The 72,089-nt window shown below is 45.0% G+C and overlaps 1 protein-coding gene across 3 annotated transcripts; it reads right to left on the bottom strand.

Annotated features, from left to right (window-relative positions):
• Positions 1–41,586: 41,586 nt before the first annotated feature.
• crocc2 (ciliary rootlet coiled-coil, rootletin family member 2) lies at positions 41,587–69,449 on the bottom strand. 3 transcript variants are annotated; one of them, XM_073040692.1, is made up of 3 exons: positions 69,331–69,449; positions 62,884–63,034; positions 41,587–42,493 (listed from the first exon to the last, which is right to left on the bottom strand). In XM_073040692.1, the coding sequence occupies exons 1-3, from the start codon at positions 69,373–69,375 to the stop codon at positions 42,432–42,434; spliced, it is 258 nt and encodes an 85-aa protein (XP_072896793.1). In that variant the 5' UTR covers positions 69,376–69,449; the 3' UTR covers positions 41,587–42,431. The 3 variants fall into 3 exon arrangements, 2 of the variants coding, with proteins under 2 accessions (XP_072896793.1, XP_072896792.1); XR_012098328.1 differs by lacking the exon at positions 41,587–42,493 and adding an exon at positions 50,489–50,639; XM_073040691.1 differs by lacking the exon at positions 41,587–42,493 and adding an exon at positions 56,864–57,083.
• Positions 69,450–72,089: the final 2,640 nt, after the last annotated feature.

Below are 72,089 nucleotides of genomic sequence, written 5' to 3'. Positions count from 1 at the left end.
ACCCCACCGACTGCTGTGTCGGATGCGTCCACCATGAGTGTGGTCAGAATGTCCGTTCTGGGGTGCACCAGCATCGCGGCATCTGCCAAGGCTTCCTTGGCTTTAACGAAAGCGGCCGTGGCCTCCTCCTCCCAAGTAATGTCCTTGCCTTTACCCGACATTAGGGTATACAAAGGGCGCATGATACGGGCTGCTGAGGGGAGGAAACGGTGGTAGAAGTTCACCATACCAACGAACTCCTGCAGGCCTTTGACCGTGTTGGGCCGAGCAAAGTGGCGGATCGCGTCTACCTTGGCGGGCAGAGTTGTTGCCCTGTCTTTGGTAATCCTGCGGCCCAGGAAGTCGATGGTATCGAGACCGAACTGACATTTGGCCGGGTTGATCGTGAGGCCGAAGACATAGTGCATAAGGCACTGGATGCACTTAATGGAATCTTGGTGTTGCTCCTTCATCCAGTTCAATTCTGGCCTTCATGGCTTTGATTTTACCAATCCCTTCTCAAACACCTTCTCATTAGCATTAAGCAGCTATGACAGTCTCTGGTTAGTGCTCCCAGGAGGGCTGCAGTTGCCTGTGATGCTACACTAAGAGCTTTGATTGCGTGCCAGTCTAGTGGGATTTTTCTCAACCATTCATGTCCAAAACGTGCTGCCCTCCACCTTTCAACCTTTGACTGGTTCCTATTGTGAAATCTAAATCTCTAAGCTATTACCAGCAGTTTAGGGCTCAAATGATTTTGTAAAATTGCAACAATTTCATTGAATGTCTTGCTTGCTGGCTTTTCATGTGTTACTAAGTTCAGATTCAGATTCAGATTCAGTTTATTGTCATTTAGAAACCACAAAGGCAATGCAGTTAAAAAATGAGACAACGTTCCCCCAGAATGATATCACAAAAGCATATGACAAAACAGACTACACCAGAAAATCCACGTAACGTTTGGCAATCCCCAATCCAGAGTCTGGAGAGGCTGCTGCGTATTAATATCGCGCTACCGTCTAGCATGTTCCCCGGAAAGGAGCTCCAAATCCACCAGACAAAAACAAGACCAAAAACTAAAGCTACAAGACCTGCACAAAACCACATAATTACAACATATAGTTACAACAGTGCAAACAATAGCATAATTGATAAAAAAAAGACTATGAGCACAGTAGAAATAGTCCAAGATGTTAAAGGACTGTAAGTTCAAAAGAAATCACCACAGTTTCCACAAGTCCCCAGGGTCCTGACAGACTTGCCATCCCACGCCGGCGGAAGAAGGGAGTACCCCCACTATGGATTTCCAAGGCGCCGCCCAACTCAGCCGCACAGACGCAGCACACAATGGAAGCTCTGTCGAAACCAGCCTCACAGACGCAGCACACACCGAAAGCGACCTGAGTCCGTCGAAAGCACTCCGAGTCCGTCGAACCTCCGAGCCGATGACCATCCCCTCCGGCACAGCTTCTCCAAGCACCATCCTCTGCCGAGCATATTAAGACAGCCCTGCCAATGGCCATCAGCAATGTGACCCCGAGGACTGGGGGGCTGTTCTTCCCAGCAGAGTCCCGGACCTCACAGCAGCAGCAGCATCGAAGAAGGTCTTCCTGGAATTTCCCGATGTTTCTTCGTGCTTCCACGTCCGTTTTCAATCGATTATGATTGTGCACGGCACCCTACTTCACAAACAGCAGATAATCAGTTCCAGAGTGGCCGCTGCAAGCTGCGTTGCACCGCCATCTTGGAGCAAGACAGCGAACAGTGCAAGACATGCGCGCAATCCAACAGGTCAATGTACATGGGTACGTTATCCGTCAATAAGAGGTGCCAAGGGGAGTCATTGTGATAAACAAAATGCATCCATACATTATACTAATTATTCTAATACACAGTCAATATTTATGTTTTAACTGGTTACAGGTATTATTTTATGTTAAATATGTTACAAGTGTATATGAAAAATAAAACTATTTTAAAGCTCTGAATAGGATTCTTTATTTACAATATATAAATATTCTTTTACAATATTCTTCCAACGAGCTGCAAAAATTTTCTTACTTTGGCTGTTCAGGGAGATCCTCGGGACTGATGCAAACAAGAGATATTTTCAATATCTGACTGCAACTTGGTTAAAGATAATCGAAGATCACCTCTTTTCACAACATCAAGAGGGTTATGAGCTTTTGATAGCAGGTGTCGAACTTGACTAAAACAACATTCAACTCAATAAGAGGTGGGAAATCCAATTATAAACAACATTGCTTTCGTCCAGAGCTGTGGAAAGCTATTTTAAATATCACTAGTTATTCTGAAACATTGTTTGCTGTGTCACAATTTTGCTTGAGCTGTTGTATTGCTCTGCAGCTCAATAAGACATTCTTGCAATTTGGAGTCAACGTTGTTCACATTCAGTCCAAATGCATCCATCGCCCACTTGGAAAATGCATTTCCAGCATTTGGTCTTGGAACCAAAATTCCATATCAGTGTGCAGTTGTTCAAGTGATCAATGTACATAATCGGATCACTGGTGAGGCCTCACCTTGAGTAATGTAAACAATTTTGGGCCCCTCGTCTTAGAAAAGATGTGCTAGCATTGGAGACGGTTCAGAGGAAGTTCACGAGGATGATTCCAGGAATGAAAGGGTTATCATACGAGGACAACATGCTGGAAGAACTCAGCAGGTCGGGCAGCATCCGTGGAAATGAGCAGTCAATGTTTCAGGCCGAGACCCTTCGTCAGGACTGAGAAAGGAGGGAGCAGGAGCCCTATAAAGAAGGTGGGGGGAGGGTGGGAAGGAGAAGGCTGGTAGGTGCCAGGTGAAAAACCAATCAGAGGAAAGATCAAGGGGTGGGGGAGAGGAAGCAGGAATCGTGAGAGAGGTGATAGGCAGCTGGAAGAGGAGGCAGAGTGAAAGTGGGATAGGGGAAGGGAGAAGGAGGAAATTACCGGAAGTTGGAGAATTCAATGTTCATACCAAGGGGCTGGAGACTACCCAGACAGTATATGAAGTGCTACTCCTCCAACCTGAGTTTGGCCTCATCATGGCAATACAGGAGGCCATGTATAGACATACCCGTATGGGAATGTGAAGCAGAGTTGAAGTGGGTGGCAGCCGGGAGATCCTGTCTGATGTTGCAGATGGAGCGGAGGTGATCGACGAAGCGGTCCCCCAATCTGTGTCGGGTCTCGCCGAATGTAGGGGAGGCAGCACAAGGAGCACCGGATGAAATAGATGACCCCCAACAGACTCACAAGCGAAATGTTGCCTCACCTGGAAGGACTGTTTGGGGCCCTGAATGGTGGTAATAGAGAAGGTGTAGGGACAGGTGTAGCATTTACACTTGCAGGGATAAGTACCTGGTGGGAGATCTGTGTAGAGGGACATGTGGACCAGGGAGTCGCGGAGGGAACGATCCCTGGGAAAAGCGGAGAGGGGTAGAGAGGGAAAGATGTGCTTAGCGGTGGGGTCCTATTGAAGGTGGCAGAAGTTGTGGAGGATAATATGCTGGATCTGGAGGCTGGTGGGGTGGTAGGTGAGGACAAGGGGAACATGGTCCCTGTTGTGGTGACAGGAGGATGAGGTGAGGGCTGAAGTGCGGAAAATGGAGGAGATGCGGGTGAGGGCATCACTGATGACGGCAGAAGAGAAACCATGATTTTTAAAGAAAGAGGACATTTGAGATGTCCTGGAATGGAAAGCCTCATCCTGGGAGCAGATGCGGCAGAGACGGAGGAACTGGGAATAATTGTCTAAGGGTAGATAAGTCTCCTGGACCAGATAGAGTGCACCCTCGTGTTCTGAAGGAACTAGCAATGGAGACTGAGGAGGAATTAGCAATGATATTTCAAAAGGCGATAGATTCAGGCCTGGTTCCGGAGGACTGGAAGATCACAAATATCACTCCGCTATTTAAGAAGGGGGCAAGGAAGCAAAAGGGAAATTTTAGACCTGTTAGCTTGACATCAGTGGTTGGAAAAATGTTGGAGTCGATCGTCAAGGATGAGGTTATGGAGTACCTGGAGGCATATGACAAGATAGGCAGAACTCAGCATGGTTTCCTTAAATGAAAATCCTGCCTGACAAACCTAGTGCAATTTTTTGAGGATATTACAAGTAGGCTAGACAAGGTAGATGCAGTGGATGTTGTGTATTTGGATTTTCAGAAGGCCTTTGACAAGGTGCCGCACATGAGGTTGCTAAACAAGATTAGAGCCCATGGAGTTACAGCAAAGTTACATACGTGGATAGAGCGTTGGTTGATTGGCAGGAAACAGAGAGTGGGAATAAAGGGATCCCATTCTGGTTGGCTGCCAGTTACCAGTGGTGTTCCGCAGGGGTCCGTGTTGGGGCCGATTCTTTTTACGTTGTATATCAACGATTTGGATTATGGAATGGATGGCTTTGTGGCTAAGTTTGCTGATGATACAAAGATAGGTGGAGGGGCCGGTAGTGCTGAGGAAACAGAGAGTCTGCAGAGAGACTTGGATAGATTGGGGGAATGGGCAAAGAAGTGGCAAATGAATTACAATGTCGGAAAGTGTACGGTCATGCACTTTGGTAGAAGAAGTAAATGGGCAGACTATTACTTAAATGGGGAGAAAATTCAAAGTTCTGAGATGCAATGGGACTTGGGAGTTCTCGTGCAGGATACCCTTAAGGTTAACCTCCAGGCTGAGTCAGTGGTGAAGAAGGTGAATGCAATGTTGGCATTCATTTCTAGAGGAATAGAGTATAGGTGCAGTGATGTGATGTTGAGGCTCTATAAGGCACTGGTAAGACCTCACTTAGAATACTGTGTGCAGTTTTGGGCTCCATATTTAAGAAAGGATGTGCTGATGTTAGAGAGGGTTCTGAGAAGATTCACTAGAATGATTCCGGGAATGAGTGGGTTAACATATGAGGAACATTTGACCACTCTTGGATTGCACTCCTTGGAGTTTAGAAGAATGAGGGGGGACCGCCTAGAAACATTTCAAATGTTGAAAGACATGGACAGAGTGGATGTGGCAAAGTTGTTTCCCATGGTGGAGTAGTCTATTATGAGAGGACATGACTTGAGGATTGCAAGGCGCCCATTCAGAACAGAGATGCGAAAACAGTTTTTTATCCAGAGGGTGGTGAATCTGGAATTTGTTGCCACGGGCGGCAGTGGAGGCCGGGTCATTGGGTGTATTTAAGGCAGAGATTGATAGTTATCTGAGTAGTCAGGACATCAAAGGTTATGGTGAGAAGGTGGGGGAATGGGACTAAAGGGGAGATTGGATCAGCTCATGATGAAATGGCAGAGCAGACTCGATGGGCCGGATGGCCAACTTCTGCTCCTTTGTCTTATGGAATAGGGAATAGCATTTTTATATTTGGCAGGGTCAGAAGAGGTATAGTTGAGGGTGTTCTGAGAGTCAGTGGTTTACCAGCCTTCTCCTTCTCACCCTCCCCCCACCTTTATAGGGCCCCTGCCCCCTCCTTCTTCAGTCCTGACGAAGGGTCTCGGACTGAAACATTGACTGATCGTTTCCATGGATGCTGCCCGACCTGCTGAGTTCCTCCAGCGTGTTGTCCGTGTTGATTTGATTACAGCATCTACAGTGTACTTTGTGCTTACTTATCATACGAGGTATGTTTGATTGCTCAGGGTCTGTACACACTGGAATTCAGAAGGATGAGAGGGTATTTCATTTGCCACCTTTCAAATATTGAAAGGCCTAGACAGAGTAGATGTGGAAAGGATGTGGCCCATGGTGGGAGAGTCTCGGACACGAGGGCACAACCTCAGGATAGAGGGGCGCCTTTTCAAAACGGATGCTGAGAAATTTCTTTAGCCAAAGGGTGGTGAATTTATGGAATTTGTTGCCACGTACAGCTGTGGAGACCAGGTGATTGGGTATGTTTAAGGTGGAGATTGATCGGTTCCTGATTGGATATGGCATCAAAGACTACTGGGAGTAGTCCGGGATCTGCGGTTGAAGGGGAGATAAAGAAAAGGGTCAGCCATGGTTGAATGGCGGAGCAGACTCAATGGGCCAGATGGCCTATTTCTGTTCCTATGTCTAATGGTCTATAGATCATCATCTTGTAATTGCATTATAAAAGTGGCCAGGGAAGGAAAGGGCATAAACTTGTGAAATCCAATATTATTGCTGAGACGTTTGAGTTTTCCATGGAAAACAGTAAGAGCCTCCTTGCAGTTTTTTCCCCATAACTGCCTTGTTTAATAAATTCAGTTTTTCAACTATATCTGACAGGTAAAATATGTCAGACTTAGCAGTGACAATTTGTTCTCCTAGAAATACTACAATACTGTCCCAAATGTAGGGCTGTCAGTACCATTAACTGTGGTGTTAACTATTCAGGCTAACAGAATGGCTTCTCTGTAATGTTACTTAATGCTGTAATGTGTTTTTGTGTCTGGAATGTTTGGGATATGACTGCAGGTAAGGAAGGAACTAACCAATGGAGAATTGTTATGCTATCTTGTATGCGTAAGCTGAGCAGGTGTTCGTGGTCTTATTCAGGGAGATGAGCGAGGAGGACGGACGTGTGAGGAGCAGACAGCGGTTCCAGGGCGGCGGATACTGGAAGTCAGCAGCTTGGACGGTGGCTAAAGGCTTGGAAGGTCATTGTGGATGGAACTGGAGGCGTGAGCTCCAATGTATTAACATATTAGGTGCACAAACTGATAAACTTACTGATTTGGCGCCTTTAGGTTATCTGTTTCTACTAACCCATCACTAACTTTATAGTTAAAATTGTAATTATTTACTCGCATTTGGTGTATTGTTTGATTTTTGTGTTGTGAGCGCGTACTGGGGGGGGGGGGGCATTACACCGTATTTACACTGAAGTATTGCACTGCTGGCAGGGCGACGGCGGTTCACCCTAGATGAACGGGGTTAAATTGGGGGCACAGATGCTACACAAATTTCAACAAACCAACAAAGACAATTACCTTTTGATAACCATCGTACCTCAATGTGCATTAGTAGCCATTCAATATCTTGTTCACTTTCCTCACAAAGTTGTTGAAAAAGACGATATGAAGTGTGTTGAATGTGATGAAGTTGACAGCCATTATCACACAGCAAGGCTGTCTTATAAACATTCTCCGAATATTTTCACAAGATGGATGACACAAAGTATGTCAGGCAGAGCATTTTTCAATGAGTAATGAATCCTCTGTATCTTCTTCTCATCGAAGCAGCACTATTATCAGTTGCAAAGGCCATTATGTATGACATCTGTCTGATTGGGCAGTCTGACAGAAAGAAGCTGCAAAAGGTTGCAAATCTAGTCATCTCCATCTTGGGTACTAGCCTACAAACTACCCAGGAGATCTTTAGGGAGCAGTGTCTCAAAAAGGCAGCGTCCATTATTAAGGACCTCCAGCACCCAGGGCATGCCCTTTTCTCACTGTTATGATCAGGGAGGAGGTACAGAAGCCTGAAGGCACACACTCAGCGATTCAGGAACAGTTTATTCCCCTCCACCAACCGATTCCAAAATGAACTTTGAATTTTTGGACACTACCTCACTTTTCTTTTAGTATATAGTGTTTCTGTTTTTGCACATTTAAAAAAATCTGTTCAATATATATAATTGATTTACTTGTTTATTTATTATTTTGTTTATTTTATTTATTACTATTTTATTTTTATCTAGATTATGTATTGCATTGAACTGCTGCTGCTGAGTTAACAAATTTCACGTCACATGCTGGAGATGATAAACCTGATTCTGATTCTGATGGACTCATTGGGTGGAAGAGCCCATCATCGTGCTGTATCTCTAAATCAACACAAACATTTGTAAAACCTGTGGAAGATGTTGGGAAAACCACATTTGGAGTACTGTATACAGTTCTGGTCATCATGCAATGGGAAGGAAGTCATTAAATTCAAGTTACAAGGAAGTTACTGTGACCAGAACAGGAGGATTAGAGTTATAAGGAATGACTGGATAGGATCGGACATATTTTTTGGCTTGGAGCACAGAAGGTCGAGGGGTTGACAGGATAACATCATGAGGTCAGCTGTTCACACAGAGGGGAAGGTGATTACATGGACTGAGCTGCCAGAGGAAGTGGTAGAGGTGGGGACCACCACATTTAAAAGTCATTTGGATGGGAACTCGGATAGGAAATGTTCAGAGGGACATCCCCCAAATGTAGGCAAATGGGACCAGCTTAGACGGCATCGACCAATTGCATAACAACCTGCATCTTCCTGTAGTCACGTGTTTGATCATCATGAGGTAGATTGTGAAGTGGTTACGGTGCAGTACCTGACCACAAGAAACTGCAGGTTGAGTGCAGTACACGAGGAGAGGATACTTTCCTTGATGTGCTGAGCTGCTTTTACAACATTTTCTCAGAATAACTTACAAAGTTAACAGAATTCCATAAACTGTATAGGCTGGTGGTCTTTGGTGGTATTGCCACCGTCTTCAGCTGGTGGGCTGCCTGAGGTTTGGCAAGAAGCGCCCCCAAGCTGTGACAGCCAAGCCCACAGTCGGCATAGCCCAGACACTAGATTCCAGCACTGAGGAAGTGGAGCCGGGGGGCAGTGCTGCTCACTCTGGACTACCAGTCAATAAAATTTACACTGTGGATCTGAAGCCACAAGGTTAGAAGCCAGAGTATGGAGCAGGGGTATATTCAGTCAGAGGATGGAGGAAATGAGCAGGGGATGTCGTCACAGGGACTGGCAGATTGAAGTCCTGAACTTACCCAAACAAAGGCAACTGAATCAGTGGACGAACATGAGAAACGAGAGGAGGAGAGGGAGGAAAACGACAAACGAACCATCAGAGATCAGGAGGAAAAAAACAATGAAGGGAGGCTGGGGGGTGTGTGGGGTGACTCCACCAATGTCCAAGTGGGCAGGAGAAGGGGAATAAAATTGAACAAGAGAAAGAGATCCCTGGCGAAGAAGATAGTTGGAGAGGGGAAGGAAATGAGGAGGTGGAAGACAAAACTTCAAAGGGAACAGGTCTTTCTAGGTAAGAGAAGTAGAAGGGGACAATGGAGACCTCACAGAAGAGTTCTCAGGTTTAGGAAAGGAAAATGGAAAGAGCAATCCTTTGGCCCTAGCAGGAACACAGAAGACTGTGAAGCGAATGAAGGTAAAACTATTAGTTTAAATAGATCTGTCTGTGTGTACGTGTAAGAGTTTGAGAATAAATGTATAGGCACAATTGCTGTATCAAGTTTTTAATGTAAAGGGGTCTGTGGTCCAAAGACTTTGGGGCTCTAGAATATCTAAGTTGTAGAAGGCTACTGATCAAATGCTGATAACTGGGGCTAGTATGGATGACATCATTGAAATGATGGGTCCAAGGGTCTGATTCTGTGCAGATCTCTCGATGACATGTCATGACATCACAGACCCTTTGTTTACCGGCAGTCTCCCACCCACCTTCATTATCTAACTGCCCCTCGCCTCTGGTACGGGGCAGTGGAGAAGCAATTAGTGCAACACTCCACAGTGCCAGCGATCACCAATCAGGATACAGTTCCACTGCTCTCTGTGAGGAGTTTATACATTCTCCCCAAGACACCATGGATTTCCTCCAAGTTCAATCGGAAGCTTCCAATTTCCCCCCTTCCTGGTATCGGCTGTGCAGAGGAGATTCACTAGGATGCTACCTGGACTAGTTTAACCCATCCTCATGTAGTCTTATGAGGAGAGGATCAGCATGTGAGGGCTTTTCCCTTTGGAGTGAAGGAGGGTGAGAGAAGACTTGAGAGAGGTGTACAAGTTCATAACAAACATAGATTGAGTGGATAGCCAGAGATAGTTTCCCAGGGTGGGAATGGCTAATACCAGGGAGTGCACACAGAGAGTGGTGTGTGTATGGAACCACCTCAGGGGTGGTGGTAGAGGCAGATACATTGGGGACATTTAAGAAATACCTGTACAGAGCACATGAATGATAGAAAAAGGGAGTGCTCTATCTGGGGAAAGGGTTATATTGATCTTAGAACAGGTTAAAAATTTGGCACAATACTGTTGTTCATCAGGAGTCACTCCTGTTGAAGGGTTTCGGCCCGAAACGTCGTCACTACCTCCTCCCATAGATGCTGTCTGGCCTGCTGAGTTCTGCCAGCATTTTGTGTTTTTATTTATTTCCAGCATCTGCAGATTCACTGGTGTTGCCTAAACTGTACACAGTACTGCAAATGCAGTCTCTCCCACTGCAACAGAATGCCCCAACTTCAACGCTCAGTGTGCTTTCTCTGACGACAAAGAAAGAATATTAGCTTAAGCAGTTTCTTCTGTGTCATCAAGCATCCACAGCTCATTAAGTGGTGCAAGAAGCACCCATGGGTGGGGTGGAAGGGTGGCAATGTGCATGCGCTAATATCCGTGAGTCTGGGGCTTGTGCAACCTGCCTGGTGGACTGGAACATCCGGGGGAGAAGGTGAGAGCAAGGGTGCCCTTCCAGGCTGTAGGCTCACACAGGTGCTTGTAGAACCGATTCCTGCCTCATGTCCAAGGGTCAGAGTTACTCCAGCCCCAGGTTCTTGTCAGGGTGCACTCGGGCCCAGTTAAAACTGGCTAAGGCAGCAACAGTGTTATTCACCACACCACAGTGAGGAACACACTGACCCAATCTCCACCGATCCTGATGAAGGGTCTCAACCCGAAACGTCAAACATCAACTGTTCATTTCCCTTCATAGAAGCCACCAGCTATGCTGTGTTCCTCCAGCATTGTGTGTGTGTGTGCGTGCGTGCATACTGCTCTGGATAACAACTCTCCCAATTCCTTCAGCATTCCACAGGCAGAAGAACTTTTAGACGATATGACCCACATGTTGCAATATTCTCCTCCAAAGCTCCTTTGTCACACACACACACACACACACACACACACACACACACACACACACACACACACACACACACACACACACACACACACACACACACACACACACACACACACACACACACACACACACACACACACACCTGTCTGCAGCATTCATCCTGATGGAGGATGTTGGCCTGAAGTGTTGACTCTTTACTCCTCTCCATAGATACTGCCTGACCTGCAGAGTTCCTCCGGCATCTTAGGGCACTACAATAGCAGAGGGGTTTGTGCAATGCTGTTGCTGCTCGGTCAGGGATGGGGGGCAGGGAGTGGGCAGGTAATAATTCAGAGTTCAATACCAGTGCTGTGTGTAAGGAGTTTGTATATTCTCCCTGTGACCATGTGGGTTTCCTCCTGTAGTTCAAAAAAGGCTGATTGGTGATTGGAAATTTTCCTGCGGTTAGGCTGGTGTTAAATAGGTGGGGTGTTGGGCAATGTAGCTTTTTGGGGCAGAAGGGCCAGTTCTACAGAGTATCTCTAAATAGATAGAGTACTGTGAATAAATAACTTTGTGTGTGTGTTACTCTGAATTTCCAGCTTCTGCAGAATCTCTTGTGCTTATGAATGTGTCTGAATCTCTTGTTCTGATCTCTGCTGCTGTTTTGCTCCCTCCCTTGCAGTCTCCATTAACGATATCAAGGAGCTGAAAGCTGGTCATCAGATGCAGGGAATGCAGCGGAATGCCACAGACAGACCAACCGACCAATGCTTCAGCATTGTATTTAAAGGCAGCCGAAAGAACTTAGATCTGGTGGCCACCAACGCCGACGAGGCCGGGCATTGGATCCGTGGCATTTCAAAATTAATGGAGAGAAACAACCTCATGAAGAGGAGACAATGGCTGCTGAAGCATTTATCCAGCAGTGTGCCACAGCACAGAGCCAGGGAGAGAGCGCCAGGCAGAGCATCAAGTCCACCCCGAACCCATGTGGAAGGTCAAAGGCACCTCTCCATCTTACAATACTTCTCTGTTTACTTACCTATGTGACCTTTAGTTCCCTCAGGCCCTCAGCCTCCACAGATTCCATTTGTTACTAATTTTTTTTCAGTATTATTTTAATATATAGTCAATCTTTAGGTTTTAACATGTTATAGGTATTGTAGGCTAAACTTAATTTTATAGGTGTTTATGAAATATAAAACTGCTTTAAAGCTCTGAATGAGATACTTTATTGATGTAATATTCTTCCAATCATCAACAAAAATACACAATATTTTGTTTTCATAACCAATGCTGATGGTGGATGAAACCCTGTTTGCAAAATACAACAAGCATTGCATTTTAAATGAGTAATGAATCCTCTATGTCATCCTACCATCAAAGAAGGATGCTTCCTTACACAAGCTATGATATTTTCCAGCGGAATTTTGTTTTTCAAAAATAGTTTCACCTTTTGTATCTGTCTTTAACTGTCAGGAAAAAAGCATTTCCTCACTGGCGTAATCTCACGTGAAAAAGTATCAATATTAAATATACATGTAAAAATAAAACTAGCTTTTTAGGCAGGTTCTTAGACAGTGTCATAGAGTCTGAGCAAAGTACAGCACAGAAACAGGCCCTTCAGCCCATCTAGTCCATGCCTATCTAAGCTACCTTCTCCTATCGATCAGAGAAGATTCACAAGAATGATTCCAGGAATGAAAGGGTTGCCATATGAGGGACGTCTGGCAGCTCTTGGGCTGTATTCCCTGGAGTTCAGGAGAATGAGGAGGGATCTCACTGAAACATTCCAAATGTTAAAAGGCCTGAACAGATTAGATGTGGCAGTTATTTCCCATGGTAGGGGAGTCCAGCAAAAGAGGACCTGACTTCAGGATTGAAGAATCAGGGATGTGGAGAAATTACTTTAGTCAGAGGGTGGTATGTCTGTGGAATTTCTTGCCATGAGTGGCTCTGGAAGCCAAGTCATTGGATGCATTTAAGGCAAAGACAGATAGGTTCTTAATTAGCCAGGGCATCACAGGTTATGGGGAGAAGGCAGGGGAGTGGGGATGCCTGAGAGATTTGGATCATCCTGGTAGCTCATTCACAATCTCACAATCCTAGACCCTAGGTTTAATCCTATAAACCTCAGGCGCTGTCCTTGTGGAGTTTCTGCATTCTCACTGTGACCATATAGACTTCCTCTGAGTGTTCCAGCTCCTATTGGCTAAACTAGGTCAAATTCTGCCGATATCAAAGACAGTTATTCCTGACCCTCCTATGGAATTCAGCTTTTCAGTGCCTCTTTGGACCAAGGGTGTGATGAACACAAGAACATTAGAACTAAGAGCACAAGTAGACCACCTGGCCTTTTGAACCTGCTCTGCCATTCAATAAGATCATGGCTGGCCTGGCCATGAACTCAGTTCCACTTACCACCCTTTTCCCCACAGCCCCTGCTATGCAAAACTCTGTCTATCTAAGTCTTATGTAACTGGGTGACCGTCGAATCTTATTCATTATCGTTAAAAGCGTACTTAGGCATCCATCTGCATGCTTATTGTGAAAACTTTAAAGACTTGAACTTTTACTATGTTACGCTCAGAGGACACACCAGTTGAATTTGATTTAAATGAGCAAATTAGGGAATTGCGTAGTAGGTTTGATAAAGCCATGGCAACCATAGATACATTAAGCAAAAGGTCCTATGTATATGGCCCAAGGGAAAAGACACATCGTTCCATTGACGGGGGTTGTTGAGAAAGATGGGAGGCCTGTTGATGACTTTATTGAAGAAGTACAATGTGCACTTCATAGCAGAAATTAGTCTGACCAGGATCAGTATGACTTTGTCATGTCCCTGCTCAGGGGTGCAGCCTTAGAGGAAGCACGTATGCGCAGTGATGCTGAGGAAGACCGGCTGATGACACCGCCCTCAAGAGTTTGGGAGTCGGGCAATTTGGCGGAACCTCATAGGTACAGAGGATGCGCCACTATCCCGTGACCAGTTGCTGCAACGCGCCATAAGAACATGTCCAGTTGTTAAACTTGAAATAGCAGGTATCGCTCTCCGTTGTCTGTCGAACACAGGTCGTCAAGAAAGCACCATGACCGAGCAGTTCTTTTGAGAACACTTGAATGGAGAGGACTGCTGTCCTGGCTGTTGTCCACTGCTGGCTGGCTTAGTTTAACAGCTGCAAACGGTCTTGATATTCCCTACCTTGGGTATCTAGACCTGGAGGTTCAAGCAGTGGGCATGAAGATACCAAATTGTAGCTTTCTATAAGTCGGGGATCCTGTTGGCACCGAACCACCTATCCTGTCTATTGTAGGCATGAACATTATCAGCCAGTGTAGGCAACTTGTCTACGCAGAGTTTGACACAACCCTAGAAGGGAAGCTGGATTCTGATTGCAGAGATGTTTTCCAGAAAGTACAGATGCACACTACTGAAAAGAAAGCAATAGTCTGAGTATTGGGAAAAGATACTGAGCACATACCTGCTGGAACTGTAGTCACTATTGCAGCTAGCAAGGCCACTGGCGATGCTGGCAGTGACCATAAAATGTTACTTGAGCCACTTAACAGCCCTTTACCTGGAGGTATTGTAGTCATTCCTGCGCTCATTGAGTCTGTTAATCATATAGTGCCAGTACAGATTTTAAACCTCTCTCGAGAGGATGTATGACGCACACCTAGGACCTAGCTGGGTATCCTGTCAAAGGTGGAGTGCATAGATAGTGATCAGCAATGTGCAGTAAGGTTTCAGCGGATCTCAGCTGGCATTGATCACGTGACTGTGGGTTTAAAGGAGCAGTGTAGTAATCACAAGTTGAAGTCAATTCTAGACAAGCTCGACATTGGGAGTAGTGAAGGACAACAAGCTCAGCTAAGAGCTTTACTGGTTAAGTACCTGGATATCTTTGCAGTTGAAGAGGAAGACCTTGGGTACACTGACAAAGTCAAGCATGAAATTCAGTTAATTGATGACAAGCCTGTTTGACAGCCATACCGTCGTGTTCCGCCGAATCAGTACAATGAAGTGAAAGAGCACATCGCAAAGTTGTTGAAGAAGGATGTGATTCAGGAGAGCAATAGTGCGTATGCCTCATCTGTGGTGTTGGTCCGGAAGGCTGATGGGAGTATAAGACTGTGTGGATTATCGGAGACTGAATCTAAGACCAGAAAGGACGCGTTCCCGCTCCCACGTATTGATGAGAGTTCTGATGCCCTGCGGGGTGTGCAAATTTTCTCGACAATAGACCTCGCAAGTGGTTACCACCAAGTGGTAGTAGAGAAGCGTGATAGGCATAAGACTCCTTTTTTGACCCTGTTTGGTCTATATGAATATCTTCAAATGCTGTTTGGGGTCTGCAATGGATCGGCGACTTTTCAAAGGCTCATGCAGGCAACCATGAATGACTTAATCTTCCAAATCATGCTTGTGTACCTAGATGATATTCTGGTGTATTCACAGACTTTCCAGGAACACTTGGAGAGACTCAACACTGTGCTTAAGTGCCTCAAGGAGAATGATCTGAAGGTAAAATTGGAGAAGTGTCATTTTCTGCAGTCAGAGGTCAAGTTCTTAGGACACCATATATCAGCCAAGGGGATAGGCACAGATCCTGAGAAGGTCTTAGCTGTTCAGCAGTGGCCAGTACCAACTACAGTTAAGGACTTAAGATCATTTCTGGGCTTTTGCAGTTATTATCAATGGATTCAGGGATTCTCAAAGATTTCAGTCCACTGCATGATGTAGTGAATTTGTGTACTAATGTAGGGAGTCCAAGTAAAACAAACCGGCTGTTACAACAGTCTTGGACAGAAGACTGTCAAACTGCCTTTGACTTGCTCAAAGAGAAACTGACCAGCTCCCCCATCCTTGGCTTTGCTGATTTCTCCCAGCCCTTTATTGTGGAGACCGATGCCAGCAATCATGGGCTAGGAGCTGTGTTATACCAACAGTAGGGAGTGGCAAAGTGGGTTATTGCATATGCAAGCCGGCGATTAAGGAATGCTGAAAAGAATGATAGAAATTATAGCAGCATGAAATTGGAGCTGCTTGCACTTAAGTGGACTGAAGTAGAGAAGTTTCATGGATACTTGTGGGGTTCGAAATTCACTGTAATCACTGACAATAACCCCTTATCGCACCTGAAAACTGCCAAATTGGGAGCAGTGGAGCAGAGATGGATCTCACAGCTGTCAGTGTTTGACTTTGATGTCCAGTATCGTCCGGGTCAGAGCCAAACCGTGGCTGATGCACTCTCGAGGCAGCCATTTGCAGGGGAGCCTGAGCCTGTCTCAAAGGATGCAGAGTTTGATAGGTCTGTGGTGATCTGTAGTTTGATCAATCGTGGCACTGCTCTTGCCCTGGCACTGGTTACTGCTGGTCTCAAAAGCTGTAGGGTTAAGCAAATTCGAACCTGGGAAGTGGTACAAGTGATGTAAGTGGTCCAATGCAAGGGAACACTCCAACCCTCCCAGGTTTATTCTAATAGGGACTTGCATACTTTTCAGCAGCAAGACCCTGTGTTAAGTGTCCTAAGAGAGTTATGGGATCAGAAAAGAAAGCTGAGTTGCCAGGAGCGTAAAACTCTGCCTAAACCTGTTTCATCTCTGTTAAAGCACTGGGACAGTATCAGGGAGCATAAATGGTTGCTGTATGGGTAGTTGAGGATGAAAAGCTTGGGGAGTGTTACCAGCTTCTGGTACCTATCAGTTTGAGGAGCAAAGTATTAGAATATGTACATGACATCAAAGCATAGAACTTTGTTGTTGAGAAGCTGATGCTTTTGGGTGGGCATACACGAGGATGTGGCATGGTGGATCAAAAATTGTCCACGTTGTGTGCTAACTAAGATGCCGCAGCCTAGGATCCGTCCCCCATGAAGTCGTTTCTGGCTTCTAGGCCGCTTGAAGTTGAGGCTGTAGATTTCACTGTGTTGGAGCTGGTGACTGACGGGCGTGAGAATGTCTTAGTGGTCACGGAAGTTTTCACTGAATTCACCCAAGCGTTTCCGACTCGGGATCAAAAGGCAGATACCACAGCAACAGTGCCCTTGAGGGAATGGTTCATGAAGTACAGTGTTCCTGAGGGATTGCATTGTGACCAGGGCCATAACTTCGAAAGTGAGGTCATAGCTGAGCTCTGCAAACTATACGGGGTAAAGAAAAGCCGTTCCACACCTCATCATCCTATTGGCAATGCGTAGTGCGAGCGTTTCAACTGGACCATGCTTGATTTGTTGCATACGTTGTGTTACGTAACCTCGTAACCAGGTAACTTACCAGCAAAGATAGCGGGATCAGCTGAGTCGGATGCTACTATTTTCAAACGTTTTATTCAAAAAGGGGCACAAACGTATGGTTAATACAAAACATTCAGATCATATACATCATCAGAACTCAATCTAAAACACCGGTGTAATAATAATCAATCAGAAATAAGCTCTATAGTTGTCTAGGGGGTAATACTGAGTCCAATTGAAATATAACGAGTCACTCAGAAGTCTGCAGGCTTTTCCCTTTTGGGAACCGCTGGGGTTTCACGTTGGGGAAAGAGAGATGGATGAGAAAGGATAAACACTTGCCCATTGTCTTTACAGAGCAAATCCTTGGAATCAGGGGAGCAGGCTTCCCCATTGTTATTTAAAAGCGGTCTTCCGTTGGTTCTAGCCACAGATTCAAAATTTGGAATCTAACGCACGTGGCTTCCTTCAAAATGGCTTCCTGCTCCCATGGGAATCGGTATGGTGCTTCCTTGGTGTCTCCTTGGTGCGTCTGAGGGTTGTCCCCCCCTCAGATCCTCCTTTATACTTCTTCACGGGATCGCAGGTGTCAATCAGTTTGCAGGTGATGCGATCTCTCTCTCAACCAGCCCACTTTGCCCGAGGGCTTTTCACGTGGTCTTCATGAGACAATAGTCAATGTCGCCTTTATTCTGCTTCTCGGGAGAACGTGGTCTTCCGCACGTCTCCCTCTCTCTCTCCCATTTCCTGTGTCTATTCAGCACGTCTCTCCCCCTCTTGGGTCAGTTGACTCTCCCTTGACTAGGGCTCTTGCGATTCTCACAAAGGAGGGGGCCGAGGTCATAACACCTCCCCCCATAGCAGGTTTTTTTTACCAGCGGTTAAAAACAGGTTGGTACAGGACCTTTTTTTTTTGTGAATCTACATACTACACAAGCTTTTCTCTTCACAGAGTACTACCGTGATACATTCAAGTCATTATCTAAACAGGTAACAAGTACAGTGCCCCTTTCTGTAATACCTTAACCTCTGGTAGCATCAAACTTCAGCTCAATAACCACCTTATTTATTTGTTTTCTTCAGCAACATAACTATAGAGTTGTGATCTTAGCTTACATGTGTACTACAAAAGTTCATGCAAAATACTAATTTTTATGTTACTTTCAAGCTTAACAGTCAAGCTTCCATGGGTGTTGTCTTTATTATTCACATACTTTGTCAAAATCCCTTAAAACTGGCTTCTGCTATTTAAAAATTGCGTCCCCATTAACCCTCGCCTCTTTTCCGGTTAATTCCCTCGTGGTGATCTTGGGCACCCTGGCGAAATAGGCTTTCGCCCGCTCCTTTCATAGGAGTTATTTTATCAACAATGTGTTCCAAACTTAGACCATCTTCCGAATTTCCACCCAATTCTTTAATTTTATGCAAGTTGTTAGTTTCCTCTTCAGGACCCTTCAGGCTATTAGTTTTCAGTTTAAACTCTTTGTTCAAACAGCATTTCAGATTCTGCCTTTTCACACCACACTCTGGAATAACAATAGCGTGTGGGGCCCCTTTACCTTCCAACTCAACCTGTAATTGATTCACAGGCTTTGTGGTACCAAGCCATTGTCTCTGTAGCCTGGTTGCTGCTTCTGATATCAGTCCAGCCTTTAAATTTTCTTCATTCAATTTGGGAACTACACATTTCCCTTTTCCTTCAATAATAATATTCACCTCACCAACTTGTAACCCACCTTCGAGCACAAACACCTGGGAACTCTCACTTCCCAAGGTTAACCCTTTTTTTCCCGAACCAAGTCTATCTGCTCCAAAAGGACGACCGTCTCATCCAGCTGAGTCAAATACCTCAGCTTTTTCCTGAGCTCCGTGACTAGGTTCAGCACCACGTGCATCCCCATCTTGGACACACTCAAACGGGACATTGGCCTCTTCCAGGCTTTCAACACCCGTACCTTTTTCAAATTCTAACGTCCCCCGATCCTTCCAGCTACTCTCTAGGCAGCCCCCCATTGGGGAAGGTGCAACCCTGCGAGCTGAAACAACCTCCTCGGCCATTTCAGCTGACTTCTCCACAGCAAGGATACCCTTCCTCTCTAAGACTGCCCTCATTTCACTCTCGGGACCATCGGGAACACCTTTAGAACTCTCAACTTCTCCAAACAATTCTGCCAAACCAGACAGATCAACCATGTCCAACTCTGGACCTTTTAACAGCTTTATCCATTTCTCATCTTTATTTCCTACCTCTAGGACCTTTCTCTTCACAAAGGAAAGGGCTATCTCCTCGCCCTTATCCCCTTTCACTTTACTACTTTCTGTTTTACCACCCTCTGAACCCTCGTGGTATAGGGTCGGTAAAAACGTCTTGGCCAATTCACTATTGGCCCGATTTAAACTGCTCTGGTTCTCAGCTGCTTTTCGCGACAGGCTGCGAGTGACCGCGCATGCGTGATAGCTTTGGGACTCTAGGGGCGGGGAGACCGTACTCGCCGGTCGGCGGGTCGGCATCATGGCTGCCCAAATCCTACCTCTGGCTAAATCGTCCCCCTCCCCTCTCTCTCCCCCTTGAGCTCTTCGCTCTTCCCTTCGCCTGTCCAGCTCCAATTCATGGCTCCTTTGTTTCTCTTTCTCTTCTGCTTCTGCTTCTAGCTGCTTTACTTTAAGATCATGGTCCAACCTTGCTTTCTCCAACTCTACCTGATCTGTCCCACTCGCTAATCTCTTTTCGGGGATATTTTCCAAATCCTCAGCTGCAAACACCTTCTTCCCAACGTAATAATGTTGTATGACCCTTCGCACTTCCTGCTTTTTCATTGCTGGCTTCACCGCTGTGAGGTCTAACGCCTGCGCCAAATTTACCAAGTCTGATTTTGTAGCCTTCCCTAGCACCTCTACCGTCGGGTTTCTCGTAAATTCATCCACATCCATCTTTGCTGGTTTCCTGTCTGGCTACCTGCGTAACCAGATTTAAGTTTGGACTTACAGCCCGATTCACTGACCCTCCCCTTTGGTTTCAAATCCGGGAGGAGAACCCACTTGTTACGTAACCTCGTAACCAGGTAACTTACCAGCAAAGATAGCGGGATCAGCTGAGTCGGATGCTACTATTTTCAAACGTTTTATTCAAAAAGGGGCACAAACGTATGGTTAATACAAAACATTCAGATCATATACATCGTCAGAACTCAATCTAAAACACCGGTGTAATAATAATCAATCAGAAATAAGCTCTATAGTTGTCTAGGGGGTAATACTGAGTCCAATTGAAATATAACGAGTCACTCAGAAGTCTGCAGGCTTTTCCCTTTTGGGAACCGCTGGGGTTTCACGTTGGGGAGAGAGAGATGGTTGAGAAAGGATAAACACCAGCCCGTTGTCTTTACAGAGGAAATCCTTGGAATCGGGGGAGCAGGCTTCCCCGTTGTTATTTAAAAGCGGTCTTCCGTTGGTTCTAGCTACAGATTCAAAATTTGGAATCTAACACACGTGGCTTCCTTCAAAATGGCTTCCTGCTCCCACGGGAATCGGTATCGTGCTTCCTTGGTGTCTCCTTGGTGCGTCTGAGGGTTGTCCCCCCCTCAGACCCTCATTTATACTTCTTCACGGGATCGCAGGTGTCAATCAGTTTGCAGGTGATGCGATCTCTCTCTCAACCAGCCCATTTTGCCCGAGGGCTTTTCACGTGGTCTCCATGAGACAATAGTCAATGTCGCCTTTATTCTGCTTCTCGGGAGAACATGGTCTTCCGCACGTCTCCCTCTCTCTCTCCCATTTCCTGTGTCTATTCAGCACGTCTCTCCCCCTCTTGGGTCAGTTGACCCCCCCTTGACTAGGGCTCTTGCGATTCTCACAAAGGAGGGGGCCGAGGTCATAACAGTTGTCTCCAGGAAAGCAGCGCAGGTGGCCAGAACATCTACCCAAGTTGGAGAATGCATATAATACGACCCCTCATGCCACCGCCGGGTATTCACCTTACTATCTGTTGTTTGTGGTGGATCCCAACTTGCCCGTGGATGCTCTGCTGGGACAAGAATAGACTGTGGACTGGAAACATGATTAACTAGCTGTACACCACAGCAACTGAGGGATGCACATGCCAGGGCAAAAGAATACTCCGAACAGAAGCCGGCAGAACGCATTGTCTGGCAGGAGGACAAAGTTTCCTGTCTCAAAGTTGATGTGAATGCGCTTGTTTACCTGGGGAACAGACCATTAGGCTGTAATAGGATCCAGGATGCTTGGAACTCGACCGTCTACAGGATGGCAGAGGTACTAGGCAACACATACACTGTGGAAACTTGGGAGGGTGGGCCTAGCAAGAGGGTGAACAGGGTAGACATCAGGCCCTGTGAGAACCATCCCCATTCCACTGAATGTGAACAAAACAAAAGAGATGGTTGTTGGCTTCAGGAGAGCACAGAGCGACCACTCTCCACTGAACATTGACGGTTCCTCCATTGAGATCGTTAAGAGCACCAAGTTTCTTGGTGTTCACCTGGTGGAGAATCTCACCTGGTCCCTCAACACCACCTCCATAGCCAAGAAAGACCAGAAGCGTCTCTACTTTCTGTGAAGGCTGAGAAAAGTCAATCTCACACCCCCCCCCCCCCCCTCACCCGCTCCCATCCTCACCACCTTCTACAGAGGATGTATTGAGAGCATCCTGAGCAACTGCATCACTGCCTGGTTCGGGAATTGCACCGTCTCGGATCGTAAGACCCTGCAGCCGATAATGAGGTCAGCTGAGAAGATCATCGTGGTCTCTCCCCGCTATTACAGACATTTACACCACACGCTGCGCCCACAAAGCTAACAGCTTTGTGAAGGACCCCATGTACACCTCACACAAACTCTTCTCCCTCCTACCATCTGGCAAAAGGCATCGAAGCATTTGGGCTCTCACAACTAAACTATGTAAAAGTTTCTTCCCCCAAGCAATCAAACTCCTCAATATTCAGAGTCTAGACTGACATCTACATCATACATCATTTTACATAGTCTAGTGTAGTCTTGTGCTGTCTCACATAGTCTGGTGTAGTTTTGTGTTGTTTCATGTAGCATCAGGGTCCTGGAGGCACGTTGTTTTTACTGTGTACTATACCAGCAGTTTATGGTCGAAATGACAATAAACTTGACTTAACTTGATGACCTTGATGCACCATCAATAACTCACTCTGAGACGTAAAGGCGAGATATCGGCTTTTATTGACTGGAAGAAGGAACAAGCAGTGATTGACCACCATACTACATCCTGGAGACAGAGAGGCCGGGCTCAGACCTCCACCACCTTTATACAGGGGTCTGTGGGAGGAGCCACAGGAGCAGTCAGAAGGGGGCGTGTCCAGACAGGTATATGTAGTTCACCACATTCACCCCCCCTTTGTTTTAAAAAGAGTCCCCATGTAGCGAAGTTTCTTACAAGTATATTTACAGGTTATGTCTATCAGGTGGTCGAATCTGTCACTGCGATCTACGTAGCACCGGCTGTGATTGCACAGGTGCCGGTGGTGGTGATTGCACAGATGCCGGAGGTGGTGATTGCACAGATGCCGGTGGTGGTGATTGCACAGGTGCTGGAGGTGGTGATTGCACAGATGCCGGTGGTGGTGATTGCACAGGTGCCGGTGGTGGTGATTGCACAGGTGCTGGAGGTGGTGATTGCACAGATGCCGGTGGTGGTGATTGCACAGGTGCCGGTGGTGGTGATTGCACAGGTGCCGGTGGTGGTGATTGCACAGGTGGTGGTGATTGCACAGGTGCCGGTGGTGGTGATTGCACAGGTGGTGGTGATTGCACAGGTGCCGGTGGTGGTGATTGCACAGGTGCCGGGGGTGGTGATTGCACAGATGCCGGTGGTGGTGATTGCACAGGTGCCGGTGGTGGTGATTGCACAGGTGCTGGAGGTGGTGATTGCACAGATGCCAGTGGTGGTGATTGCACAGGTGCTGGAGGTGGTGATTGCACAGGTGCCGGTGGTGGTGATTGCACAGGTGCCGGTGGTGGTGATTGCACAGGTGCCGGTGGTGGTGATTGCACAGATGCCAGTGGTGGTGATTGCACAGGTGCTGGAGGTGGTGGTGATTGCACAGGTGCCGGTGGTGGTGATTGCACAGGTGGTGGTGATTGCACAGGTGCCGGTGGTGGTGATTGCACAGATGCCGGAGGTGGTGATTGCACAGATGCCGGTGGTGGTGATTGCACAGATGCCGGTGGTAGTGATTGCACAGGTTCCGGTGGTGGTGATTGCACAGGTGCCGGTGGTGGTGATTGCACAGGTGGTGGTGATTGCACAGGTGCCGGTGGTGGTGATTGCACAGATGCCGGTGGTGGTGATTGCACAGGTGCCGGTGGTGGTGATTGCACAGGTGCCGGTGGTGGTGATTGCACAGGTGGTGGTGATTGCACAGGTGCCGGTGGTGGTGATTGCACAGATGCCGGAGGTGGTGATTGCACAGATGCCGGTGGTGGTGATTGCACAGGTGCCGGTGGTGCTTGCACCGGAGACGGAGGTTGTGCTGGTTCCGGCCTAACTGGAGGTGTCAGCCCACTAGGCGTCAGTGATCCCTCACGCGAGGCGCCTGGTATATACGCGTACGAGGCGCCTGGTATATGAGTGTCGTGAGGAGTCTGTGTAGGGCTTGGTGTGCGCAGTGTCACCTCGGGTACAGGGTTCATAGTTACCGTGGAGTGTTCGGGGTAGTTGTCTGCTGCTCCTGCGGGCACCAGGTCGCGGATGGAGACCGTGTCCTCTCGCCCATCAGGTAAGACCACGTAGGCATACTGGGGATTCGCATTTAGAAGGTGAACCCTCTCGACCAGCGAGGAGTATTTATTACTCCTCACATGTTTCCGGAGCAGCACTGGCCCTGGGGATTTCAGCCAAACTGGTAGGGTGGTCCCAGTGACAGACTTCCTGGGAAAAGAGAATAGGCGCTCATGAGGGGTGGCATGGGTGGACGTACATAACAGGGAGCGGATAGAGTGGAGTGCCTCAGGGAGGACCTCCTGCCATCGAGAGACCGGCAACCCTTTTGACTTAAGGGCTAAAAGTGTGGCATTCCACACTGTGGCATTCTCCCTCTCCACCTGTCCATTTCCCTGGGGATTATAACTCGTGGTCCGACTAGTAGCAATGCCCCTAGCTAGCAGGTACCGGTGCAGCTCGTCACTCATAAAGGAGGACCCTCTATCACTGTGGACATAGCAGGGATATCCGAACAGAGTGAAGAGCTGGCGCAGGGCTTTTATGACGGACGTGGTAGTGGTGTCGGGCAGGGACTGGCAAAGGGGAACCGCGAGTACTCGTCGATAATATTGAGAAAATAGACATGGCGGTCGGTGGAGGGAAGGGAGCCCTTAAAGTCAACACTCAGTCGCTCAAAAGGGCGGGTGGCCTTGACAAGCTGCGCAGTGTCAGGACGGTAGAAGTGCGGTTTGCACTCAGCGCAGATTTGGCAGTCCCTGGTCATCGTCCTGATGTCCTCCAGGGAGTGCGGCAGGTTCCGGGCTTTCACGAAATGGTAAAATCGGGTTACCCCCCGGATGGCAAAGATGTGCATGAAGGGCGTATAGCTGGTCGAGCTGTGCGCTAGCACACATTCCCTGGGATAGGGCATCAGGGGGCTCATTGAGTCTGCCAGGCCAGTACAGGATATCATAGTTGTAGGTGGAGAGGCTGCAAGTGGTGTCAGTAGCGCAGCTGTCGGCATGGTGCAGGGTGGGATGTGTGGGTCGGTGTGTGTGTGTGTGTGTGGTCAGTAGCAGGGTATGTGACGAAGTCCCACCAAACTGAGGATTCCTGACAGCGAGTGGTGGGAGGGGCCAGTCATATGCCATAGTCACACTTTCGAGATGGCTCTGGAAGTCCAGCCCCAATAGCACAGGTGCGCACAGTTTAGGCATGACCAGTAGCGCAAAGTTCCGATATTCTGTGCCCTGCACCACCAATGTCGCTACACAACCCACCTGGATGTCTGTGGAATGTGACCCAGAAGCCAAGGTGATCTTCTGACTTTCCGGCCGTGTCACGAGTCCACAGCATTGCACTGTGTCCAGGTCAATAAAACTCTCAGTGCTGCCTGTGTCAAACAGGCAGTTAGTCCTGTGCCCCTCCACCAGGATGTCCATCATTGACCTTGCAAGTTGGTGTGGGGCGCTTTGGTGGAGGGTTACGGTGGCCAGAGTTGAGCCGTCTTGGTGCCCGGTAAACACCGGTGGGTCGGGGTCGGGGGCGGGGCATGCTAACGCCGACAAAGATGGCCGCCCACATCCGGGCATGCAAGATGGTGGCCCCCATGTCTCAGATGGGTCGGGGGCGGGGCATGTTGACGCCGACAAAGATGGCCGCCCACATCCCGGCATGCAAGATGGCGGCCCCCATGTCTCATGCGCAGCGTTGCCCGACCCCACTCGTGGTTTAGACTTACAGACCTTGGTGAAATGGCCCTTCTTCCCGCAGCTGGAGCAGGTCGCTTCTCGGGCCGGGCAGCATTTTCAGGGGTGCTTTTTGAGTCCGCAGAAGTAACACAGCTCAGGCTTTCGCCTGGCCGCAGCCGTGGTCGGGTTCGGGAAGTTCGTGGAATCGCAACTGGCAGCGGCGTTGGCGAATTCGCTCGCGGGAACCAGCAGCGGCGGGGTCTGAGGTGTCCACGGAACCGGCAGGGGATTGCGCGACTGGACAGCGTCAGCATTGTGCAGAGCAGCCTCCAGCGTGTCAGCCGTCTCGATCGCCGAGCGTAAGGTAAGATCGGCATTTTCCAGCAGCCGCTGGTGCACGTACCCTGACCTAATTCCTGGAACAAAGTCATCTCATTCTAGCAGCTCCGCATGCTGTTCCGCTGTGAGTGTTTTGCAGTCACAAGTTCGGACGAGTGTCTGTAGGGCTCGGAGAAATTGGGCGCTCGATTCTCCAGGCCGCTGTCGTCGGGTAGCTAAGCAATGTCTTGCGTAGACAGTGTTCACCGGCCGCAGGTACTGTCTTTTGAGGGCGTCCAGTGCCCCTTCGTAGGTCGACAGGTCCCTGATAAGTGAATAAACTTTTGGGGTGACCCTCGAGAGGAGAATTCGATGCATAACTGCGGGGTCAGTTGCACGAACCTCCTCCAAATATGAGTGGAAGCATGCAAACCAGAGTTCAAAGGCAAGAGCTGCTTCAGGGTCTTGGGGGTCCAAATCCAATCTTTCCGGACGTAAAACGGTTTCCATGTTTTAAAACTTCCAGTCAATAAAATTGATGCACCATCAATAACTCATTCTGAGACGTAAAGGCGAGGTATCGGCTTTTATTGACTGGAAGAAGGAACAAGCAGTGATTGACCACCATACTACATCCTGGAGTCAGAGAGGCCGGGCTCTGTGGGAGGAGCCACAGGAGCAGTCAGCAGGGGGCGTGTCCAGACAGGTATATGTAGTTCACCACAGACCTACCGCACACAACCAAAGTCATGTTTAAGATGCTCTTAGATGGTCACATGAACGTACAGAGAATTAAGGGATATGGTTATTGTGTAGGCATAAGGAATTAGTTTAGATGGGTGTTAAATTATTACTTTAATTAGTTTGGCACATCATGGGCTGAGTGTCTGTTCTTGTGTTGCACTGTTCTGTGTTTTATATTCTATGTTAAGCATCCCAAGTTCAGGTTTATTGTTGTTATAAGATATATATGCAAAAAGTATAGATGGCATGAAAATGAGCCTTGTGCAGCAGCAGTACAGTGCATTACAAAATGAGAAGAAATATACTTGTATATTTTAAGCAGAGGTTCATAGGTTCTTGATTAGTCAGAAAACAAAGATTATGGAGAATGGGGTTGAGAGGGATATTAAATCAGTCATAATTCAGTCATCAGTCATAATGGCCTAATTCTGCTCCTATGTTTTATGGTCTAATACACTGACATAAATTTAAAATTAACATAAATCATACATAACTTACATTTGTGAACAAATCACCAACAAAGTAAACAACTTGACAGATTGAAACGGAGTAAAATAAAAAGAAGTCCAAAGCAAAGTTCAGTTTCTTGTCTGTTCAAGAAGCTGATCATAAAAGCTCTCAGCCAGGTAATTGATTTTGTTTTAGATAATTAGCCACAATCATTTGCTACACCTTGGGGAAATCAGATTTCTTATCTGCACTCTTGTCTACATTGAGCCATCAATTCTTCATCTTGCAACCACACTTTGAGAGAAGTAACCATCTTGTGCATACTCTATTGGACATCTCTCTTTCCAACGCTTCTATAAGCTCTCCAAGTTGTGAACATCTAAGGATCCTGCCTCCTGTCATTCTCACCACCCTGCTCATCAATGGTCTGTCTGTAGGTCAGACTCATAATGGTGTTACGCCAGTAGCAAGAGAGGAGCTAAAATAACTCTGCTGTTGAAAATAAAAAGTTCTTGATTCACATCCCAGACTCCAATGGTTCTCTTGGCACGTCCAGCTGGCAGGAATATTTTGATAAGTGAAAGAAACCGTTCGTATTCCTCCACTTCTCAAGCTTGCCATTTGCTCAAACAAACAAATATGCTATCATTGAATTATATTCCATAGAGGGTACCTGTTTGGTCTATTATGTCAGTGCTAGTGCTTGGCTATCGAATTGGTTGTTTTTCCTTTCTAACACTGGAGTTACAGTCTCAAAATAATTCAGGAGATATAGTTTGGCATAATGAGTTGAAGAGAATGTAGTGAGTATAAAAAATAATGGTTTAGTATTGGATTAATATCAGGTTGAGTCGGTGGTGAGGAAAGCCAATTCAATGTTAGCATTCATTTCAAGAGGACTAGAATATAAAAGCAAGAATGTAATGTTGGGGCTTTATAAGGCACTGGGGAGGCCTCACTTGCAGTATTGTGCACAGTTTTAGGCCCTTACCTAAGAAAGGAACTGCTGACACTGGAGGTTCACAAAAATGATCCCAGGATTGAAAGGCTTATCATAAGAGAAGTGTTTGATGGCTCTGGCCTGTACTCACTGGAATTCAGAAAAATGAGGGGGGATGGGGTCTCATTGAACCCTCTTGAACGTTGAAAGGACCACACACAAAATGTTGGAGGAAGTCAGCAGGTGAGGCAGCATGTTGAAAGTCCTTGATAGAGTGGATGGTGGGGGTGGTGGAGACCAGAAAAGACAGCCTCAGAACAGAGGGATGTCCATTTAGAATAGAGATGTGGGGGGATATGTTTAGCTAGAGAGTGGTGAATTTGTGGAATTCTTTGCCACAGGCAGCTGTGGAGACCATGTCATTGGCTATATTTAAGGCAGAGATTGATAGGTTCTTGATTAATCGGGGCACAAAGGAATATGGGGGAAGGCAGGAGGTTGGAGCTGAGAGGGAAATAGGTCAGGCATGATGAAATGGTGGAGCAGACTCAATGAGCCAAATGGCCTACTTCTGCTCCTATATCTTATGGTCTTATGGTTTCATATGTATGGTGTTCGATGATCTGTGAGGACTTGGTGGGCCAAAGGTTCTGATTCTGTGCTGTATGGCTCCATGACTGCAAATCTCTCCACCTTCCCTGATCCAAGGAGATAGATCACAATTACTCTCTTCCTTCCGTCAGAAGTAGAGAAAATGCAGGATCATCGGGAATATCGTGTTGAGATTTGAGAGGCAACAGACAGCAGCAGGAATTGAACCCGGGTCACTGGAGCTGTAATGGTGTTACACTAATCACCACACTACTGTGCTGCCCCACAGTTGGACATGCTGCGACTTCTTGCTCTAGAAAATGGAGGAATGTCAGATCATTAGGAGAGTGATTACAGTCCTTTCCCCAGGGTAGGGGAGCCTAAAATTGGCAGGTGGGAGGGGGAAGATTTAAAAGAGACCTGAAGGATAACCACCTTCAGAGAGAGCAGGGGTTCCCAACCTTTTAAATGCCACGGATCAAAACAATGAAGCAAGGGGTCCATGGACCCCAGGTTGGGAACCCTGACATAAAGAATTGTAGGTATATGGAATGAGCTGCCAGCTTAGGATTTTATTTAGATATTTAAACAGTAACATGGATAGTAAAGGCTTTGAGGCTATGGACCAATGCAGACAATTGGGACTTGCTCAGGTAGACAACTTGGTCAGCAAGCACGAGCTGAGCGGAAGGGGCTGTTTCCGTGCTGTATAACCCTTTGAGTGACTGACTCTGCCCCTATTTTCTTACATATGTTCTCCTGTACCTAACGACTTTCATGAGTAATGCTAATTTCTCAGCACGGGCATGGTTTTGAAAGAAGTAGAACTTTTGAAAGAAGTGGCGTCGTTAGGCACCTAATGGGAGGAGCCAACCATGAATCTTACTATCACCCAAGGAGATCACAGATAAGAAGAGATATATTATACTTCATTAAATATTCATGGAATAGATTTTCAATAAATGTCAGTATTGATTAAATCCATTTAAGCAGCTGGATAAAAATCATGAAGAATTAAGAATACGTATAGCTATGAAGGAGGTGGCACTTTGAGAGATATTCAGTCTCGTTTATTACCAAGCAGGGACCTTCTCCGAGTGCACCGACTCATGACAGTAGGTGATGCACAATGATGTGGCATTACTATGATGGGATGAATGGCCTCTTTTTCACGCCATGGATTTGAACTTCGAGATTTTTTGATTTTCTTGGACAACCTTTTTCAGAGAAATTTGTTGTTCCACCTATCACCCTCCCTGCTTTCTCTGCTACCTAGACTAAACTGCTCCTTCCCTTTCTCATTTCTGAAGAGGTTTCTCAGACCTGAAACACTTTTCGTTCCAGAAGCACACATTGTTTCCAGCCATGTAATTACAACTTTTAAACGAAACAAGACAGAAACATGGATCAGAAATGTTTAGATCGATATGGGGCAAGTGGGACTAGATTGAACAGAAATTGAGCCAAAGGCCCTGTTCCAGGCTCTGTGACTCTGTGATTCTATTACTCGAAAAGATGTTGCGAGCATTGACAGGAATTCCTGTTTTTATTTCAGCTTCTGTTTTTATTTTAATTTTCAAGAAAGTTTGTGATAAGATACAGAGAAGATTCACAAAGATGTTGCTGGGACTAGAGATTTTTCAGTTATAAGGAGAGGGGGCTGACAGTAATGTATAGAATTTTGAGGGCACACACGGAGGTTAGTCACATTCCTTTTCCCAGGGTAGGGGAGAGTTTTAAGGTGACAAGAATAATTTAAAGAGCACCTGGGGACAGGTTTTTCACAGAGAGTGTGGTGAATTCTTGGAATGACCAGAGCAATACAATAAACCACATTCCTGGTCTCACCCCATATCCTATGACAAATCCCTCGAACGTAGAGTACTTCTAGAGATTTTATCTTAGGCTTATAATGACACTGAAGTTCGTCCATTAAGTGCATGGTTCCTCCCGCCCCGCCCAGGGACAGTAGTCCATTCATCCCATACTCTTCACCCTTGTCATTTATCGTCTCACACACTTCTGGCATTCTTCTTTGAACCTTTTTATTGTCATTTACTGTGGTGAACTAGATATACCTGTCTGACTGCTCCTGTGGCTCCTCCCACAGACCCTGCTGACTGCTCCTGTGGCTCCTCCCACAGACCACTGTATAAAGGCGACTGTGGGCTGCTGCTCTCCCTCATTTTCCCCAGGATGTAGTGCTGTTTATTCTTCCGGTCAATAAAAGCCGATATCTCACTTCCTAAGTCTCAGCATGAGTTATTGATGGTGCATCAATTTTATTGACTGGAAGTTAAAACATGGAAACCGTTTCATGCCCAACTTTGCCATCCGGGGGTCACCCGATTTTACCATTTCATTAAAGCCCGGAACCTGCCGTACTCCCTGGAGGACATCAGGACGATGACCAGGGACTGCCAGATCTGCGCTGAGTGCAAACCGCACTTCTACCGTCCTGACACTGCGCAGCTTGTCAAGGCCACCCGCCCTTTTGAGCGACTGAGTGTTGACTTTAAGGGCCTCCTTCCCTCCACCGACCGCAATGTCTATTTTCTCAGTATTATTGACGAGTACTCGCGATTCCCCTTTGCCGTTCCCTGCCCCGACACTACTACCACGTCCGTCATAAAAGCCCTGCGCCAACTCTTCACTCTGTTCGGATATCCCTGCTATGTCCACAGTGATAGAGGGTCCTCCTTTATGAGTGATGAGTTGTGCCGGTTCCTGCTAGCTAGGGGCATTGCTACTAGTCGAACCACAAGTTATAATCCCCGGGGGAATGGCCAGGTAGAGAGGGAGAATGCCACAGTGTGGAAGGCCACACTTTTAGCCCTTAAGTCAAAAGGGTTGCCGGTCTCCCGATGGCAGGAGGTCCTCCCTGAGGCACTCCACTCTATCCGCTCCCTGTTGTGTACGTCCACTAATGCCACCCCTCACGAACGCCTATTCTCTTTTCCCAGGAAGTCTGTCAGTGGGACCACCCTACCAGTTTGGCTGACGTCCCCAGGGCCAGTGCTGCTACGTAAACATGCGAGGAGTAATAAGTACTCGCCGCTGGTCGAGAGGGTTCACCTCCTGCATGCTAATCCCCAGTATGCCTACGTGGTCTTGGGGGTCCAAACGTCCCCGGGGCCAGTGCTGCTACGTAAACATGCGAGGAGTAATGTACTCACCGCTGGTCGAGAGGGTTCACCTCCTGCATGCTAATCCCCAGTATGCCTACGTGGTCTTGCCTGATGGGCGGGAGGACACGGTCTCTGTCCGCGACCTGGCGCCCGCCGGAGCAGCAGACCACTACCCCGAGCATTCCACGGTAACTATGCACCCTGTACCCGAGGTGACACCGCACACACCGTGCCACACACCCAGACTCCTCACGACGCTCATGTACCGGGCATCTCGTACGCGTCTATTCCAGGGACCTCGCTCACACGCGAGGGATCCCTGACACCTCCGGTTGGGACAGAACCAGCCCAATCTCCGTCTCCGGTGCAAACACCACCTCCGGCACCTATGCCATCACCACCTCCGGCACCTGTGCAATTGCAGCCGGAGCTACGTAGATCGCAGCGAAGGATTCGACCACCTGATAGACTTAACCTGTAAATATACTTGGGGATTTTTTTTAAACAAAGGGGGGGTGAATGTGGTGAACTAGATATACCTGTCTGACTGCTCCTGTGGCTCCTCCCACAGACCCTGCTGACTGCTCCTGTGGCTCCTCCCACAGACCCCTGTATAAAGGCGACTGTGGGCTGCTGCTCTCCCTCATTTTCCCCAGGATGTAGTGCTGTTTATTCTTCCGGTCAATAAAAGCTGATATCTCACTTCCTAAGTCTCAGCGTGAGTTATTGATGGTGCATCATTTACTGACTTAACTGAATTCTCTGAGGTACAGGTTAACTGATGTACAGCAGAAAATGGCTGTGCTGTGCTGTGCTGTGCTGTAGATTTGAACACTTTGATAAGGTCCTAAGCAAGAGGCTTGTACAAAGGAAGGTTATAAATTCAAGGAAAAAGTGATGGTTTGAATGCTCAATTGATTCAGCGACAGGAAGGCAGGTGGTGATGTTCAGTTACTGGTTAATCTACTGGGATGTAGGAGGAAATGGCTGCAAACCCATGTGACTGTGGAGAGAATATCCAAACTCTGCACAGACAGTGCCTGAAGTCACTACCTAGGTCTGCCCATGCCACTGAGCTGTGAGACAGCAGCTCTACGGCACTGTTCCATAAACGTAATACCTTTATTCAAGAAAAAGGGGGAACTAAACCAATCAGTTCTCTTCAGGGCAGCTGTCAGAAAAATGCTGGAGTTCATTATTAGGACCGTTAACAGGACAGTTGGAAAAGCTTAACATGGTTAAGACAAATCATGCTACGAAAGAAATGTTGCCCTGAATGAGCTTCATGTTTTGGAGATGTGACAGGTAGGATAATATTGGAATTAGAATTGGTTTAGTACTGTCATATGTAATAATATACAGTGAAACGCTTGTCCTGCACTCTGTTCATACGTATCAATTCATTACAATAGTGCTTTGAGGTAGTACAAAGTACAAGCAGGGGTCGGTGTTGGGACCACTTATTTTTATACTGTATCTCAATGATTTAGATGATGGAATAGATGGCTTTGTTGCCAAGTTTGCAGATGATACAAAGATTGGTGAAGGGGCTGGTAGTGTTGAGGAAACAGGTAGGATGCAAAAGGACATAGACAGATTAGGAGAATGGGCAAGAAAATGGCAAATGAAATACAATGTTGGAAAATGCATGGTCATGCACTTTGGTAATATAAATAAATGTGTAGACTATTTTCTAAATGGGGAGAAAATCCAAAAATCTGAGATGCAAAGGGACTTGGGAGTCCTTGTGCAGAACACCCTAAAGGTTAACTTGCAGGTTGACTTGGTAGTGAGGAAGGCAAATGCCATGTTAGCATTCAAGAGGTCTAGAATACAAGAGCATGGAAGTGATGCTGAGGCTTTATAAGGCACTGTTGAGGCCTCAACTTGAGTATTGTGAACAGTTTTGGGCTCCTCATCTTAGAAAAGATATGCTGGCATTGGAGAGGGTCCAGAGGAGGTTCACAATGATGATTCCTGGAATGAAAGAGTTATCATACGAGGAGTGTTTGATGGCTCTGAGTCTGTACTCGCTGGAATTCAGAAGGATGACGGGGGGATCTCATTGAAACCCTTCAAATGTTGAAAGGCTTCAACAGAGTAGATGTGGAAAGGATGTTTCCCATGGTGGGAGAGTCTAGGACAAGAGGGCACAGCCTCAGGATAGAGGGGGCACCTTTTCAAAACAGAGATGCGGAGAAATTTCTTTAGCCAAAGGGTGATGAATTTGTGGAATTTGTTGCTACATGCAGCTGTGGAGGCCTGGTCATTGGTATTTAAGGCAGAGATTGTTAGGTTCTTGATTGGACATGGCATCAAAGGTTACAGGGAGAAGGCTGGGAACTGGGGTTGAGGAGGAGAAAAAAAAGGATCAGCCATGATTGAATGGCCCAGCAGACTCAATGGGCCAGATGTCCTAATTCTGCTCCTATGTCCTATGGTCTAAAACAGTAACAGAATGCAGAATAAAAAGTAACAGCTAAGGAGAAAGTGGATGTGTAGGTAGACAATAAGATTATAATGAGTAGATTGTGAGGTAAAGAATCCACTTAGTTCAAGTAGGGAACCATTCACTAGACTTATAACAGCAGGGTTGAAGTGGTCCTTGAGCCAGGTGGTATGTGCTTTCAGGTTTTTGTAACTTCTGCCTGATAGGAGAGGGGAGAAGAGAGAATGTCTGGGATGGTGGGGCCTTTGATTGTGCTGGCTGTTTTACGGAAGCAGCGATAAGATTAGACGGAGTCCATGGGGGGGAGGATGGTGTCTGTGATGTGTTGAGCTGTGTTCATAATGCTCGGCAGTTTCCTTTGTTCGTGGGCAAAGCAGTCGCCATACCAATATTAAAGATTCCAGATAACTGGTACATGTATACATCAAGACAAAGAAGGGTGTGCCGGAGGCAGCCGGTAAGTGTGGCCACACATTCCGGCGCTAACATAGCATGCCCACAATACTCGGCAGAACAACACGGAACACAACAAGCAACAGAAAAACAAGCCCTGTTCCTCCCTCCCACCTACGCACTTACATACACAATCCTTTAACTCCAGGAGAGACCTCCGGATTCTAATGGACATAGAGCTTCAGACTTCAAGCTTCAACCTCTCCAGCGGACTCACGGGGATTCAGACTTAGCTCCGGACAACAAGCCCTGACTCATGGATTTCTGATTTACTCTCGGCCCACAACACTCGGGCATGTCGATCACCAAACGCTAGGCCGCGAACTCCAGACCCGCTAAGTCATGAACCCTGGGGGTGATCGGAACTTGTTCCTCTTGCCTGAACAGAATTCCAGAACTCGCTGACCTGGAAGACCCTCATTCACATCCAACATCTGACCACGAATGTCGCACATCCACATCGCTGGTCTTAGAACGAGGAGCGGCGATTTCGGCTCCACCCTGACCTCTAATAGCCCCACTTCTCAGTTACTAAAACCTAAACTGACCCCTAACTTCCCTCTTCCAAAAGTCCTCCATGCAAACCTGAGAAAATGAAAATTTGAACAAGTAAATAATTAACAAACTACTAAACCTGAGCTGTGACTCAGCAGAGGCTGCAGCTCAGCGGCATCTTGCCTTTTTGCATCCAGATAAGACGCTTTTAATGGTGCATCGATAAACATCTGTAAGTACCATGGGGACATAACAAATTCCTTTAGCCTCCTGGTGAGGCATCAGTGAGCTTTGTTGGCCGTGGCATCTGTGTGGTTGGCCCAGGACAGGCTGTTGGTGATTCTCATCAGCATTGTTAATGTAGACAGGAGCATGTGCACCCACCCACTCACCCCCGCCTTTTCCTGAAGTCAACAAACAGCTCTTTTGGTTTGTTGACATTGAAGCAAAGGTTATTGTCATCACACCATGTCACTAAGCTCTCTATCTCCTTCCTGTACTGTGACTCATCATTATTTGAAATATGGCCCTCTACAGTGATATCATCTACAAACCTGTAGATAGGTTTAAAACAGGATCTGACCACGTGGTCATGGCTGTACAGGGAGTCGAGCAGGGGACTGAGGACACAACCTTGGGAGTACCCGTGTTGAGAATAATCCCGGTGGTGGTGGTGTTGCTGCCTCTCTCGTTACTCTTTGCAGTCTGTTGATTTAATAGATGAAACACTCTAAAGTCACTCCAAAGGACACTATGCAAGAGATCATAATGCTGCATTGTTTCAGGGGCAATAAACAAGCACTATTTGAAATTAGAGGCACAAGTGGCTGCAGACGCTGGGATCTGGGGCACTAAGAAATCTGCTGGAGGAACTCAGCAGGTCAGCAGCATCTGAGAATGCAAAAGCACGGCTGGTGTTTTGGGGCAAGACACTGCATTAGGACTGAAAGTGTAGAGCGGAGGACAGCCTGCATGGAGGGTCGAGGCAGGAGCTGGCAGGTGGTACATGGATTTGGATGAGGAGGGGGGTGATGGGCAGGTGGAGGGGACAGGAGGGGAGGGGTGGTGTTAGGAGACAGCAGCAAGTGGGTGATAGAGAGGAAAATAAAGGGGGCAGGTGAAGGGAGAAGGGTGGAGGTATAGATAAAATCTGCAAGGTGATATGGAGATGGATAAGACTGCAATCTGATAAGTAAGAGAGGAGACATGGAAAGAGCTAAGGAAGGGGTAGGGGGTAGATGGAACTAGCTTGGAGATGGGAAAAGGTGACTTAAGTAGGGTGATGAGCAGATTTTAACAAGGTAACAGGGGTGGGATTTGGGGAGGGTGGGTTGGAAAGGGTGTGAGAGAACCCAGGTGTTTCAGAAGGAGAGAGAAAGGAACAAAAGTGTGGGTTACCCAAACTCATATTTCGTATTCACATTATCAGATAATAAGGTGGATCAAGGATCAAAGCTTAGGCCTCAGCTACTTACAATCTGCATGAATGAGTTGGATGAAAGGACTGATTGTAATGTATCACAAGTTTGATGCATAGCTAGAATGAATCAGTGCAAAGAAACTGCTGTTGAACACTGAGGTGTGAGTCTTTAGGCTGCTGTACCTCCTACCTGATAGCATCAGCGAGAAAAGAGTGTGGTCAAAATGGTGGGTGTCCTTAATGATGGATATCACCGTCCTGAGACATAACCTCTGATAGATGTTTTCGGCGATGGGGGGAAGATGTCAACGATTGTGTGCATGGTGACTGTGCTTTAAGTAAATGCTATTGATTGATTCAGTGAAAATCTTGCTGGAAAACCAGAGGGTCGATTTTTCTCCCAGGCACTGACAGGCGTGGAAATGGGTGCACTTTCACTCTACAGTAGGTTAAATTGATGCTCAATTGTACAACAATGGTTTGCACGGAATTTAACGGGAGATCACAGGGCCTCGGGTCCTGCTGTTATTTTAATATGTGCACAGAGTAGTGAATGTGACAAAACTGTTGGTTCTCGATCACAGGGTGCACCACAGATATCGTCACCAGCGACCATTCCCCGGTGTTTGCAACCTTTGAGGTGGGCGTGTCAACACAGTTCGTTTCTAAAACTGGTTAGTAGCTGCCGAGGTAACTTATTTCTCCTTTAAGTGCCACCGTGGTATGTTCAGTGCCAAAGTTCAACATGACTGAGGCACCTACCTAACATGTAACAAAATAACTGGCCAGCCAGTTAGCACAGATAGTCAGGATGCACCTCCCTCCTCCCTCCCCATCATGCCCAACATGGTTGCCCACCAAGGGCTGTGTGCTGAGCCCACTGCTGGACACTCTGCTCACACGACTGCTGATGCACCATCAATAACTCACTCTGAGACGTAAAGGCGAGGTATCGGCTTTTATTGACTGGGAGAAGGAACAAGCAGTGATTGACCAGCATGCTACATCCTGGAGACTGAGAGGCCGGGCTCAGACCTCCATCACCTTTATACCGGGGTCTGTGGGAGGAGCCACAGGAGCAGTCAGCAGGGGGCGTGTCCAGACAGGTATATGTAGTTCACCACAACTGCACAGCCAAACACCTGAGTAATCACATTGTCAAGTTCGCCGATGACACAGTGCTGGGGCTTATCACCGACAACGATGAGGTGGCCTACAGGGAGGAGGTGGAAGAGCTCGAGGTCTGGTGCTGGGCAAATAACCTCTTCCTCAATGTCAACAAGACAAAGGAGATGGTTATCAAATTCTGGAGAACTTGCACCACTAACACCCCTCCTTACATCGGCGACAGAGCAGTGGAAACTGCAAGCGGTTTCAAACTCCCGGGAGTGCACATCACACACAATCTCTCATGGTCCTGAACACATCTTACGCAGTCAGAAAAGCCTACCAGCGCCTCTTTCTGAGAAAACTGAAGAGAGCTGTACTGTGCACATCACATCCTTCCACAGAAACGCAGTACAGAGCATCCTAAAATGGTCATCACTGCATGGTACGGAAATTGCACTGTGGCAGACAGGGAGACACTACAATGGGTTGTTAAAACTGCCCACCCACCATCGAGGAGATAATTACAGAAGATAGATGGCCGATGACAGGGTGTGGGGACAGACAGCAGAGGGTGAACTGATGGAGGGGAGTGTTAAGAGGGAGAGATAAACATTAATGCTCTGCCTCTGTCCGTTTAGAAAAGACCAGTCACAGAGCAACGATAGTAGTGTTGGAGTGACTGAGTGATGTTAATAACTGATACCACACTAACTTGTCACGTTACTTCTCAGACCCAAACAATGCTGACTCAGCGGGCACTATCAACTTCCTCCACTGCGAAGCCACTCTGAAAACAAAATCTAAGACCAAGTTCTTCATTGAGTTCCACTCCAGCTGCTTAGAAGGTAAGAGCACTCCCAATGACAGATTTTTACCCAAACCCCATGTTGTTTTGCTCCAAAATCTCTTCAGTTATCACTTTCAGAACTATGGGGTGTAGTCCATCTGGTCCAAATGACTTATCTACCTTCAGACCTTACAGCTTCCCTGCTCTTTAGTAATAGCAACTGCACTCGCTTCTGCTCTCTGACACTCTCAAATTTCTGGCATACAGCTAGTATCTACCACAGTGAAGACTGACACGTAATACTTTTTAAGTTCATTTGCCATTTCTTTGTCTCCAGTTACTACCTTTCCAGTGTTGTTTTCCTGCAGTTTGATATCCAATCTCACCTTTCTTTTCCTCTTTATATATCTAAAACAACTTTATGTATCTCTTTTATATCATAGGCTCTAACTATTATATTTTAAATTTGCACTAATTTTTGCAATATTATATTTCCTTTATGTTGTTTTTTGATTTCCCTTGTCAGCCACGGTTGCATCACCCTCTCTTTAGGATACTTCTTTGGGATGTGTCTATCTTGCGCTTTCTGATTTGCTTCCAGAAATCCAACCATTTTTGTCCTGCCATCATCCCTGTCAGTGTCCCCTTCCAATCAACTTTGGCCAGCTCCTCTCTCATGCCTCTGTAATTTCCTTTCCTCTACTGAGATACTGATACATAGGACTTCATCTTCTCCCTCTCAAACTGCCTGACGAATTCTGTCTTAATATGATCACTGCTTTCTAAGGGTTCCTTACCTTAAGCTCCCTAATCAAGTCTGGTTCATTACACAACACCCAATGCAGAATTGCGTTTTCCCTAGTGGGCTCAACTACAAGCTGCTCTAAAAAGGCATTCCACAAATTATTCTCTGTTGGGATCCAGCAGCAACCTGATTTTCCCAAACTACCTGTATATTGAAATTTCCCATGACTATCATAACATTGTCCTTTTTACATGCCTTTTCTATATCCTGTTGTAATTTATATCCCACATCTTGGCTGTCGTTCAGAGACCTGTATATAACTCCCATCAGGGTCTTTTTACCCTGGTAGTTCCTTTACTCTACCCACAAGGATTCATCATCTTCGGATCCTATGTCACCTCTTTCTAAGGATTTGATTTCATTTTTTTTTACCAACAGAGTCACTCCCCACTCCCCGCCTACCTGCCTGTCCTTTTGATACAAAATGCATCCTTGGATGTTAAATTCCCAATCATGACTTTCTTTCAGCCATGGCTCAGTGATGCCCGCAAGTTCATACCTGTGAAACTCTAACTGCTAACTTATTCCATATACTGCATGCATTCAGATAAGACACCTTCAGTCCTGTATTCATCATCCTTTTCGATTTTACCCTCACGTTACACTTTAGCTCATAGATTCATAGAAAAGTACAGCACAGCAATAGGCCCTTTGGCCCATCTAGTCTGTGTCGAACCATTTAAACAATGTACTCCCATCGACCTGTCCCTCTGACTATAATTTTGCCCTGTCATCTGCCTTTCTCACAGTCTCACTACACACTGCATCTACTTGTAATACAACTGCCCCATCCTCAGTCCTATCACTTCAGTTCCCATCCCCCTGCCAAATTAGTTTAAACCCACCCCAACTGCTCTTGCAAACCTGCCCTCAAGGGTATTAGTGCCCCTTGAGTTCAGGTGAAATGGGTCCTTTTTGTACAGGCCAAACCTTTCAGAGCCTCAGGTAAGTTTCAGTTCCAGGACTCTGGTTGATGAACCTCCCCCCTGGTAGATCACCCCACCCCCCATCCCCACATCCACCCAGAAGTATCCAAAGCAGTGTATTTAATTGTGAGGGGAACAAAGAGAGAGAGTGGATGAAGATGGATGGACACACAAATGCCGTGCTTTGTACCGGTTGAGTGATGGCTGGGTAATGCACCATCAATAACTCTCCGAGACGTGAGGCGAGATATCGGCTTTTATTGACTGGAAGAAAGAACAAGCAGCAATTGACCACCATGCTACATCCTGGAGACTGAGGGCAGGGCTCAGGCCTCAATCACCTTTATACCGGGGTCTGTGGGAGGAGCCACAGGAGCAGACAACAGGTGGGGGGGGGGGGTGTCCAGACAGGTATATATGTGCATCCAAAGATCCAATATTTAAATGAAAAGAGAAGGGAAACCTCCTCCTCACAACAACTTGGAACAAAGAGTGGAGCAGGGAGATGGAAAAGGAGGTTTCAGAGAGGAATTGGGTAAATGCATCTTAGAAGTGCAGGGGGAGGAGCAAGGGAGTGAAATGAATATTAGATCATTTGCAAGGTGGACTGGGTGGCCTCCTTGTTGATTATCAATACAAATAGCAATCATTGATATGATTTGTGCAAATTGCTCAGGTCTTGTATAACTGTACAGCATAGAACGAGGCCATTTGATCTATCACATATTCTTGCTCCTTTGAAAGAGCCACTCCCTTGCGATCTCCCCAAAGTGAATCTTCCATCCCACTCTGCTGCATTTAACCCTGGGGATTTGCCCTGTGTTTTGTTACCCAGGTGAGGGATGCATTGCTCTGCAAGCCGGCTCCAATGAGATAACGTTCAAGGTCCCGTTGGAACACCGTGGAGAGGAGGCAGGGAAGTTCAGCGGCTCCTATAAACTGATCATGTCAGAGGGGAAACAGCGAGAGAAGACTTACGGTAATTTTCAGTGGTTGATATATTGGGACAGGGAGGGGGGTCTAACTCCAAGTGGAGAGCTGGGTCTGCCCAAGGGACCATCGATGGACAGGGTTTGGAACTCCTTACCAACACACCCAAAGTGCTGAGGGGACTCAGTATGTCAGGCAGTGCCTGTAGAGGGGAATAAAATGTCAATCTTTTGGGCTGAGATCTTTTAGCCAGTCTTGGGCTCCTCCCCCTTATCTCTTTTTCTATTCCCTATTCTGGCTTCCCTCTTACCCTTCTCTTCTCCTCACCTGCCCATCACTTGCCTCTGATACCCCTCCTCCTTCCTTTTCTCCTGGTCCACTTTCCTCTCTTTTCAGATTCCTCCTTCAGCCTTTACTTTTTCTGGTTATCACTCCTAGCTTCTCACTTTGTTCCCCCGTCTCACTTCACCTGATTTCACATCAGCTTGTACTCCTTTCCCCTCCCCTACTTTTTCATTCTAGCTTCCTCTCCCTTCCTTCCCAGTCCTGATGCAGGATCCTGGACCAAAACGTCGTCGGTTTATTTCCCTCCACAGATGCTGCCTGATTTTGTTGAGTTCCTCAAGCATTTTGTGTGTATTGCTCAAGATTTCCAGCATCTGCAGAACCTCCTGAGTTTATTACGAGGGGCGATAAAGGCACTGGAGAAGGTGTAAATGATATTTACCAGAACTTCAAGAGTATAATAATTACAGCCTTTTTCTGTAAATCTAAAGAGGAATGATGTTACCCAATACAGCCTGTTAAAAGTAGAAAAAGATAGAGGTAACAAAATTACTGCATGTGGGAGAGTTTAAAACTCGAGACCATTAAGCTGATAGCTCTAAGTAAATGGTAATAATCTAGTAAATAATTCAGGAGAAACAACCCGGAGGCTGGTGGAGTAGAGTTTGCTATCAAAAGGAGCCACAGTGCTGAGTGGTATGGATTATGGATGTGGAAATAATATCAACTCAGAGAAGAATAGAGGTGAAGTTAAACAAAATTCAACACAATCTGTAGTGTGGACTCCTTGTACTGATTGTCTTATTTCTCAATTATAGACATAAAATATTCTGTTATATCATGTAACATTACAACCACCGATCTTCAAACACAAGCAGGTACTTTGTATGGTAGGAAGGCATTCTTTCTTTATCGGTGTGCTCCATGCATATAATAGAAGGTGCTGGGCTGGGATTGGCACAGGCCTGGAGTACTGATGCTGATTCTAAAGGAGGAGTTGAGGCCTGCTTTGATGCTGAGGTACATCCGAGGGTGTATGCTGGGACACAAGAGGGATGTGACCCGGGGTCATCAGGTGTTTCGGATGCTTCGATGTCAGACACTCTCACCCAGGCCACCCAGCCAGGGTTGATCAGGCTCTGGCTTGTGTCCCAGCTGCGTTGGTCCACGGGTCACACCTCTTGATCGTTAGTCATCTGGACGCTCGCTCAGCAGCCCCTGTGATGGTCCTAATGGCTGCCCCCATAATGCTAAGGAGAGAGTAGGTTATTCAATAATCAGGTTAGGCCCAACCACTGGGTTTGATCCTCTTTCGGACAATATCTAGACTACATTATTTATTAGGACAATGATTAGGAGCAGAGGTACTCTCTGAATTCAAGGGCTGCAGATATGTTGTGGACGTAAAGTATGATAATAGCAACGTAACGTGAAAAATCCCTATTTTTTGAATAGGAAAATGGTGGTAAATCCAATGTAATGTAGGAAAATTTGAGATCAGCAACTTTGGACCTAAAGGGGATAGAATTGAGAACTTTTTGTATGATGATAAAATAGAAAGAGTGAAGACTTCTGGTAAGATGGCGATTGTTTAGTCGCTTCAAACTTTTGCTCCGTTATATTTCCTATCTTTGCGCTATGTGTCTCCCTTTTTAAACCTTAGTTTGTTATTTTATTAGTTTTCTTTTATCTGCCTGCGAATACACCTATCTCATAATGGCTACAAAAGGTACTAAAATCGAGAAAAAAGAAACTTCCACGGCTCTGTCGGCTGAGATTCTCGCTATTTTGGAACAACATCGACAAGATACTTTAACGGATATCAAGACTGAATTGAGAACTTCTATCAATCAGCTGGAATCAAAATTGGATCAGATTAATGCCAGAGTGGATGACCATGCTGAACATTTATCTCGCATCGACCTAACCTCTGAAGATTTAGAACACTGTGTTCAACATCTCGAAACTTTCTGCTCCAACCTAGCGGAGGAGAACAGTAAACTTACTTCCAAAATGGTGGATCTCGAAAATCGGAGCAGACGCTGCAATCTGCGAATTCTCGGTTTGCCGGAGGCCACCGAAAAGGGCTCTTCCGTTGAATTTTTCTCTTCTTTTCTCTGTGAGATTTTCGGGAAAGAATTTCTTCCGACTCCACCTGAGCTAGAAAGGGCTCACAGGATTTATGTTCCTCGTGCAATTTTGGGTTCCCATCCACAGCCAATTATTTTATGCTTTCATCGATACCAGGTGAAAAACCGTTTGATTATGGAGGCACGCTGCAGAGGTACTTTTGCTTTTCAAAACACGAATATTCGTTTTGTGGAAGATTATGCCCCCCAGGTTCTGAAGATGCGTGCTGAGCTTAAAGGTGTAATAAAAGTGCTTTTTGATCGTGGATTCAGACCTTCTCTCCGTAATCCAGCCGATCTTCGAATTACGCTTACTACTGGAGAAAATAAGTGGTTTAAATCAGTGAAGGAGGCTGAGTTGTTTTTTGGAAATCTTCCAGCCATCTTGACTTCTTCGGAACCGGTCTGACTTTCTAAAATGGCTGATAAGTACTTTTCGAAGTAAAGTTCTTTTTTCCAAACTCAGACTCTAATTGAATAATTCAGACATTAACTATTGAGATTCTAAGGGCTCTAGTTAATCTCTCCCTGGACTTGGTGCGTTTTTCCTAAATAGATGATTTAAATTTAATGTTTCCCTGCGGACTTTTAGATTTTACCTGTGTAATTTATTTTACTTCTGTATAATGTTATCTATAGAGAACTACAATTGATCTTAATTTGTTTTGGAGGCTTGGAGTTTTTTATTGAAGGCCTCCCTGTTGGTTGATTTATAGTATAAGATTTGCTTTTTTTTTGTAAACGGCTGATAAGTACTCTCTTTAAATTTATAATTTCCCCCTTCCCCCCTTTTTATTTTTTTTTCTTTCAATTTTTCATAGTTTCTCGCGGGTAGGTTAGTTTTTTTTCTGATTTTTTTAATATAAGTTTTATACCTTTTCTGATGAAGTTGTTCCTATTTGTAATTTTGCTCTCTAGTGCATAAATTAGCTATTATTTGCTATATTGTGTATACGGAACCTTTGTCAACGATACGGAACTGGAAGTCATTTTTGGGTTAATATTTTTCGTAGAGCTAGCTGCTTTTTTGGGTAGCCATCTAGTTTTGGGTTGTGAGGGTGGGGTGGGTTCTCCAGTTCCAACACTACTCACTGTTTTTTTTGTTTTTCCCTTGTTATTCAGGACATGTCTGTGTCCTGATTCTACTGATTTATGTTTACATTTTTGCTCCCAGACTGTTATTGTACTGTTTGATTTTTTTATATGCCTACTACCTTCTATGCACTAGCAATTGATAATGGTTAAAACACTTAAATTTGTGAGCTGGAATGTGAAGGGATTGAATCATCCTGTTAAAAGAAGGAAGGTCTTCTCTCATATTAAACAACTCAAAGCTGACATTGCTTTCCTTCAGGAAACTCATATTCGTAGTTTTGATAATTCTCGGCTTTTGTCAAAGTGGGTGGGTCAACATTTTCATTCATCCTTTGCCGCCAAAGCTGGGGGGGGGGTGCGGTTTCTATCCTTATTAATTCAAATATTCCTTTTGAACTCCATAATAAGATATCTGATACAAATGGCCGTTTTATTATTGTTTCTGGTAAATTATATAATACTGAAGTTGTACTAGCAAACCTGTATGCTCCCAATTTTGATGAAGTTAATTTTTTTGAATGTTTTTTCTCCTCACTACCAGATTTAAATTCATATTCTCTTATAATGGTTGACGACTTTAATTGTTGGTTAGATCCTAATTTGGATCGATCGTCCTCTGTTACTAGATCACCGACTAAGTCTGCTTTAGCTATTCACTCTTTTCTTTCTAATTATGGTATCTCAGATATATGGCATTTTCTTCATCCTACTGAGAGAGCTTATTCTTTTTTTTCACATGTTCACCATACCTTTACTAGAATTGACTATTTTTTACTTGATAATCAACTTATTTCATTTGTCTATTCTGTGATTATCAGAGTATACTGATTTCTGACCATGCCCCAATTACTTTGTCTTTAAACTTTCCTGGTCTCCCTCAGAGGAATAAACGCTGGCGTTTTAATTCGACTTTATTATCAGATGATAACTTTCTAAAATTTATTAAGGATCAGATAAATTTTTATTTTAACACTAATACATCATCTGAAATGTCATCCCAGAATGTCTGGGATGCCATGAAAGCATATTTGAGGGGTCAAATAATCTCTTATACAGCAAATCTTAATAGAAAGTCCCGTATAGATCGATTAGACCTAATTAATCAGATTAAAGAATTAGATCAATTGTATGCTCAAAGTAATAATCCTGAATTATACAAGAAGCGTGTAGAACTTCAAACTAAATTTGATCTTCTGTCTACTCAACCTGTTGAACGCCAACTTCTTGAAAGTAAGAGTCGCTTTTATATTCATGGTGACAAATCTGGTAAATTTCTAGTTAATCAGCTGAGGCGTTCTAAAGCTAAACAACATATTACAAAGATCCAGAAGGAGAATGGGGATTTTACATCGGATCACTTAGAAATCAATGACGTATTTAAAAATTTTTACTCTTGGCTTTATTCCTCTGAATCTCTGAATGAGAATATTTCTGTTGATCTTTTCTTAAATAATCTGAATATTCCTTCACTTTCATCTGATTTTAAAGAAAAACTGAATGAGCCTATATCATCAGAAGAAATATCTTTTGCAATTTCTGCATTGTCTTCAGGAAAATCTCCTGGACCTGATGGGTTCCCCGTAGAGTTTTATAAATCGTTCTCTTCACTCCTTTCTCCTCAGTTACTCTCAGTACTATCTGACTCGTTTAATTATGGTAAATTGCCACCCTCTTTTAATGAGGCATCTGTTATTCTTTTATTAAAAAAGGGTAAAGACCCCACAGAGTGCTCCTCGTAAAGGCCGATTTCTTTGCTTAATGTTGATGTTAAAATCTTGGCCAAAGTTTTGGCTCATAGATTAGAAACTGTTATTCCCTCTATTATTTCTGATGATCAAACTGGTTTTATTAAAAACCGTCTTCCTTTTTTTAACATTCAGCGTTTATTTAATATTTTATATTCACCTTCAACTGGGATTCCTGAATGTGTTATTTCTCTTGATGCGGAGAAAGCTTTTGATCGTATAGAGTGGAACTACCTCTTTGCAGTTTTAAAAAAATTTGACTTTGGTCAAAGTTTTATCTCTTGGATCAAATTGCTCTATCTGTGTCCTACCGCCTCTGTTTTGACTAATTTTCAGCTATTTAACCTCAAACGTGGCACCCGTCAAGGATGCCCTTTAAGTCCCTTTCTCTTTGATTTGGCTATAGAACCTCTGGCGATAACATTCTGAAGCTGTCCTGAACTGACCGGGATCTGGAGGGGGGTTTTGAGCATAATGTTTCTCTTTATGCTGATGATCTATTACTTTTTCTTTCAAATCCGTCCACATCCTTACCTCCAATGTTTTCACTTCTTGATCAATTTAGCCAGTTTTCTGGCTATAAACTTAATTTACATAAGAGTGAACTTTTCCCGATTAATAAAGAAGCACAAGTATTAGCATTTCGTGACCTCCCCTTTAAAGTAGTTCATAATCAATTTACTTACCTTGGGATTACAGTTACAAGGAAGTTTAAAGATCTTTTTTGTGAAAATTTTGCTAATCTTTTATATACTACAAAACAGAGTCTGTCACAATGGTCACCTCTATCTATGTCCTTGGTAGGTCGTATTCATGTTGTTAAAATGTATGTTCTCCCTAAATTTTTATATTTATTTCAATCTATCCCAATTTTTATTCCTGAAACCTTTTTTGATTCCTTAGACTCTATTGTTTTGTCATATCTGTGGAAGAATAAGCATTCTAGAATTAATAAAATTTATCTTCAAAAATCTAAAAAAGAGGGTGGCATGGCCTTATCTAACTTTCATTTATATTACTGGGCAGCTAACATATGTTGCACTGCCTTTTGGTCTTTTTTTCATAGCCAACCCGAGAGCCCTAATTGGGTGGCAATGGAGTTGAATTCCACTAAAGATTTATCTATTTCTGCACTTCTTAGCTCTGCACTCCCTAGTAGTTTGTCTAGACTAATTGTTAATCCTCTTGTCAGACACACTTTGCGAATATGGGCCCAGTTTAGGAAATTTTATGGTTTTTATGGTTTTTTCCTTTCTAGTCCTATCTTACATAATCATCTTTTTTTACCTACTATGTATGACTCAACATTCTATGATTGGTATAGGAAGGGCAGTAGACATTTTGAAGATCTTTTTATCGATAATCGCTTCGCATCCTTTCAACAGCTCTCTGCTAAGTTCAATCTGCCTAATGCCCATTTTTTTAGATATCTCCAAATTAGACACTTTATCAATCCTTTAAATCCTAACTTCCCTGAAATGCCCGAGAAAAATGTTATGGATTTCTTTCTTTCTATTAATCCACTGGGTAAAGGTTTAATATCATTTATTTGTGATAAATCAGCATTCTTACAGCGTGCCCCTGTGGATAAAATTAGAATGGCTTGGGAGCATGATTTAAATATCTCTTTATCTGATGAGATTTGGGACTTGATTCTCAAATCGGTTAATTCAACCTCTCTTTGTGCTCGCCATTTCCTTTTACAGTTTAAGATTGTTCATAGAGCCCGTATGTCCAAATCTAAATTATCTCGATTTTACCCTAATATTAGTCCTCTTTGTGATAAATGCAAAAGGGGCGAGGCTTCTCTTATTCATATGTACTGGTCCTGTCCTAGTTTAGAGTAATTTTGGAAAGATGTTTTTATAACTTTATCCTGTATTCTGAATCACCACTTAGAACCTAACCCTTTAATTGCTCTGTTTGGTTTTTTGGGTGAGACAGATATACGTTTGAGTTCGACTAAGTGTCGAATATTATCTTTTGCTTCTCTCCTGGCTAGACATCTAATCCTCCTTAGATGGAGAGATGTTGCCCCGCCCACGCATGCTCAATGGCTTAATGATATTATGTCCTGTTTAGACCTTGAAAAAATTCATTATTCAATTCTTAATTCGGATATAAAGTTTCATAAGGTCTGGGGACCTTTTATTGAGTACTTTCATAACTTTCCTCTTAATTAAGGTTTTTTTTTCAGTCCCTTACTTTCAGCTCTTCTTTTTTTTTTGGTAGTAGGCATTATTATCTTCTGTTTTCAAGTGTATTTACAGTTTTGGGGGTTTGAATGTCCTGATTTATATCTGCTATATTTTGTTGTGGTTGGTCTGGAGTTTTTTTTTGTTGTGGGACTTGGGGAGGATACTAACTTTACATGACTTCAATTTGGGTGCTTTCTCAATTATCTTTTTTGTATTATATTATTATTGTATGTTTATTTTGCACTGTATTAATTTTTTATTTTGGTTTGGGTTTTTTTTTATTTGTAGTGTTGGAGAAAATGCATTAAAAAATCAATTAAAAAAATAGAAAGAGTGGTAACATAAAGAGATGGTCCTGTAAAATGTCATGGATATACATGTTAAAACATATTACATACTCCAGGACTTTTACAAAGGGGGCCATCATTAATTTAAATCTAAACAAACTCCTAATTAGTCTTGGGGTTCGGTGAGAATTTCTGGGCTTTGGAAGGAGTGCAGCGTGAACGTTGCAGAATGATACATGGATTCCACTTGCAGGGTGAGATTACTGTCACTTTTGAGGATGACAGTAAAAGTTTTCAAAGTGTTGGGCTAAATCAAGCAGGCCTTCTCCCTGGACTCACTGCCATGGTCTCTACCAGGACAGCCATCTTCTAGAAATGGTGGCCACTTCAAGCTCATCCTCTACAACAGGGGTCCATGAAATGGATGGGGTCTGAGCAGCAAGCCAGGCTTAATCATTGGATCCTAGATCTTTACCTCTTCATCCACACTACTAATTGCCATTGTCAAAGGATTTTTAACTCTGTATAATGGTTAAACATTTAAAAGCTATTCAGGTGGATTTCAATAATTACAAAATAAATATTTAAAATGTAGAAGTAAATCAAGAAACGCATCAAAATATGACATTGTAAATGTAAAGTGAGTTTTTAAGCGTCATGTGCACTGACCTTTTGAACCACCAGTGATCTCATGCAGGTGATCACCATCCACACACCAGTCCTCCGGGGTATAAGGCTGAAGGACCAAATGGAAATTGTTCCCTCACCCTGGCTGTAGTAAGCCAGTGTTGTGTCACTGTGCTCGATGGTAATCAGTGAACACTCAGGTGCACCAGTGTCTGACCTCAAGCATGCCTTTTAACTGTGCATGTTTCAAGGTGTGCTAACCTACAGAGGACAAAACCAGTGACTCCTTTGGTGCTGCTAGCAATATGAGTGGAGTTGATGGGATAAATGGAAACAATAAACTTCCATTGGTTGGAGAGTTTAGGTCCAGGTGATATTAGCTGAAAGAGAGAGCTAATTCTTTCAGAAGTGGTCTACACTTCAACATTAACTAGCTGGTTAAACACAATCATTCCACAGATCTAGTCAAAAACCTGGGCCTGACTGGAAGACCCCAGTCTATGCGGATTGGTAATAATATCTCTACCTTGCTGATAATCAACACAGATGACCCGTCAAGGAAGAGTGCTTAGCCCACTGCTCTGCTGTCTTTACACTTGTAACTGTGTGGCTAGGCACAGCTCAAGTGCCATTTTCTGATGACACTGCTATTGCTGACGGCATCTCAAATGATGAGAAGGCATACAGGAGTGAGGTAGATCAGCTGGTTGAGTGGTGTCGCAGCAACGACCTTTCACTCAGCATCAGTCCCACCAAAGAATTGATTGTGGACTCAGGAAAGGGTAAGCCGAGGGAACACATGGTCTTCATCAAGACATTAGAGGTGGAAAGAGTGAGCACTTTCAAGTTCCTGGGTGACAACATCTCTGAGGATCTATCCTGGGCCCAACGTATAGATGCAGTTACAAAGAAGGCACAACAGTGACTATATTTCATTAGGAGCTTGAGGAGATTTGGTATGTCACCAAAGACATTCACAAATATCTCATTGCTACCTTCAGGGAGGAGGTACAGGAGCCTGAAGAGGCACACTCAATGATTCAGGAACAGCTTCTTCCCCTCTGCCATTAGGTTTTTGAATGGATATTGAACCCAAGAACACTACCTCACTATATATATATATTTTCTCTTTTATTTGTATGTATATACATTTGTATGTTGGCCAGTTGATCTGAGCACCCCGAGGCTGCATTTGGTTGCTCATGTTACATTGTTATTGTACTTGAGATCCACAACAAAAGGTGCAGGTTCCAGCATTAGTCCCACCGAAATGTTGTGAGAGCACAGGGATTCCAGGAAACTCCCCTACACCAACCTGTGTGGTACAGATATTCAAAGTATAGGGTTTAAGAGGACAAAGGAGCTGGTGCACAGAGCTTTATGATCCATAGCGAGAACTCAATATTTTCAGAGCAATATATAGATTGTATTACATCCTGACTGAATAGGTGCCCCACATTGAATGTGTTCCATGGCTCATTACTACATAGGCAATCCCTTTATATGCCAAGTCATCAGTATGCACGATAGGTGTGATTGTAATGGATAATATTACATTGAGAATATCATGTTCTAAATTGTGCATGGGATTTTCTAAACAGTTGTAACGTTAACCTTGTTTTTATATTTCTTTCACTCAGTTGGCATTTCATTTAATTTGCTTCTTAATTGCAGATTTTATACAGTTGGAAAAAGATGATATGATTTCAGTTAAACAAAACAAAACAAATACTTATGCAGAACCTCAAAAAACCGGAGACAGGTTCGCAAGGTAAGTTCCGTTTAGTTAATATAAGATTACATTTGTTTTAGATTTGAGTCGATGCTGGGATGGCTACATGGTGGATTTTAGGAGACTTGAGGGGCCGAATGGTCTAATTCTGCTCCTATATTTTATGGGAACCCTAAGATTCAAGCAATGGCTGCTATGGCATTCGGAGTTAGCTGGTCCTCTTTGTGCCTTGTGGCACATCAGGCAGCAACCATTGCCGCTACCTTAGCATTTTGTGTGTTTTCCACAAAGCCGAGTTGCAAGCTCGACACTCAACCCAGTACAGATGGAAAGTGTGCAGGAGCCGGCGAGATTCGAACCCAGGACCACTCACCTCGAAGTCCGGTGCTGATGCCACTACACCACCAGGCCAACCATTTGGAGTTTGGACACATAGAAATACATTTGGGTCTGGAATTCGGGTGTTAGGGTGGATTTAAGGTTTAGGCTGAGATAGTGATTGAAGTAAACTTGGCATTAAGGTTGGGATAGCAATCAAATTGTTTCGATGGATTTGTTTCGAATTGGCATTGAGGCTAAAGATGTGTTTGGTAATGAAATTTGCACTTGGGAATAGAAGTGTGAATGGAATTTGTATCTTTGTTTCAATGGTACATCACAGTATTCCACTAGCTGTTATAACAGATCAGGCCACTGCCCACATCAGCAGTTTTTACAACTTCTCTTGTTCAGTAGCTCAGGAAGGCAGAGCAAAAATAACAAGATGGCTGGTGCATTATCCTACAGTTAGCTAGTTGTACTGAATTTTCCCCACTTTAAACTGGGCGATTGATTTATAAGGGGTCTGCATGGAGGGAGCACACTGATAAATTCATGCCAGCTCTTTAAGGTCAACCCAGTATGTCCCAGCGTTCAGTGTTGAAACGTAAGATCTTGTTAAATCATTGTGTTGCAGTTGACCTATTGGTGAGATTTCTAGGATTCCATTTGAGAAAACCATAAAAGACACTTTCAGTTTCTGGGTGAGAACTGATCTGTCCACAACACTTACTTCATTCAATGCCCAGATTATTGTAGTAACACCTAGCACCTTGAAGAGTTGATCTTTTCAACGATAAATATGGGATGCCTGACGTTTCACCTTGTATGATCATTATCTCTGAGAAATACCCACCACAGGATGTCATGATGGTAAAAGAAAAATAGAAAATAACAGCAGAGAAGGGTCAACAATAACGATTCCCGCTGTTGCCTGTAAGCCGTTTGTACATTCTCACTGTGACCGTATGGGTTTCCTTCGATGGTACGAAGACATACTCGTCAATTGGTGAAATTGGTCACATGGGTGTAGTTAGGCCGGAAGACCCTGTTACTATGCTGTATGTCTAAATAATAAAAGCTAAATAATAAAAAAAATTCTGTCAAATCCAAAACTCCCTCTCCACCTCCCACGCAGGCACTTAAGTAATTTTGAACCTCATTCTGATTAATCCCCCCCTCTCTCCCCTGTCCTCTCTGTCCCCCGTCCCTATAGCCCTTCCCCCCTGGACCCTCGGACCTCCACTGTCCCCCTCTCCAACCCCCCCCCCCCCACCTCCTCATCCAAACCTCCCTCCACCTCCCCTCTCTCCACCCCTCTCTACCTCCCTCCACTCCCCCCACCGCTGGTCCATAGACTGCCTTGCCTTGGCAGCACCATGAATGCCTCTTGTGTCACCAGAATCTGCCATTTTCTACATTTCCAGGGCTTGCTTACTCCGCCAAGAAGTTTTTAGCTCCTTCGCCCGGTGCTGGACATTTGGCTTGGCCCTGGAGTAAAGTCTTCTTTTGGCTCTGCTGCCAATGTCATTCTGCCAAGGCAGAAAAGGCTTTCTGTTTCTTGGAGATAAATTGTTCTATCTCCCTGTCATTATCATCAAACCATTCCTGATGTTTCCTGGACTTGTACCATAAGGATGTTTTTGCAGGTATGAAAGGTGGTGGACTTAAGCAGACCCCAATGCTCTTCGATATCTTCCAGATAATCCTGTTGGAGGTTTTCCCCAAATGAGGCCTGAAGGTGCTTTTGGGTGGCAGTGTCAACCAGGCTCTTGAGTTTTAGTCTTGGCCTGGTCTCTTCTTATGAACATTTCTCTTTTTCATGAGTCTGATGGACACGATTCAAAGTTCAAAAAGTTCAAAGTAGATTTGTCATCAAAGCATGTGTGGGCAGAGACGTGGCAGATGGAGTTTAATACAGAGAAATGTGATGTGTTGCACTTTGGGAGGTCAAATATAAAAGGACAGTACAAAGTTCAAAGTACATATATTATCGAAGTATATAAACATTATACAACCTTCAGATTCACCTCTTTACAGGCAGCCACAGAACAAAGAAACTCAAAAAAACCAATTTTTGGAAAAAAGATCTTCAAGCACCCAATGCACAGGGGGAAAAAATAAATCTTGTAAACAATAAAAGCAAGCAAATAGCATTCAGAACTGAAGTCCACAAATAGAGTCCGTGCACAGACCCTTAGTTCAGTGCAGAGCCGAGTAAACATCATGGAGCAGCAAGCTGAACCTCGGCCCCTGACACCCTGACCTTTTCAATCCAGCCCAGTGCCTAAATCATCATCCAAACATAGGGTTCAGTCGCTTTGATACGCAATGGGGCCTGGACCCCGCTGCCTGGATTCAACCTGCACCCAGTCTTCCTGATCCGGCCCGGCGCTTGTTGGAGCGGATCAGTCAATGATCTGTCCAGCTGTCTTCGGGGCCATTCCTGGCCTTTGTGATATTCACATCGTGCCAATCCCTAACTCGGACAATGACACAGTCAATGAGATGCCACTGCCCAGATCGGGGCTGCTGCCACAATGCCTTGAATTTGTTTTTCTGATGCAAAAGAGTTTTGGTGATCAGATCGTGCTCAGCACATGTGGAGAGAAGCAGTACTCCAATTAAGTTGAAGTTGCCAATTCCTTCCTTTCCTACGCTACTCTTCCAAAGCATGAAGTCCCAACCCCTAAAAGAATTACCTCATCCTTGGGGATGTTTGACACTGTCGCATCTAGGCAAGCATAGAAGGCCTCTTTTTCATACTCGTGCAAGTCCAGAGTTGGTGCATAAGCACTGATGATGGTTGCTATCTGGTTGTTGGCAAGTGCCAAATGGATCATCGTGAGACATTCACTGATTCCCCACGAGAAGTTCAGAGAGTTGACTGACGAGCTGGCAAACCCAATGCCATGGATGCTGGGCTTGATAGCTGTCTTCTTTCTTAACCGTAACAACACTGTTAGACTCACTGCTCCATAATTCCCAGGGCTATTCCTATTACCTTTATTTAGCAAAGGAATAACATTTACCATCTTTCAGTCTTTTGATACTACTCTCGTGGCCAGAGTACCCAAAGATCATCACCAAAGATACAGCAAGCGCTTCCCTCACTTCCTGCAGTGGCCTGCACTATATCCTGTCTGGCTCCAGGGACTAACCTATCCTGGTGTTTTTCCAAAGTTCATCCTCTTTCTTAATGTCAACTTGTTCCAGTAAATCAACCTTTTTCAAGGTGTTCTCACATTTGTCAGTATCCTTCTCAACAGTGAGTAAATTAACTACTTACCCTAGCTCCTCCAACACCAGGCACATTTTCTTTTTTATCCCTCATTAATCCTATCCTCACTCTAGCCATCCTCCTGTTCATTACATATGTGTAGAATGCCTTGCGGTTTTTCTAAGTGCTACTCACCGAGGCTTTCTCCACACCACCTTCTAGCTCTGAAGTATATTAGTCACAATGAAACGTAGAAAACTACAGCACAATACAGGCCCTTCAGCCCACTATGCTGTGCTAAACATGTGTTACTTTAGAAATTACCTAGGGTTACCCATAGCCCTCTATTTTTCTAAGCTCCATGTACCTATCCAGGAGTCTCTTAAAAAACTCTTATCGTATCCACCATCGCCGGCAGCCCATTCCACACACTCACCACTCTAGGTAAAACAGTTACTCCTGACATCTCCTCTGTACCTACTTCCAAAAACCTTAAAACTGCCCTCTCGTGATAGCCATTTCAGCCCTGGGAAAAAGCTTCTGACTATCACACGATCAATACCTCTCATCATCTTATACACCTCTATCAGGTCACCTCTCATCCTCCATCGCTCCAAGGAGAACAGGCCAAGTTCACTCAAACTATTGTCATAAGGCATGCTCCCCAATCCAGGCAACATCCATCCTCCCCAATCCTCCTCTGCACACGTTCTATAGTTTCCACATACTTCCTGTAGTGAGGTGACCAGACTTGAGCACAGCACTCCAAGTGGGGTCCTATATAGCTGTAACATTACCTCTCGGCTTTTAAACACAATCCCACAGTTGATGAAGTCCAATGCACCGTGGAAAAACTTTATGTTCTGGAAACAAGCCATTCAGGATTGTTTCAGGGCCCGCTACTATGGGATGCAATCTCGGCATGGTCTTAAGGGCGGTATAGCCTGCTGTTAATGGATATGCTCCACTGGGCTTTACTAGCCATATAGACGAGTTAGTAGTGGCTGCAATCTCTCTGAGTATCCCCTGGTGTTTCTGTTCCTTCACTATACCCTGGACAGCTGTCAGTGTGTCAGTTTTTATAGAGTACTGCTTACGGAGTTTATACAGACCCTCCTCTAATAAAAACACAAAATGCTGGCAGAACTCAGCAGGCCAGACAGCATCTATGGGATCTATCCAGCATTTTGTGTTTTTATTTATTTCCAGCATCTGCAGATTCTCTGGTGTTGCCTCCTCTATTTTAACTGGGTTTATCTTTACTGAACCACAATCTTGCTTGTGTGTAGCCCACGCTGCTGGAACTGCTGACAAAGTAACCCATAGACACCATCATGGCTCCAGTCTCTGGTGATCGGGGCAGCTGCGACTATGCGAGCCAGGTTGTGTATTCTGTTGGTTGTACACATTCACTGCCCCTGACTTGTCCATATTATTTCTCCCTTTCCCGAATCTATAACAGTTCCTGCTTCCCTTAGGATGTCTATTCCAAGGATAGTGCCCTCAATACTTGGACATACCCAGAAATACACTGGGAGCTGCACTCCCCCGATTTCCAGTATTTGTGACTCACTTTCACTGCTTTCCCTCCTACATCCCTAATATCAATGGCTTATTCAGTTGTTGGCAAGGGTAGGTCTATAATCGATACTGAAGCCCCTGTGTCCACTAACATATCATATTGCCGTCCCCCTAACAATGCTGTTGTGTACATCCGCAGGTCACCAGCGCTGGCAGTGGGGCCTGCCGCCACATCTTTTTCTGACCTAGGAGCCACCTTTACTAGCTCTTTGATCTGATCGACAGTCAGATTGGTCAGACTGGGTGCCAGTGGGGTGAGAGATTATGTGTCTGCTGTGATATCCTCTGTTTTGGACAGTGCCTCCAACCATGTCCCAAATGGCCACACTCGTAGCCGATCTCTCTTGCACTTCCTTCGGTCTATCTAACTAGCCCACAAAACTACTGCAGAGTAGGTCAACCCACTGTTTTGCCTAAATCTAAAAATTCCTGGTGGGCTGAACACAGGCCTTTGTTCAGTATTTTCAGGAAGACTTGGTCGTCCCTCCCTGGATTATCCAACCCGGAATACTCCTCATACGCTTGATATCACTGGACAACAAATTTTTTCAAAAGTGTTGTTTCCTCAGAATTTTTTTTGTTTGTGATAGACTTCTTGAAGATGAACACAAATATAATTTCAGAATACTTATATCACGTAGGAATTTGGAGAAACAACAAATTAACATTTATTGAATATAATGTGTTTAATTGCATAATGGTGCTGATGCTTTGCAATAGTTCAACTAAGTTAAAATTATTTTGTTAACAATTTTCATTTGTAATCAGTGTCTGAGGCCTCTCGCCTCAGTGTCCAACAATAATCAGCCAGCACTGATGGAGAGATCTTTTCTCCATGGCCGCAATGTCCTGGTGAAACTTTTCACCATGCTTGTCACTAACAGCACCAAGATTTGCAGGGAAGAAGTCTAAATGGGAATGGAGAAAATTAATCTTTAGTGACATGTTGCATTTCATGGTTTTATATGCTTGAAGCATGCTTTCAACCAGCTGCATGTAGTTTGGTGTTCTGTAGATGCTGAGAAAATTTTCAACAGCTTTCTTGAATGCCTTCCATGTGATTTTATCCAGTCCCACTAAAAATTCTTCAAATTGCCTGTCATTGATGATCTGTTTGATTTGTGGACCAACAAAAATACTTCTCTTAATCTTGGCGTCAATTATTCTGGGAAGCATCTGTCTCAAATATCAAAATCCTTTATAGAAATTTGTGTTTGGTGATAGCAAATCCCATCCTTACAGTCCTGAATGCAATAATTATTACTACAACCTGTCCTGCCATGCAGCAGCCGTGCCGCCTAAGCATGGCCAAGCATGCCTGGATGAGATAGGAAACTTTCCAGCTTACATTGTAGGCAACTTTTTATTTGACTTGAACAGTACTCAAACAGGAGTACTTAATGTTAAGGGGGGCAGCCACTGGGGTACTCTCTAGTATCTGACTCTTGCCCTTCCCTCTACTGACTGTGACCCACTTATCTGTCTCCCGAGGCCCCGGTGTGACTACCTGCCTATAGCTCCTCTCTATTACCGACTCACTTTCCCTGACCAGACGAAGGTCATCGAGCTGCATCTCCAGTTCCCTAACCCGGTCCCTAAGGAGCTGCAGCTCGACGCACCCGGTGCAGATCTGGCTGTCTGGGAGGCTGGGAGTCTCCCGGACTTCCCACATCTGACACCCAGTACAGAACACCGGCCTCACAGACATACTTTCTGTTTCTAACTTACCTCGCCTCGACCCATTATCGCTGAAGCCTGAATGAGCCAAAGCCCTACCACTATGCCTCAGACCACTCCGTCAATGACCACTCCGCTAGGTAGAGCCTCCCTTTTATGCCTGAACCTTCCCTGCTATCTAACTCATGAATGTTGCTCCGGTTATAGCCGCTGATAGGCCACATACAAAGGATGAGTGCTCTCGAAGCTCCCTTTTTAAGTAACCGCCACTGACCTGTGAGAAATCCCTCTTGGTAGAGCTCTGTTCACACCGCTGATAGGCCACATACAATGGACGAACGCTCTCGAAGCTCCCTTTTTAAATAACCGCCACTGACCTGCGAGAAATTCCTCTATTCTTAAGCTCCTTCCTGTCAACTGTGGTTCCAACTATTTTTTCTCTGCCTCAATGGGACTTATCTATCCAGATCTCCATGCAGGAACTCCATAAAAGACCTCCACATTTCTGTTGAACATTTCCTTGACTACACTCAGCACCTGCCTAATACCATTATAATTCCGCCTCTCCCAGTTAAATACTTTCCTGTACCATCTTATCCCTTTCCAAGGCTATGATAAAGGTTAGAGAGTTGTGGTCACTGTCTCCAAAACACTCACCCACTGAGAGATCTGACACCTTCATTGTCTAGCACCAAATCCAATGTGGCCTTTCCTCTACTTTAATGACATATTGAGTCAGGAACCCTTTCAGGACACACCTAACAAATTCCACCTTATCAAAACCTTTTGCACTAAAGAGATGCCTGTTAAAGCTGAAGTCACTCATGACAACAAACTTGTTATAGTTGCATTGTTACAAAACCTGTTCCCAGTCTGCTCCTTGGTATCTCTGTTGCTATTGGCGTTTCTATGGAATACGCCCAATATAGTGATTGCTCCCTTACCATTTCTGACTTCCACTCACACCAACCTGGAAGACAATCCCTCCACAATGTCCTCACTTTCTGCAGCTGTGAAATATTTCTGATTAGCAATACCATCCCCTACCACTTTTATAACCACCCTGACGTCCCTGAAATTATCTAGTAGAGAACAGTGGTATTCTGCTTCATACTTTTCTGGGACCGCTGCTCTTTTGAATGTTATTAATGACTTGGATGAGGAAGTGGAAGGGTGTGCAGGTAACTTTGCAGATGACGCGAAGGCTGATTGAGTTGTGGATGGTGCGGTAAACTGTCATAGGTTACAAGACAAGGTAGGGTGGAGAGCTGAACTGAGAAGTGACAGATGGAGTTCAATCTGGAAAATTGTGAAGTGATACACTTCGGAAGCTTGAACTTGAAGGCAGAATACAAGGTTAATGGAAGGATTCTTAGGAGTTTGGAGGGACAGAGGGATCTTGGGGCCCTGGTCTATCGATCCCTCAAAGTTTTTGTGCAAGTTAATAGGTTAAGAAAGCATATGGTGTGTTAGCCTACATTAGTCAGGGGAATTGAGTTCAGGAACTGCAAGGTAGTGTTGCAGTTTTATAAAACTCTGGTTAGACCACCCTTGGAGAATTGTGTTCGGTTCTGGTCACCTCATTATAGGAAGGTTATGGAAACTTCAGGGAGTGGGAGTGGAGATTTGCCAGGATGCTGCATGGATTAGACAGCATGTCTAATGATGAAAGGTTGAACAACCTCTGGAGAGTTGTGAGGTGACTTGATAGAGATGTGTAAGATGATAAAAGAAAACGTAAAGTGGAGAATCAGCACCAGCTCGCAAATGGCTAATACAAGGGGGCATAATTTAAGGTGAATGGATGAAAGTGTAGGTGAATGTCTGAGGTAGTTTTTTTTTAGATGTGTGGAGCTCACTACCAGATGATGGGAAAGGCAGATACATTGGAGGCTTTATACAAATCTGTGAAGCAACTAGTCAGAACAGTCTCATCTTACAGCTATAGAAATTTTTATGAGTCTTTGGTGACATCTTCCAGCTCCCAAAGAGGTACAGCTGCTGCCATGTCTTTTTTGTGTCGGGCCCAGGTCAGATCCTCTGAAATGCTGATGCCTTGAACTTGAAGCTGCTCACCATTTTCACCACTGAACCCTCAATGAGGACTGGTGTGTTCTCTTGAGTTCCCTTTCCTGAAGTTCACAATCAATTCCTTAGTCTTGCTGATGTTGAGTGTGAGGTTGTTGTTGGAGTATCACTGAACCAACCTGATCTATCTTTATGCCTCCTGTTGCCACTTGAGATTCTACCAACAACAGTGGTGTCATCACTGAAATTAGACATGAAGCTGTGTGTAGGTCTTGAGAGTAGAGAAAGTGGAACTGTGGGCCAAACACTCATCATTAAGTCAGTGTTGATGTCAGTGAGATGTCATTTCCAAACTGATGGTGATCTCTCAATAAGGAAGTCCAGGATCCAGTTGCAAGGGAGGTACAGAGGCCCAGGTTTTGACACTTGGTTATTGGTGCTGAAGGAATTATGATGCTGAAAGCTCAGCTGTAATTGATAAACAGTGGCCTTATGTAAGTCTTGTTGCTGCCCAAAGCAGAGTGAAGAACCACTGAGATTGTATCCACTGTAGAATTACTATGACAGTAGATGAATTACAGTGGGTCCAGGTCCTTGCTCAGGCAGGGGTTAATTCTAGCCATAACCAACTCTCGAATGACTTCATTAAGGTAGATGTGAGTACTAGACCGGGCAATAATCATTGAGGCAATTCATCCTTCCTTTCTGGCACCAGAATGATCGATGCCCTTTTGAAGCAGGCAGGAACCTCCGACTGCAGCAGCAAGAGTTGGGAGATATCCATGACCACCCCTGCCAGGCGGTCGGCACAGATTTTCATACTGGCCCAGGTGCACCACCGGGACCTGATGCTGTGTGTGCAATGATTTACCCTCTTGAAGAACTTTTGGATACTGCCCTCCAAGACAGAGATCTCAGTGTCACCAGATGCTATGGGGATTCACACAGATCTAGTGTTATTCTCCCATTCAAAGCAAGCGTAAAGGTTCATCAAGGAGTGAGGAATCACTCCCATTTATGCTGTTAGGTTTCACCCTATAGGAAGTAATGGCAGGCAAACACTGCCACAAATATCATGCATCTGATTCTGTCTTCAGCTTCACTCCGAATTGCCTGTTTGTCCTCACAATGCCTTCTGCACGCTGTACCTGGATATCCCACAGTTAGAGCAGAGTGCATCAAGTGAAGGAGAAGAATAGTACTCTATGATAATGTTCGCTGACAGTCACGTTCAATCCCACAGTAACCCAGTAACCTATTTACCACTATCCTGTTGCGTACTGGTAACATGCTTTCTTTCTACTACAGAGTAGAGTGTATGGAGTATCCAGGGAGAGGTAGCATCTCCGGTGGCAGGTTTGTCATCTGTTACGTACCCCGTAACTGGGTCACTTACCAGCAAAAATAGAGAGGTCCGTTGAAGTCTGATGGTACTATTTTTAACTGTATTTATTGATAAAATACATAAAAATAATATCAATGCAAACATACAGATAATATACGTCGTCGATACTAAATCTAAAAGCGCGGGTATAATAATAATCAATAAGAAATAGCTCTATCGTTGTCTAGGGGATAATGTATTGTCCGATGGAAATATAAAAGTCACTCAAGTTCATTCAAGCTGCAGCTTTTGGTTGGAGAGAGAGACGAGGTTTTTAGAACTTGCCCGGTTTTCTGTTTTATGGTGTCGATCTTTCAAAATGGCGTCGGTGGTGATCTCTTCCTTAGCTAAGCCGACTTCCGTGGTAGGGCCTCAATCCCGGGGCAATGGGAAAGGACACACGTGGGCCCTCCACCGGCTATTGCTATTAAACGCTGTCACAGAACTAGCGTTTCTCCTGGTGCGTGTCAAGGGCCGTTCCCCAGTCTCTCTTTTATCCTGACTCACAGGGTCTCAGATGTCAATCAGGGTGGAATGATGCCATCCCCCCAACCAGCCCACGTTGCCTGAGGGCTTTCCATGAAGTACAGTACTCAATACACAATCCCGTCTGCAAAAGACAATGACCTGTTCCGTAGCTTTGTATCGCTGGGGCCAGGATATTCCAAACGTCTCTCTCTCATTTCCTGGGTCTCCTGCCCTGACTTAATAGCGATCTTGCGATTCTCAAAAAGGAGGGGGGGGTGGCACAGGCATAACACATCTTCCACTCCAGGGGCAGCTCGGTCACCTTCGGTCCCCACCTGACACCCAGTTCTTACCTGTATCTCCAAGTAACTGTTCACAATAGCCACAACCTGGCACACCACATCTACAGGCAGGCTAAACCAGGTGAGGATAGCCTGGAACCTCCAACCCCCGTGAGATAGGGATATGCCTACCCCAGCAGGTGAAGCTAGTTCCAACAGTGAAATCAACTACAAGATCCAACAGCCAAGAAGACGGTGCTGCAACACTTTGTGGAGAGTGAAGGGCATGACAAGGCACACAAGGCATCATGCCTGTCCACTGCAGCTGAAGAATTCTCTAGCCATGACGATTTTGCGTACCATTGGGCCAAGACGGTGGAACTGCCCCAGTGCAATGGCTTTTTCACTATAAAACTCCTCCTGTGCAGGTTATGTCATCGTCGGAAATGACGGACCACCAACACTACAGAGTAGTAGACACAACGAGGTCCATGGTTCTTCCCCTACCACTGCCATTCACAACATCTCCAGAAGGAAGTCCTTAAGAAGGCAACAACCATCATCAAGTATCACCACCATCCAGGTTATGTCCTCTCCTCACTGGTACCAACAGGCAGGAAGTACAGAGGCCTGAAGTCCCACATCATCAGGTTCAGGAACAGCTACTTTCCTAAACCAACCTGCCTGAGGTAACTAATCTTACCTCAGAAATGGAACACTATAGACCACTTCCTGCACCACCATGGATGTGTCTCTTTTTTTTGCTCTGTGTGTTGTCTGTGATGTTCTTGCAAGCAAATTTTTCATTGTATCAGTACCTCCCTGTACTTGTCCACATGACTTGACTTAGTTAGAACAGTGCCCACTAACCTTCCATGCTTTCCTCGGATAGATTCTTGGTAATAATCTCTCGGATTCGAGCAGTGACTGGAGTTGGGACAGAGTCCTGCCCCTCACCACACACCGTCAGACTTTTGTCCTCTTCGGGCACCTCTGGATTCAGGACAGTCTCTTCGAGTTTCTGAAACAATAACAGAATAGTAAGCTGAGAGCCATGCACGTCCAGAGCAAACACCTCCAAAGCCATCACTGAAGCTTTCCGGAGTAGACAACCTGGTCCCATTGCCAACATGTTGTCATTGCCTTGGCTGTTCACGAAAGAAAAGTGGATGTGTGAATGTAAGAGGAAGGAATATCATACTTAACTTTTTTTCAGTCACATGGACAGCGTAGATAAGCTTGGAGTATTTCTCTTGGAACAGAGGCAGCAGAGGGAAGCTTACAGAGGTGTACATTACTAGACAATAGATAAGGTAGATAGCAGTGAACCTTTCCCCACAGCACATATAGTATTGAAAACCATAACTACTATTGTGGTGTGGACTGCTTGTATAGCTGCTACTTCACAGTTCCAGTGGCCAGGGTTCAATTCTGACCTCAGGTAATGGGTGGGATTTGCACAAACTCCCTGGATTTCCCAGAGTGCTCAGGTTTCCTCCCATATCCAGATGACATGGATCAACTGGTCACTGCAAATCACTCCTGGGTGAATGGTAGAATCTGTGAGGCGAAGCAAGTTAATTGGAATGTGGTGATTAACAAAAAGCGATTTGTGTCGATGGGTGGGTGATAATTAACATGGACTTGATGGACCTAAGATCATGTTTGTGTAACTTGTGATTCCAAGATACAGGCAAGAATAAGGGAACACAGTTGATTTACTATTTCCTCAGATCAGAGAGACGGGGAATGTAAACCTTGCTGTTAGATCAAGGGGAAGGTTGCAGTTTCTATTGTTAATACCAGTGAATCACCACACCTCTCAGCCATTAAGAAGTAAGGTCAGTACAAAGGTCACACCTCAGCTGGATCACTGGCAGAGTAGACAGCAGGAATTACCGCAACCACTCTCCCTCATTTAAAGGTATTCTTTATTCCCGTTATTCAGAGAAAAGCAGAACTGAGAAGTTTGGGATTCTATCACTGCGGTCAAACATGTAACTGCAGCAGAAGTGGGAAGTCTGCAATTCCACACTTTATACATTTTATTAATGCTCCTTATATACACCGTACCAACTAGTTTTGTCTTTATGGAAAACTTAGATGTGATAATCCCCAAGTACTTGTTTAATTCTTAGAGTCATCGAGTAGTACATCACAGAACAGGACCTTCAGCCATCTTGCCCATGGCAAATGTGATGCAAATCTACACTAATTCCGCATTTAGCCCATATTCCATTACCCCTCTCCTATCCAAGTATCTGTCCAAATCTCTTTTAAATATTGTAATTGTACACACCTCTTCAAATTCCACATACCCACCACCCTCTGTGTGAAAAACCTGCTGCTCAAATCTCCTTTACATTCCTCCCCCCCAACTTAAACCTACACCCTTTAGCTTCAGAGTCATTCACCCTATGAAAAAGACTCTGTTTACTCTGTCTATGCCCCTCAGTTTTATAAACTTGTATAAAGACATTCCAGTAAGAATAAACCCCAGCATATCCAATATTTTCCTAATAGTAAAAACTCTTCCATTCCAGGCAAGGTCCATGTGAATCTTTTCTACACTCTTTCTAATGTTACCATATCCTTCTTCTTGTTGTGCAGTGACCAGAACTGTACATAGTGTCTTTAGTGTAGGCTGGCCAGTGTTTCATACAGCTGCAACCTGACGTCCCAACTCTTCTACTAATTATAAACGCCTAGCAATGAGATTGGACAAGGACAAGAAGTGGAATTTTGTTTTATGTTAAGAGGGATAATAAAAACAAGTTTGAAGGAAGAAAATGAACTGTTAACTACATGAGAGAATGGTCTCATATAGGTAGCAGCAGTGAGTGCTGCGACCTCGTAGCCACAGAAACCCAAGTTCGATTCAAACCTTTGCTAGAGTCCATGTGCAGTATGCACGCTCCCTGTATGGCTATTTGGGTTCACTACTACTTCACTATCTAATGCTGGAAGGTTGATTGGTTACAGTAAATTATCACTTTGTTAGGTTAATGGTAAAAAAATCACTCTACCTTGAAATCAGCTTGCACTAATGTCATTATGTTATATTTACTTATTGTGATATTTAAGTGACATATAATTTACAGCAGTTTATATTTATATTTCCCATGTTTGTGCCATACTCTGTTGTGGCTGGTGCTGCAATAAAAGCTACGTATGCTCATGATAACATTCTTGAATTTGAACTTCAAAAGATTCAAAGGGCATGTGTGGGAGAGAATAATTGCAGGGGTACAGGAAAGCAAGGAAAGGTGGAATGGGATTGCTGAGGTTATTCCAGTAAAAACTATTATAGACCAAATAGAGACTTTCCTTGCTAGGACCCACCTGCCTGTTCTCCTCTGTGGCCAGTGTGAGCTGCAGCAGGGTATACTGTACTGGGCCTCAGGAGTGTCATTTAAAAACTATGGACAGACCTTTCAGGACTGAAATCGCTAAGAATCGCTTCTACGTAAATAGCAAGGTGGAAATATTTAATCCTCTGCAGGCAGCATTTGGGATTAGTGAAACAGTAAGTTTAAATTTCGCTGCTGGATTTTCGCTAGGCACAGATATTAAAGAAGGGGGAAAGGAGTACCATGTGTTAAATTACAACTCAGTCACTGAATGACTGAACAGCCTTGATAGGTGAAATGGTCTCTTCCTATTCCCAGGTTCCTATAATTGGCTTGTGGTGAGCTGTACATCTTCACAGGCATGGCATTCCAGTACTGTAGTCAACAGAGAAACGTTGATCAGCATATCATAGGCCAGCAAACCTGGATGGAAGATTATAGGCTATGAACCATGATAAATCAAACCATTTTCTCCCTGTATTGATACTGCCTGACGAATTTCCCCAGTGTTCCCTTATTTCTGATTTTCACAACCGCAATACAGTTTTCAATGTTTCTACAGTTGCAATGGGTATACAATTCCTAGGATTATCTCCCATTGACAAACCTTCAGAACCCTTCATTTATCTTCTACTGGTCTCCCCACTATCAGACATCCCTTTTATTCTCTCCTTTCCTTCCCTCTCTCTGCCACTTCCAACATGCCTCGTCTAAATTTTTCCCACTTCTGATTACCATGAAACATCAGTTGAAGTTTTGCATCTTGGCCTGAAAGGTCGACTGATGTTTGCCTTCCATTGACGTTGCCTGGCCTGCTGAGTTCATCCAGTATTTTGTGTGCTGCTCTGGATTTCCAGCATCTGCACAATCTCTTGTGACCATGAAATCTCAACTCCTTCTCTCCACTGCATTTTCTGTTTTTATTTCACATCTCCAGCATTGGCAGTTTTGTTAATTTTCAGTGCTAGATGTAACTCTTGTTTTTAAATTTGGTCTCTAGGAACATTAGTGGGACCAGTCGAGCCATTTCATTCAGGACCTGAATGTCATTGAAGTAATTACTGTACGAGTAATCATTGAGTTATTACGTTACTGATCCTCACAGTCACTCTAATCTTTACCAGAGGGCACTTACAGTCACAGATTCAGGTACATGCACTATAGACTTCTCCACAACCTACTAGCCTCCAGGTTTAGAGTTAACTGTGGATTTGTAATGGTACTTTTATCCCAGCAGCTGGGAGATAAACAGTTAATGCTTCAGATTGAAGACTCGGTCAAAACCAGGAAAGAGAAATTGTAAAATGGGTAGGTTAGTGAATAAATGTGGGATAAATGTCACTGGATGCCTGGCAGTCTGGACAGACCCAATGAACCAAAGGTATGATCTTTGTGTAGACCTCTATGACGACCCGCAGTAGCAAATGCAGGGGCTTGTATTTGCATATTTGCACCTTCCCAGGAACTCCCAACTCCCAGGTGAGTAAAGAAGGGACAAATAGAACAAAGAGAATGTGTTAAGGCAAAGACAGTGTTGTCATGGAGATGAGTTGTCATTGGGGCAATTAAAAGCAATGCAAGAAGTGTGATGTGTTTCATATGGAAAGTCAGAAAATGCAAATGGACCAAGACTGGCAATGTTAATTCTGACGAAGAGTCTCGGCTCGAAACGTCGACAGTGCTTCTCTTTATAGATGCTGCCTGACCTGCTGTGTTCCACCAGCATTTTGTGTGGGTTGCTTGAATGTTAATTCTGCTTCATTTTACATGATGCTGCCTGATAGATTTTCAATGTTGGTGTGTCAAACACAGCCCGTGTCTTCCGGAGTACTTAAACTGTTCCCTGGTCAGAGTGCATCATGTTGAGGGGTGAGGTGCGCTGATATCGGTGTCCCGTTTGTGTGCCATGTTTGGGTAACGCTGTGTTACAGCCGATTGAGCTACTGCCTCAAAGCACCAGCATCCTTGGCTCAATCCTGAACTGGTGTTTGCACATTCTCCCTGGGATGCAAGGGTTTCCTCTGGGTGCTCCAATTTCCTCCCATACCCAAAGGACATGCTGACTGTAAAATGGGTAGGTTAGTGAATAAATGTGGGATAAATGTCACTGGATGCCTGGTAGTCCGGACAGACCCAATGGACCAAAGGTATGATCTTTGTGTAGACCTCTATGACGACCCGCAGTAGCAAATACAGGGGCTTGCATTTGCATATTTCCACCTTCCCAGGAACTCCCAACCACCCATTGATGAGCTTTGTGAAGTGTAGTCAGTCATTCTGATGGACTACCGATGATGGACAGCTTACTCCCATGAACTACAGAGAGGATGCAGAGGATATTTACAAGGAAGTTGTCTGGATTGGAGAATGTGCCTGATGAGGATGGATTGAGTGAACTTGACCTTTTCTCCTTGGAGCGACGGAGGATGAGAGGTGACCTGATAGAGGTGTATAAGATGATGAGAGGCATTGATCATGGTGATAGTCAGAGGCTTTTTTCCCAGGGCTGAAATGGCTATCACGAGAGGGCATAGTTTTAAGGTGCTTGGAAGTAGGTACAAGGGGGATGTCAGGGATAAGTTCTGCACGCGGAGAGTGATAGGTGTGTGGAATGTACTGCCAGCGAAGGTGGTAGAGGTAGATAAAATAGGGTATTTTAAGAGACTCTTAGGGAAATTCTAGGCAGTTTCTAGAGTAAGTTACATGGTCAGTACAACATTGTAGGTCAATGGGCCTGTAATGAGCTGGAGATGTCTATGTTTCTATGTAACAGCAGGGACAATGGACAGAATGGCCTGCAACCATGTGGAAAATAATATCATGATTCAATTTTAAGAGAGGAGATCCGAGGGCTTTGCATTTTTGTCTTTCAATCTCGAAACAGGAAGTGAGGTTCAATGGAAAATCTTCAAAAGGCAGGCCATCTGGGATAGATTGACAATGGTGGGGTAGTTACCTACAATAAAAGCAGAAAATGCTGGAAATAATCAGTGATCAGGTGGTATCTGTGGAAAGAAAAACAATTTCAGGTCCAGGACCCTTCACTGGATCTCAGAAACAGGTGGAAGTTTCCAATGTCTTCACCGTGTGCCAGTAAACCTCTTTGAACAGTAGATCTTTTACCAACAGCAAGCCTTACAACTCACAATGTCTATGCAGACCTTGATAACAATCAAACTCCATTGATCTGCACAGAGACTACCATCTATCCTTCAACACACACAGAATGCTGGAGGAACTCAGCAGGCCAGGCAGCACCTATGGAAAAAATGTACAGTCGCCGGTTCGGGCCGAAGCGTCGACTGTACTTTTTCCCACAGATGCTGCCCGGCCTGCTGAGTTCCTCCAGCATTTTGTGTGTGTGTTGCTTGGATTTCCAGCATCAGCAGACTTTCTCTTGTCTGTATATCCTTCAATTCCTTGCAAATTTGCCTGTCTTATCTAAGTGCATCTTAAATATTGCTGTCCCGTCTGCTTAAACCACTTCTCATGACAGCGCATTTTAGGACCCTACCACTGGTAAAAAAAAAACCTTGTTTCGTAAATATTTTAGCTTTCTCCCTTTCGTTTTAAAACTGTGGCATCAGTATCTGATATTACCACAGTGAGAAAAAATGTTCTACCCCATCCATGACTCTCCAAATTTTATAAACTTTTCATTCAGGTGGTCCCTCAGCCCCCACAGCGCCAGAAAAAACAGTTCACATTTGTCCAATCTCTCATATATACTTTGCAAATCCAAGCAACGGCCAGTACCATCCATCGGCAAGAAACGAAGCCCGTCATTGAGGGGGGCTTTCAAGGTGTGTGGGAGCAAGACTATTTTGCCACTGGACTGTACAAATGCACAAGTTACTCGCAATGCAATACAGAAAATGGAACTTGCTGGGATCGCAGGCTTTGGCCATTTGCCGTTTGCAACGAGCCGGCCACCGGATTAAATTTTGCCCTGAAGTTGGCCGCCTACCTGGATCACAGCCTCCAGCTTGACCTCGACCCCCGGCGAACTCATGGGGACTGTCGGCTGCACGGGAGCCCGCTGCGGCCACTCGCCAGCTCAGCTTCAGTCAGTCGATCCTTGCACCCTTCCCATCGCCAGCAAACCACCACCCTCCCACCCCCAAGCCCGGTGCAGGTTGCCATCGTAACTGGACGCCCAGCGTATGTTGCCGCAGAAACAGAACGCTGGGAGCAAGCGGTTGCCTGGCGGCGGGGACGCTGTGGTCGGCGAGGAGCCTGGAGGCGAATACTGGACAGGAGGCGGGATATAGGCAGCTGAGAGCGGGATCTTGCAAGCCCCCAGGAGGCATAAACTCTGAAACACTGCACCATTTAATAAGCCCACCAAGAAGCTGCAATGCATATTGAAGTGTTAAAGTAACTTTTCCGGTACTGTACGTAGGCTTCTTGCAATCAAAGCTATATCCCAGCGAAATGAATCTGCGAAACGATTCCAGTCGGTGTTTTAGCTGCATGATTTAAATGAAGCAACGCGCATTCAGGATTCATCTATGCAGAGCCCTCTCGGTATTACACGGAGTGTTATTCCCCCTACCCCCAACTAGGACAGTGGGCATTAAATGTGGTCACCAAGTTTCATCATACAAGAACATAGACTCTGGGCCAAACACAATGCTAAATTAAACTAAACCCCTTTGTTTGCACGGGCCATATCCATCCCTCCAACCCCTACAAGTTTAAGTCCATTGAAGTGCCATCGCCAGGATCCAGCAGCCTTTTCCAGTCACCGACAAGGATGAAAGATCATTGGCCTAAGATTCTACTTTTCCACCCCATCCAGTAACTTTGGAGCTTTGAAGAATAATAGGCAACCTATTGAAGAGGGCATAACAGAGCAGATGCTGAGATGTTGTCAGTAATGGGAGAATCCCAAATGAGGGGCCTCTCAAAGTCCAATGGTATGATCCCATCGTTGAGAGGTGGAAATGGGTAAGGCTGGCCAAAATGGCTCTGGCTCCCCCTCTCCTGGTTTCACCTATCACCTACTACCTTGTATTTCATCCTCTTCTCCCCACAACATACTACTCTGACTTCTCCACTTTCTTTTCAGTCCTGAAGAAGGGTCTCAACCCAAAATGCTGACTGTTTACTCTTTTCCATAGATGCTTCCTGGCCTGTTGATTTCCTCCAGCATTTTGTGTGTGTTGCTCAGACTTCCAGCACCTACAGATTTTCTTGTGTTTGTGAACTCTGGATTTAACCCTAGCCTAATTGTGGGACAATTTACAATGACAAATTAACTTACCAAAATCTTTGGAATGTGGGAGAAAACCAGAGCACCAGGGAGACAGGGAGGTTGTACAAGCTCCTTACAGACAGTAGTGGGAATTGAATCAGGGTCACCGATACAGCAAAACATCGTGCATCACTACATCACTACATTATTGCGCCACCCTTCTTAACCACTTATCAGCCTGAGCAGCAACTTTGACAGACCTGTGGATTTGGACCCCAAGTTTCATCTGTTCCTTTACACTGCTAAGGAACCTACCATTAACCTTGTACTTTACCTTGAAGTTTGGTCTTCCAAAGTACATCCCTTCACACTTTTCCGGATTGAATTCCATGTGCCATTTTTCATCACAGCTCTGAATCTTGTTCATATCTGTTGAAACCTGCAGCAACCTCCCAATCCATCCACACCACAAGTCTCCATGTTATTTGCAAACTTATTCACCCAGCTCTCCATTTCCTCATCCAAATCATTTATAAAATTGACAAAGACAGGGGTCCGAGAACTGATCCCTGCTGAACACCACTAGCCACCAATGTCCATCTTACTATCCTGCTTTGTTTTCTGTGGGCTAGCCAATTCCAAATCCACACAGTCAAGTTTCCATGGATCCAATGCCTCCTGACTTTCTAAATGAGCCTACCATGGAGACTGTTGTCAACTGCCTTACTAAAATCCATAGACACCATATCCACCACTCTGCCTTTATCAATTTGTTTTGTCACCTCTTCAAGAAGCTCAGTCAGATTAATGATGCAGTCTGCCCCTCACAAAGCCATACTGAGTATCCTTCATCAGACTATGCTTCTCCAAATGCTGTCCTTGAGAATCCTCTTCATTAGTTTGCCCACTATTGATGTAGCATTCACTGGTGTATCCAGGGTTCCCTAATACACAGGATTATCCTTATTACCTTGAACAACAGAAGAATATTTGCCATCCACCGATCATCTGGTACTACTCCTGTGGCCAGGGAGTACTTGCATGGGATTGTGGATGGGTTTGTCCCTCTGAGACAGGGAAAGGACATTAGGGTAAAGGAACTACAGTTGACATGAAAGGCAAAGCATTTAGTCAAGAGGAAGATACTTGAGATTTGATTTAGATTTAGAGATCCAGACTCTTCCAGCCTCACCACCTAATTAGACCTATGTGATCAATTAGCCTACTGACATATACATTTTTGGAATGTAGGAGGAATCCCACGGTCATAGAGAGAACATATGAGCTCCTTTCAGACAGTGGTGGAATTTGGAATTGAATCTGGGTCACTGCCACTGTAATAACATGTTAACCACTGTGTTGACCCAAATGCTTCTGTGCTTGTATTGTCAATGCATGCCTTGCCAACCAACAATCTACATCAAGAAGTTATGAGCATCTGACAATGGTGTCTTGCGAATCAAGAATACTTCTGATTTATAGTTTCCCCTTCAGCTGAGTAAGGTCATAAATTCAGACGGTCTCATTCA

The sequence above is a fragment of the Hemitrygon akajei genome, chromosome 3 (genome assembly GCF_048418815.1).
Source record: "Hemitrygon akajei chromosome 3, sHemAka1.3, whole genome shotgun sequence".
NCBI classification, from domain to species: domain Eukaryota; kingdom Metazoa; phylum Chordata; class Chondrichthyes; order Myliobatiformes; family Dasyatidae; genus Hemitrygon; species Hemitrygon akajei.
This window is presented reverse-complemented; position numbering and strand designations above follow the sequence as displayed.

Excerpts from the sequence above, each read along its gene's own strand:
- crocc2 (XM_073040691.1), bottom strand. The coding sequence starts at position 69,375 with ATGAGTTCGCCGGGGGTCGAGGTCAAGCTGGAGGCTGTGATCCAG. Across the intron at positions 63,035-69,330 it reads AGCTGGAGGCTGTGATCCAG|AAACTCGAAGAGACTGTCCT; the intron begins GTAGGCGGCCAA and ends TTATTGTTTCAG. Across the intron at positions 57,084-62,883 it reads ATCCGAGGAAAGCATGGAAG|ACTTCTTCCCTGCAAATCTT; the intron begins GTTAGTGGGCAC and ends ATTCCCATTTAG.